At 37.4% G+C, this 71,531-nt stretch overlaps 2 protein-coding genes and 2 pseudogenes across 2 annotated transcripts; 3 read left to right on the top strand and 1 right to left on the bottom strand.

The window, feature by feature from the left end:
* Positions 1–13,595: 13,595 nt before the first annotated feature.
* LOC149042958 (uncharacterized) lies at positions 13,596–15,698 on the top strand. The gene is made up of 2 exons (XM_089213223.1): positions 13,596–13,950; positions 14,524–15,698. The coding sequence occupies exons 1-2, from the start codon at positions 13,600–13,602 to the stop codon at positions 15,343–15,345; spliced, it is 1,173 nt and encodes a 390-aa protein (XP_089069349.1). The 5' UTR covers positions 13,596–13,599; the 3' UTR covers positions 15,346–15,698.
* Positions 15,699–34,141: 18,443 nt separating this feature from the next.
* LOC149042957 (uncharacterized) lies at positions 34,142–36,420 on the top strand. The gene is made up of 2 exons (XM_089213222.1): positions 34,142–34,495; positions 35,040–36,420. The coding sequence occupies exons 1-2, from the start codon at positions 34,145–34,147 to the stop codon at positions 35,862–35,864; spliced, it is 1,176 nt and encodes a 391-aa protein (XP_089069348.1). The 5' UTR covers positions 34,142–34,144; the 3' UTR covers positions 35,865–36,420.
* A 4,666-nt stretch (positions 36,421–41,086) lies between these two features.
* On the bottom strand, positions 41,087–42,029 carry LOC149042956 (uncharacterized; annotated as a pseudogene).
* A 4,571-nt stretch (positions 42,030–46,600) lies between these two features.
* Positions 46,601–50,047, top strand: LOC149042955 (uncharacterized; annotated as a pseudogene).
* Positions 50,048–71,531: the final 21,484 nt, after the last annotated feature.

Genomic DNA, 71,531 nt, shown 5'->3' with positions numbered 1-71,531 from the left:
ATATTTACCAGAGCCTATAGCAACGACAACGCCAGTGTTCCTGTAGATTCTCTCCGCCATGAATTTGCTCACACGCCTCTTGCGGGTGAATGCTTTAGACACTTTTTTTTACACGCGATGATGCTTTTTCTTCATGGCGTGGATGACAACATTTATCCTACAGCACAATTCGCAAGTTAACAACATACCGTGTCTAACAAATGTAATTCAGGATTGAGGGGTGTAACGATTTCACTAGCATGTGTCCCCCTCCACCCACTACCCCCTCCCACATACACACACAGGTAGAGAGCTAGAAATCTACTATCTAGGGAAAAGCTTGAGTGAAGAAAGTGTTAGGTGAGTAATGCATTAGCATCACTAGGGAAGAGATGTTTCATTACGAGCCTGCAACTAAAAAAAACCAACAACAACCAAACGTAATTTGCGCGATAAAGAACAATCAGCTCTGCTCGGAAATGACAGGGTTGTAACCTGGGATTTTTAGCTGTATTTCTATGAACTGAACCCTCAAAGGGCCTGCCTAAAAAGGTGGGTGTCCTGTGGTATGTTATAATGCCAGATAAGACTCACGCATCGATCAATCCTTTAAAAATCTCTATTCATTACCTTTGCTTTATAAAGCGTAGTAAGTTGAAACCGATGTTTTGGGCACACGGTCATCCTTCCAACATCTACCTGGTCAATTGCTCTTCCGGAACGATTCAGGATCAGTTCCCATTCAAGGACACACGTGAACTCATTGCCTATGCATTAGCACGCAGTTTAATTAGTGTAGATCTTCCAAGCAAATCCCATAACACAAACTAATTCGGCAGATTTTGAGACAATATAAGGACTTCTTAACGTTGCGAAGCAGAGAGTCCATATACGGGAAACATTCTCTACGTATACCATGGTGTCATTATCAAGTCGTAATACCGTCTCAAAATCACATGTAGTTTCTTTTTATCGTGATTCATCTATTTTTGTAGAAAAAAACGTTTAATCGATTAGTCGAGATTCAGAATACAACGATATATCTGAGATAGGTTTTAAACTGGGTATAAGATTCCTAAAATTATACCGCCTCTATTTACATACTAAAATAACTAATTATAAGTATAGGAAATCGTATGAACGCGAGTGCATTTCGTGATTTATGGGCACGAGTGATGTTTTGAAAGTTCTCAAAATTGCACGAGCCGTAGGCGAGTGCAATTTGAGAACTTTCAAAACATCACGAGTGACCATAAATCACGAAATGCACGAGCAGGTTCATACGATTTTTTATTTATTAAATTCTCGACAAAATTACTCCAACATTTTATCGAGTTGTTCGTGCTCGTATTCTTCCATTTTTGGGTTTACTTTTCGTCGAGTCGCCCATGTTTGCCAGACATTTAACCAGGTCTGTGTAGCTTTCAACGTGTTTTTGTTTTTCGCATTTTCTTTAAGTTGCTCAACGATGTTTTGGTTTGACAAAGCAAACCGGCTGTCAGCCATTTTTGTTTATAATTTGGTGTTCAAATTTGGCGCTTCCCCGGTGTTTCCATGGCAACTTCTCCGTATTGCACTCTATAACCTCTATTGCACTCTATAACCTATTTATGCATTCATCATTGACCAATCAGAAACGCGATATTTTGTTGAGTATATAATAAGTAATTAAAAAATGTATCCGAATAATTTTTGTTACCAAGAAAGTTATCCGTGAAACAAGACATTTTCTCGCTCAAAATGTCAATTTCATCGAAAAGCTTCGATGCAGTATGTTTGCAAAGATTTTTCAAGTTCACTTATCTTAGACGAAACTGGCAAATATAGGAAACCGGTAGAGTTTCACGCTCGAATTGTGATTGCGTGATAAGCGTCTGCACAGGTAAAGCTGAATGTAAACAAACAGAGCGAGCAGACGAAAAACAGCCTTCAACTTCAAGTTATTCTTATCGTTGTTTTTGGTTATAGAGATTGCTGCAATAAAATAACTGCGCTCTTACCTTTCAAAGTTAGAATTTGTGCGCGTGTATGATCCCTAACAGATATTTTGAATCACCTGTACGTTTGGTATGACCAGGTCTTCCTCTTGTCCCGGACGCACTTGACCCCTTGTACTTTTGCTTCAACCATTCAGTCATATCATTCTCGCAGAATAATAAAGGAACCATTCCTGTTTCGTGCGGAGCCCATGCGGTGGCACCGCACTGATCACTTACCCCTACAAAGGAACAAAGTGCCATCGTGAAATTACCCTTGAATTTCTTACACCTGATAAAACATACCCGCGAAACGGAAGAAGAACGTGACCTCGGTCCAGTCCCACTCTCTCCTATGTCCAAAATGGCGGGCCAGTTGATTTTGCATCATCTCAATGCCCTGGCCTCGTTTGGTTATTGTATTTAGCAACACAAGTTTTTTGTTTCACTATCCAGCTCTCCTAACTGTGCGTTCCTTCTTGACGGATGGTTTCATTTACTCCGCTCTAGAGGACTCTGAAATAACGGGTCACATCGACACTGCTATAAACTGAAGCTCGCATATCTCTACGTATATATCTATGTATGCATGGTCATGCTCCTTTACTGGTGGGTATTTACAGGAAATGTTCAGGCAATTAACAGACTTAGATTATATGCTAACGAATGCTTTCGTTAAGCTAACTTTATCTTGTAATCATAATAAAAATCAGGCCTGACAAAATATAGAGACTTTCCATACTTGGAGCAACGGAGAAGAATTATGACTTAAAACTGAATATTAATCAATGAAAAATTCAAGCATCGTTTAGAAAGGTCGTTATATCGAGGTAAGGCCTTCATCATTTGTGGTATTTAATGGGTACTAGGTTTTCAAAGTACAAATTAACACTTGTTTTGCTAAATCAGGGTATTTTTTGTGCTAATCAAAGGCCTTTAAGAGCAATTGTAAGGTAAGAATCAGAGTATTTCTAAACAATTAAACTGATTTGGCTTTAACAATTCATTTTCACTGACCAAATACAGAATCAGGGCTTCATGTCAACAATTTGGTTTATTTATGGCATGAATTATGCTCAAAGTTCCATTTTGCATGACCTTATAGAGGCATGGAGTGTTTGTGACAAAAATTCAACAAACCGTGATAAGCCAAATTTTTCTCAAGTGATTTTGATAATTGGGTCAATAAAGTAAATAATGGTATAGGTACGGATGTTATGCAAGAAGGCAGGTAGATACACTGATTTTTTGAAAAATGGCAATTTTGGGTTGTAATTTTGACATTAATTTTGGCCAAACTCTAGCCCCAGGCTCCTCTCTGTCCAATTCCTTGAGGGCAAAGTTACATGCATGAAATGAAAGCTCTATTATAGTAATGTTCATAGTCAAATTCATTTGGCAGCACAATTTACCAGTTGGGTTTTATGGCACTTTCAAAATGACCCCTGAAAGGATGGATTTTTTGTGCTCAAAGAGCAAAAAATGAGACCCCCCCTGAAACTCTAAAACTTAAAGTCAGAGAAGGAAGCCATATTGGCTTTTGAAATATCTCATGGCAACCAACTTCTGTGCCAAGTTTCAGCCAAATCGGTTGACCACAAGTTTTGGCCCCTGGAACACTTTCTCAGACAATGACACTTAAATGACTACAGAAAAATAGTAAAACAACTTAACATCAACAACGATGTCTGGAGAAACAGTAAAATTGCTTCGGGTGATATTTTATTTCAGTGTTATTACTATTATTTCCAGTTTTGATCACTAGTAGACTACTCAATGGTGAATGCTGACCTTAATCTCTCCTTCTCTAGTTGACGCTTTTAAACTGTGAATGGATGGCATGCGGTTTTGATTAATTCGTATCATCCGGCTCCTGTTCAAAATATACACAATGTGAAGGAGTATCAATGATAACAAGTGTCCAATATTATCATCTATGTTCCTTATTTGCACATCTTTCTATAGAAGGGTTAGAGTCTGAGAAAGATTTTGTGATATTTTTCCATTTTTTCATTTCAGGTTTTTCCAAGCAGCAGTTGACTGATACAGCAATCATGTAAGTGTATTCACCTCGGGTTAACTCGAAATGGCACCTTAATGACTTCAACAGCCTTCCCTTTATGGTTCAACTCTGATTCATGGCCAAGAAATAATTGTGTAGATAATTATGACAATTACAGATAATTAGGGAACTATGCACCTTATTTTGCGACCATTCGTTTGTTACATGTGATGTGTAAGTATGACTGCTTGTATATATAATCATATTTCCCTCAGTCCAAATAAAGCAACTGAGAGCTCAATAATGCCAATCAAGATATGAAGCCATTAGCGATGAGATTTAGAGAAGAAAAGAAATTGCCATGATCAGGTGAGGAGCTACACTGTGCCAAAGTTGTAGTAAACTTAAATTTTTTAATCTATTTTATTCAATTTACTAGGCAGACAAATTTCCTGAAGGGATCTACTCCTTCAAAAGTGAAATTCCTATCATGAAAACCAAAGAAAACAGTCTAAAGTAAATTCCTTGTAAGGCAATTGTCCTGTAAATTAAAAAGTTTTGGAACATTACACATCATTATGATAAAGTTCGGATATAACGCCTGCTGAAATTGGTTAAAAGAGCGTGCTCTAGGAGAGTATAGAGCATGGAGCTGAGCTGAAGCTGTCACGCCATCTGCCAAATTGTACTATGTCCGACCTTTCCGGGACTTCTCTCTAGCTTTTTTTCGATAATTGAAAGTGAAATTTCGGAACAAGCGAGACGGCAAGTAGCAACGGAGGAACCAGACCGAGGTTTGTAAACATGCCAGGCGCCATGATTTACTTTACTGAAACGTGAGCAGAGTCGAAAATCCTCAAAGAGAAAACAAAATGGACAGACCGAGTTCGAAAGGGTTTCACGCTCAGTTAGATTGCAAGCTTATGTGTGGTAACAAAGATCAAACACAGCTCACACTCGTATAGTATATAAAGTTTTGTCTTCAAAAACAAAACAGGAAAAAAATATGACCAAACTGGCCTAATTGTTAAAATTCATACGACTCATGACGATGTCAGAGCGACTGCGATCATCATGGCGATCTCCGGTCATCGCAATGAAGCAAACCTCAGAAACTACATCGGTCGCCCTTCGAGTGAAAAAATAAGAGCTTGCTCTGATATCTTTTCTGATGCGTCGAGTGGAGGGCCACATCAGTCATTGTAGCCTAGTTTTACGGTGTTGTCATCACGAGCGATGTTCATGTTCCGGTGAATTCGGCTATCGTTCATTCCTAAAACTTTTGCCTTATACACTTTGTTTTCTACTTGTCATGTGAAAAAACTTGCTTGTTTTTATGAGCCACAATTCGGCAGAAGTTCACTGAACATTTCACTTTCAGATTCTGTAGAAGAGACTAAAAATCTTCAGGCAAAAGTGTTAAACTCGACCTGCCGAGCTATTTAAGTTTGTGAACTTTGATGGTTTGACATTTTTGACAGCTTTAGTCTTGTACAGCCAATCAGATTATTTGAACCATTCTAACAGGGATTCTGATTGGCTTATTGCTGCGTGCTTTATGAGAGTATAGAGCATGCTGACGACACTGATGTCCGCTTTGGAAATAAAGTTTGTTTTTAAAATTGAAATTAATGCTTGGGCAACTTAACCGATTCTTTCATTATAAAACAAACAGTGAAGCCTTGACTGTGCACATACTGTTCTGTTGTAAAGCACTAAGGAAGCAGCTAGAGCACTTAAGAAGTGAGGAGAAACACTTCTTTCGTGCTCTAGCCGCTTCCTGCGTGCTTCATAACAGAACAGAGCACAGTCCAGGCTTCTCTATTTGTTAAATAGTCACCGCCATAGAAGAGCTCTTATGTTTGACAGTCGAACTTGACGGGGGGTCTTACTGCTTTGAAAAACATCGCGATTCTTATTTAAAACATTCTATAAAGCTGCACTTATGAACATAAATAATTCATTTTAGTTCTTCAAGTTTTTACTGATTGCAGTAAATAAATTTGTCGGTAAAAGTAATAGAGATAATGTCCACCACTATTCACCTCAACTTCAGTGAATAATTACTAACTGACTCTACAGACAGAACTTATGTGTTTGTCCAGTCTACGAATAGAAAATCAGATCAAAGTTTGTTATCCGACTGGTTTGTACTTTATTCCTATTCTTAAAGCTGGAAAAGAAACCAGCCATACGGTTGTGAAATTTATAGATGTGGCGAAACTTGAGATATTTTCATTCATCGATGGAAAGAAAGCTTACTTTAAGAGCTTTCATTAATATTTTATATCCTATGATCCTATGGTAAATAATAAAATACGACCCTCTTTAAATATTAAAGTGTGAATAATACAGTCCAATTCGTCCTTAGAGTTGAATTTGTAGAGTACAGAGACTCATAAGTGCATCGCTGAAGGAGGATCTTTTAACAATTGATGGTGGGTGGAGTTTCCCTTTTTTCGGTTTTGTAACACAAAACGTTTTGAGTTCTCTCATATTTTCAAAACGCTTTTGAAACTTTAACATTTCAAGAAACACTCCTCAACGATGGGCGATTTGATACATGAAGTTTTTGATCAAGTTCTGTGTGGTTGCCATTCGCCTGTCAGTATTTGATAAAGTTCATCGCAGCGGCTGTTTCACCGAGATTTGATATACTTCGACATTTAGCTTTGCATTCAACTAAAAGCAACCGAAATCAGCAATTACTGGTTCGTGTATTTTTTTTTTGCCAATATATCTCCCTCCATTGCAACCTGAGCAATGAAGAGAAATCAGCTTAGCATACCCAGTGTGGCTTTATCTTTACTGAGGCAGTCTTCATGCCACCATAACTTAAAAACTCTATGATATGTCACAATAACCCTTCGGTGTTTTGTTACTTTTATTCAATTTACTTCGCATACGAAATATATGTCAATTGCGCGTTCAAATGTTTGATAAATATTTAAAAGTGACCTACACTCTCAAAAACTTTCTAACTTGAAAACCTGGCCACTATCGGATGTAGTAAAATCCCTGACCTTTTCTTACAAACGCATTTACGTCGTCGCTCCTCTTTACAAATAGATAAACACGAACTTCTCAAGTTTCTCCACTTATGAGCATAAATGTTTAATTTTCTCAGACCAGACAGTAAAGTTGATTTGGTTACTATTAACTTCCTCTGAAGAAACAACGTTCCATTTGATTTCAAGAAAGAGTCTTTTTACGTGTTTTTAATATTAACGGATGCTGAGGATAAATATGTAAATTTTTAATTTCGAGGCATGTGCTTCCCATACATGTTTCAAAAACTGAAATGAAAACTGAACTTATGAATGAAAACTTATGAAGTTCGGACGATGTTCTAGGTTTTCGCAAATTCACGAAATTTCCATTTATCCGTAAAAATTTAAAAATTGAGAGGAAAAGTTTTGATAAATACCAAGAGAACAGCATGGGATAGAGAAGGAGGCACCTTGTCCAGAAGGTGAGAAATGCCAAATTCACTTACAATGCAATGAATAGAACAGTCTCTCGGACGGAGGTATAATTCCCAAGACAAATCGATTAAAAATTATTTATTGAATTATACCTCAGAAGGCAAAAAGTAGACGCTAAAAACCAGAGAAAAAGAATGAGGCCGTCCAACAGCAAAATTTGAACTATTATTAGCAAGCATTTCTTCGAAAAGGCTTTTAGCCTTGTTTGTCCTCGGTGAGTCTCTTAAAAACTCATGTTCACCTGTATGTCTTTAGGCAATTGGTGCATGAATCTTGTTATTTGAAAATTTATCTCAATGTCTTTTAAGTTACGAGGCGCAGTTTGTTTTGATTTCTGCGGTAACACAGCAGCTGGCATTTCAATAATATAGGCACAACAGAACAGTTTAGTCTGGACCAAAGTTTATTAATAACACATTCAGTTATTCGAATAGTATCCCATTCTAGACTTTTAATTTCCAGCGCGTTTATGTACGTAGCTCTTCTTCGTTACTTGTAAAAAAAAGAATACGCATTTCTTTTTTCCGAATTAGGCTCAAAATATATTTTTTTTCGAAAAACGGAGCTGAAATCGACCAATTCAAAATTTAGTTCAAAAATTACAATTTTCGAAACACTTAACATCAATAGTCACCGAAACAAAGGACTGCTAATGTTCCCCAATGGAACACGAATAGAGCTCATAATATTTTGAAAAACGTTGCGATTCTCTTTTAAAACATCCTATAAGGCTGTAATTACGAACGTAAGTTATTCATCTTAGTTTTTCTCACACCGGTAAATAGGGCTTTTCGTCACGTTGATTGGTTAGCTAGGAAGTGATTAGCGAGTAACACTCAGCTCCACTCAGCCGAAGAGACAAATCTCACGTCGAGAATTTAATTTCAGACTCCTCTTCAGTTTATTGACTGAACTAAATAACTTTTTTTTTTTTTTTTCTGTTAGGCATATACTAAAATACTTGTTTACCCGGAGCGAGTGTCGGTGAAAATGATAGAGATAATCTCCATCGATATCCACCTCTACTTTGGTAAATAATTATTAACTGCATGCCCCTACAGAGAGAATTTTCCAGTGAATACAAATGGTTATTTGTGGGTTTTTGAGTCTACGGATATTATAAGAGTTTGTTAGATTTGTTTGATCTGTAGCCGACTGGTGTGTACTTGATAATTTTTCTTAAAACTAAAAAAGAAACCCGCCATAAGTTTGAGCCATTAGCAGGTGTGACAAAACTTGAGATATTTTCATTCGCTGATGGAAAGCAAGCTTACTTTAATACCTTCATCAATGTTTCAAATATTGTGGTAAACAATAAATTGCGATCCGCTTTAAATATCAATGTGGCAAAAATACATTGCAAATAATTCTTAGAGAATATTCTGTCGAGGATAGATACTCATCAAGTGCATCGTTGAAAAAGGATCGTTTAACAATTAATGGTAGGTAGAGTTTCTCTTTTTGCGGTTTTGTAAATCTAAACCTTCTGACATCTCTCTTTAATTTCAAACGCTTTCTTTTAATAAACAGTCACACACGAAAGTCTTGAAAGTTTTACGTTTCAAGAGACACTCCTTAAACTTAGGCGATTTTATTTAATACATGAACGTCAGACAGAAACATCTATCATGAAATACTTTTTGATAAAGTTCATCGCAGCGGTTGTTTCACTGAGATTTGATATACTTCGACCTTAGCTTTGCGTTCAACTAATTGTAACCGACATACTTTTAATCGGCAATTACTGCAGTAGAGGAATTGAAACTGGTTCGTTTATTTTTCATATCACTTCCATTTGCCAATCTTAAAATGAAGTCAAGACTGAATTGTCTAACATATTTTCGGATTACGGCAAATTGGAAAATTGGTGATGCTGTTCAGCGAGACGAATACACTCCTTTCTGTCTTCTAAAACGTTTACTGACTCAGAAGAAGGTCTCAACATGGTAGTGGCTCTTGCGGCTAACGGTTAAAATTTTGGCAGTTTTGCTACTTTTCTTTCTCTTTTTGCAGTTTTGTAAATCTAAACCTTCTGACATCTCTCTTTAATTTCAAACGCTTTCTTTTAATTAACAGCCACACACGAAAGTCTTGAAAGTTTTACGTTTCAAGAAACACTCCTTAAACTTAGGCGATTTTATTTAATACATGAACGTCAGACACTTTCCATGGCAATTCCCTACTTAATTAAAAATAAATTATCAAAGTGCCTATTACGCGAATTTTGCTTCGCAGAAACATTTAGCTTATCATATGTACAAACCAATTCCGTGAAAAGAAAAATGTCAAAAAAACTTAACACTAGGTTTTTTCGGGCCTTAAAGTGCTCTTACTTTGTCTCCAAAGTGATCCATGGACTGGTAACGAATTATTGAGTGATGAAGTAGAAAACTGTGAAAATTACAAATCTCTCACTTCTCTTGTAACGGTCAGCGCTGAAATACTCTTAAAATAATGCCGATAGCGATGTATACCTACCTTCAGCAAGCTCTAACGAGAGTTTTGATACATCGTACTCAAGTGGTAAAGAAGAAATGGAAGTTAGTTGCGAGTTTTATCATTGTTTATTTTCAAAACGCTTTTTTTTTTTTTTGTAAAGGACACACACGAAACTTTTGAAAGTTTTACGTTTCAAGAAACACTCCTCTAACTTGGGCGATTTCACACATGAACGTCAGTTTTTGATAAAGTTCATTGCAGCGGCTGTTTCACTAAGATTTGATGAGCTTTGGCCCCGAAAAAAAATCGCAGCATGAATCTTAAAGAGGCGCTATATTTCTGTCACCAGTGTAGAGTACAATACGTTCTGTCCCGCCAGCAGGTCTCAAGCGCGCGAACAAAGGCTGTTCGTTCAACCCCAGGTAACCAAACAACATATTCGTATATCTTCAATTGGTCTCTGTGCCGGACTAATTAGACAGGGAGAATTCCAGCAGATGGATTCGCGAGGTCTCAAAATATAATCTTGTTGTTGATGCGGTAAATCAAATCGCTCTCGACCGTATACTTTAGGCGGGAAATGCCTCCAGTCGAAATATCATGGGAAATTGCAAAGATTCTTGTCTGTCAAGAATAGCCGAGCTTGACAACGACATTCGGGAACTAGTAAAGGGTATAAGTTAACGATGGATGCCTCAAATTTCAGTCAAAAGAAAGAGTCGAGACAAAGAGCGGTCTCCTGATATAAATTAATGTGAATTCAATTTTTCGTGCCCTCTTGGGTAGTGTATACCTGAGGGTTACTTTTAATCTCTCCTATACACTCTCGGGTAATGTATACCTGAGGGTTATTTTTATTCTCTTCTATGATCTCTTGGGTAGTGTTTACCTAAGGGTTACTTTTAATCTCTTCCATACTCTCTTGGGTAGTGTATACCTGAGGGTTGTTTTTAATTTGTTCTATACCCTCTTGGGTAGTGTATACCTAAGGGTTATTTTTAATCTGTTCTATACCCTCTTGGGTAGTGTATACCTAAGGGTTATATTTAATCTGTTCTATACCTCTTGGGTAGTGTATACCTGAGGGTTATTTTTAATCTGTTCTATACCTCTTGGGTAGTGCATACCTGAGGGTTGTTTTTAATCTGTTCTATACCCTACTGGGTAGTGTATACCTGAGGGCTATTTTCAATCTCTTCCATACTCTCTTGGGTAATGTATACCTGAGGGCTATTTTCAATCTCTTCCATACTCTCTTGGGTAGTGTATACCTGAGGGCTATTTTCAATCTCTTCCATACTCTCTTGGGTAGTGTATACCTGAGGGCTATTTTCAATCTCTTCCATACTCTCTTGGGTAGTGTATACCTAAGGGCTATTTTTAATATGTTCTATACCTCTTGGGTAGTGTATACCTGAGGGTTGTTTTTAATTTGTTCTATACCCTCTTGGGTAGTGTATACCTGAGGGTTGTTTTTAATCTGTTCTATACCCTCTTGGGTAGTGTATACCTAATGGTTATTTTTAATCTGTTCTATACCCTCTTGGGTAGTGTATACCTAAGGGTTATATTTAATCTGTTCTATACTTCTTGGGTAGTGTAGACCTGAGGGTTGTTTTTAATCTGTTCTATACCCTCTTGGGTAGTGAACCTGAGGGTTATTTTTAATCTCCTGCATACCCTCCTAGGTAGTGTATACCTGAGGGTTGTTTTTAATCTGTTCTATACCCTCTTAGGTAGTGTATACCCGAGGGTTTATTTTTAATCTCTTCTATACCCTTTTGGGTAGTGTAAACCTGAGGGTTACTTTAAATCTGTTCTATACCCTCTTGAGTAGTGTATACCTGAGGGTTATTTTTAATCTCCTGCATACCCTCTTAGGTAGTGTATACCCGAGAGTTATTTTAATCTCTTCTATACCCTCTTAGGTGGTGTATACCTGAGGGTTATTTTTAGTCTTTTCTATACCCTCCGGGGTAGTATATACCTGAGGGTTATTTTCAATCTCTCTTATACCTTCCTGGGTAGTGTATACCTGAGGGTTACTTTTAATCTCTCCTATACCCTCTTGGCTAGTATATACCTGACGGTTATTTTTAATCTCTTCTATACCCTCTGGATAGTGTATACCTGAGGGTTATTTTTAATCTCTTCTATACCCTCTTGGGTCTTTACCCTCCTTACACGACAGACGCGTAAGACGATATTCATACGTGTGAATTTGTTCACAATCACCTAAAATGCGATAACGGTGTTTCAGACCAGCTTCTCCCCTGTTATAGTCGATTTTGGCAATAGGGATGTCTTCGGTAAAGCTAAAACATGCCGTTCCAAAACCTTCGTACAAAAAGGGTCATTAAAAGAATAGTTGCATTGCGTCGAAGGTTGTAGACTGAACGGGGAGACCATCAATGGAAAGCGATGTGTATTCTCTGGATTATCTGATCAACACAGTTTCTGGACTTTAAAAGTTCAAAACCATGACCTGTGTAAAGAAGGGTTTGTCGGAGTTAGCCTTAGATTGGCCCAGGTCTTCGATCATGGAGGTGATTTTTAAGTTTCTTCTTTTTTACGTGTTTTAAAGTGTTCCTGTTATATGTTTCTTTCTAACATTTGGCCAGGACTATTTGTGGACCTTGTGTTAACGATTTACTGTTGTCTTCTTTAAGACATTTATTGTCTCTACAGAGAAAATAAACTTAGAGTACCGCCCCTTAGGTTTTTTCGAATTAGACCCGTTAAGTTTGTATGAGGCATTTCTCTGGACTCTTGTTTCTGGAAAGTGAGCGAACAAAGTAGAGTTGTATCTTGAAAATGATTAGAAATGTAATCATCGGAAGTTGCGTTTTTTTCCATTTCATTGGAGGGGAGCTTCATTAACTTTTTTATAGCGATTATCGGATGTCCTGGAATGTTCATCGAACACCTCATGCCACCAAGAGGCGTCAAACTTTGGCTTGACTTACTTATGCAAATTAGCTGGCTGCACATTCAATGTGCAGCCAGCTAATTTGCATAAAATTTTTTTCCGACGCAAAGCTCGTCATGCGGGCGGATTTAACTTTGTATTCAAGTGACTGTAGCAGACATACTTTTAATCAGCAATTACTGGTTCGTGTATTTATTTATATCAGTTCCATTTGCTAATATATCTCCTTCCATTACAACTTAGACAATGAAGAGAAATCAGCTTAGCATTTGAACTGACAATCAATTCTCTATAAACTGTGTTCAGCTTAGGCTAAACTGCAGGGAACGTTTACGGCTCCTTTTGTAGAGCATTCCTAACACAAATCGTCGAGGAGCAATTTCGTTTAGGCTTGAATGTTTGCCTAGTCTTCTTTTCATAATTCCGCAAATAGGTGATTCTGTAGTGAAGATCGACTTCACAGCGAGACGAATACACTCTTTTCAGTCTTTCGGAACGTTTACTGACTCAGAAGAAGGTCTCAATATGGTAATGGTTCTTACGGCTAGCGACTAAAATTTTGGCAATTTTACTGCTAACGATTATTTTCTTTCCGTTGCAATTAAGATAAATGTTACGCTTCATGCTTTAAGTAAAACAATTTCGTAGTTAATTTTAAAAAATGCATCAATGTAGGCCGCTTTTAAGCAAGAGGCCCAAATATCTATGTATTTCGTCCCAGATTACCCCATGCTTGTCAGATGAAATAATCATGCATCTTTTTTTCTTCACATTAATAGTGCTATTGTTATGGGCATCGTGCAATATCTCCAAGTCGTGCTGTTTGTATTCAATTTGACCCTCTCCACTGAGGCACAGAAAAAAGTAACATGTCAAAACTTCAAGTTTGCTATCGATGACGATGTCATCCATAACCAAATTCTTGAGGGTCACTTGTTTGAAAGATTGACAGTCCCAAACGCCATCCAGTGTCACTTGAAGTGCAAAGATGACTGCCTTTGTGTATCCATGAATTATTTCCCTCTATCCAAAGAAAACAATTGTGAGCTCAACGAAGCTAACAAGGACATGGAGCCAGCGGCGATGAAATGGAGGCAAGGGGGAAATTATTATGATTTGGTTAGAAGCTACACGGTGAAGGTGAGATAAGATTATTTATCTAATGTTTTACTCATTTATTTATGAACTTTCGTAAACAAAGTAAATATCCCAAGATATTCAAGTTCGTAAATAAAATAAATATTTCCACATGATCAAGTTTTGCGATACTCCTTAAAGAAAAGGTCTGTTGTATGTCAGTCTTGGGTAAAGACAATTTTCTGCATATCGTTTTGTCTGCGATATGATTGGTCTAGACAAAACCAAAACAAACTGATTTGGCTAAGAGAGGATTGGGTTCATTGTCTTTCTCGCAAACTTTTTTCTTAACGGCCGTGTTGTAATGCGAAGGGAACGGCAGAACAGAAGTGACAACAAATTGCATAAAGACACCATTGAATTAACCATTGCTGTATTACTGCATTTCAAATCTAATTTTGATGGACATTTCATCTCCATTCTGGCACCCCGTTGTAGGCACAGGTACTTTGCTCGCACTGTTTGTTATCGATTCGATCCGTTTCCGGTGAGAGTTGTTGATGGTTGCTACAACGCACATGCCAACCCAATTCGATGAGCATGGTGAGCTAAAACATCCTTTAAATGTCGCTGTAGGGTGGAGACAAATATACACCAGAGAAGCATCATTGCAACAACAGATGCTGCCGCACCAATCCTTGTCTCAATGGAGGGGTATGTCAGGAGATTTGTGACACTCACAGCACCAGGTTTAACTGTACCTGTCCTAACACCTACTCTGGTCAGCGGTGTGAGAAGATGAAACACCTGAGAAACTGCAAAGACATAGCTAAGAACGGTGCCTCGACATCAGGAAAATACGACATCTCAAATTCAGACAATGAACGGTTTTCTGTTTACTGTGACTTGCAGTCTGAACCTGGCTTTGTATGGACGTTAATACAATCGTTTTCCTTTTCCAAGAGAAATACCTTCAATTATGCAGGGTTTGGCAAAAACCTTGAGATTAATACTGAAGAGGGGGAAGTTAATTGGAACGAGTTCCGACTATCCTTATCACAGATGCAGTATCTTGCTAATCACTCCACACATCTGAGAGCAACTTGTAACTTTTCTACGGATGGTCTGCAGTATACGGACTACGCACGCGCTAAGCTGGCAGGTCATGACATTTTTGGTACCTGGGACACCTGCAAGATGTACGAATATGTCAATATCCGAGGAATCAATTGTTCTAATTGCACCGCCCTCACAAAACAAGAGGAAAATGTGTCCTGGCACATAAGGAGTTACAATAGCATAGAAGAGGAATGTAAATTTGATGGAAAACTAGGTGCAGTCTTCCGTGAAAAAAATTTCGGAAAATTTGAAAAAAAAACGTTAAATCCTGACCACCGCTGCTCGTTTTCTCCTGCTTCTACAACGCAGCATTGGTTTGGAGCTAAATGTGACGAGTAACTTTTTACGAATTTTTTCGAAGAGGAAAGACAACCAACTGAAAGTAGGAAAATATCGGAGCAAGGCTAAGAACTACAAAAGACATCAAGTGCCTCAAAGTTTGGTCCAATTAGGAGTTGAACTTGAACTAAACGTTTAATATTTCAGATAGTTACACTGACCCTTTATCATAGAGGAATGCAGACATGCAAAAGAATGACGTCATAAGCAAGCTTAGACCTTAGATACACAGCGTCCATATTTCAATAATTGAAGGAACTAGGCGGTCTCTGAGCAAACACTCTTTACCTGCGCTTTCATCTTTTCATGTAATGTTCAATAGATAATACACTTACATCTTAATTAAAAGTGAAAAGTCGATAAAATTGGCCTTTTTTTAATATTCGTCTTTGAAAACACATTCAGAGCTCACCATTAGTTGATTTATGGAAATTATTTTCAAGCAAGTGACTAATCGTAAGTTGAAATGCTTGTGTTTAGATTCGGAGATGTTTAAATACCTCCGTTCGCTATTAATTTAATAATGACATGTGTTCGAAGGGCGACATTTTCTTGACTCGGTCAATCAACCGTTTTCTCTTAACTTTTACTTTACTTTTCTCTTCTTTGAAAATTAGCTTCGGCTTTGTTAGTTTGATCATTTGTAAAACCAAGCTTTAAGTTTAGGTTTCTTGATTTCGCTTTAAAAAATCCGTACAGTGAGGAGAAATGGTATTTACTTAGTGGCAGTGAGAGGTTAATAATTTCTCCTAGGTGATAAATATGTACAGCTTTGCTTGATTTTAATTTTAGGGACTCGATGCATAACTGTGAGAAGCCCTCAACAGCCTCTCTTTGATAATGACTAAGGTACTTAAGTGCTTCGTTAGGATCACTGCTTACTTTATAACATTGCACGTTTGTTCTTAAAACAATTTTTGAAATGTTCAAAATGTAGGAGATGAAGTAGGTATAGTAGTTGGAGCAGGTGTTTGTCAAGAAAAGCACCAGTGAAGTGTAAAGGTCATTCAGGATTTTTGTACATAATGTGAGACATCTTATTTTCCCCTCAAAAATGGTATTCGAATTGCGCGGCCAAAGTACCATTTGACAAAAAAAACCGCTGACGTCACTTTGGTAACATAAAACCGAATTCAGTCGAATTCGGCAACGAGGGCGATATTGTGTTGCTGGTGCCCCGGCTCAGACCAGTAAAACTGTCAGAATCGATCGTTCCGGCACCGGGCATAGAATGTTTCAGTTCCCGAAGGTTGTGAGAGGAAAATAGGTGAAATTTGTCTGCAGACAAAGACACGATCTTAACGATCCAACTTGGCCGTAAACGTCGCTTTGTTGGGCAAATTTTGAAGAATTATGCTTTGAGCAAAACTTGTCCATATTAAACAGCATGATGGAGGCCCAAGGGATGAAGATGAAGCGCTTTTTAAGAAACGACATTGTGCCAACCAGGGACCCTAGTTTTGTGCGTGGTGTAAATTAAATTTGAGTGTTTCTGTACCGTTTCCTTAAACTGTTTTCCTATTCTTTCTCTTTGCATACTAATACTGCTTAAAAAAGTCATTCCAAACATTCAGCTCCTTTAATATACAAATAACCTAAAAGAAACCCAGTTGAAATATCATCAAAGGTGGCGGATACAAAAGTAAGGAGGTTGCGTGACGTAATTCCCAATTGGACTGTTTCTCAGTTTTTGAACCTTTGCATTTGTGGACTCCTTTATAGAGAGTTCAGCCAAAAATAAAGAGCTGGAGCCGGATCGACCATCATTCATAATTCGTGTTCAACTGCCTCTTTTAACTGTGGCAGAGTCAATTCCTCTATGGAAACGAAGAAAATATTTCAATAGCGAGAGAATGAGTTTTGTCACCTAGCTGTAAGTATCTAGTGAAAGACAATTCAAAGATTAAATCACTATTCTAAAGGCTATTGGCGATCTCCTTTGTCTCTCGCTGGTCTCTACCGCTTCTTGTTGTGAAACTACTTGTTTTTTTTGTGATCACTATTCTAAAGATAATTAAAAGACACATTGCGACGTATATCCTCCCACGAATTTAAAAAAAGAAAAAAAGGCTATTAAGACACTTCTGAGGAGTACTAAACGAAAATCAAAGTGCTCTATAAGCAAACTCGTGAATTGACACATGATTTCTTGGATTATGTTTAATGTTATCTGGTTTAGGGAATTTTGTGGTTGATTGTCGTATCTAGAGTACAAGCAGCAGTTCAGCGTTCGCTAATGTAGCAAAGAAACAAAGTAATTGAAATTGAAATGATCATGCTATTACATTTGACAAGGGTGGATGATGTCATGTGTTTTAAACGTATATCATTTGTGTTTCTGGTTCAAAAGAAAAGGTTGGAAGTAAATGTGGGTGAAAAGTGAAATTTACTGTCTATCATTGTAAAAATTAGAAAATCAAGACAATGCTGTCTTAATGAAAACATTAACGATTCCCTCTTTATCAAATGAGACAAACGGGAACGAGTCAAGACTGCCACCGTCATTTTGGATCTCCGCCTGGGTAGATTTTAGTCACGTGCTAGGCAACGTATAATCAAGAACAAGATAGAATTTTATTTCAGGCCTATTTATCAATTTTGTGGTGTATAACTTTTGCATTTTGGTACGTAATACGTATTTTGAATCTTCAAATTGTCTTGAACCTTAAAAGAAGATTGTTCGTTAAAAATTCACTGAAAATCAGGCGTTATTTGATTTTCGTGTTTACTTGTAATTTCGTCAGTCGCCGGCATCTTTTGTTGCTTCACACAGGAAAAACACACGATACGAAATGTAATGATCGATTTTGTCCTCAATCTCACGCCATAACAGAAAAAGCTTTTGAACATCTGTAAACTCCGTGCGCTTCGCAGTAAGTGATATTTTCAATGAATCTTCGGATTGTTTTCAAATTCAAGGATTGTGAATTACGATTTTATGAAAAACGAAGGTCGTTCTGTTATGTCAATGTGAATCCTTGCATACCTGCCAGTCGCTGGCGCCGCTTGTTGAAACTAAAACGAAAAAAAACACTCTTTTAAGATTATCATTGGCTTCTTTTTCACCCCACCACTATTCTTAGCAACAAAGGTCGCCATTTCGTTTGTTTATTGCTCGCCAAAAACTATCAAATGCACTCAAAAGCCTAAAATCGAAAACAAGTTTACAGGAATCGACCAATCGAGCCAGCGAATGTTATTCCCCACATCGTATCTATAACTCGCTCTTGCGCATGCACGCAATTCACGAGTTAAAAAGGAATGTAGACAAACACAAGAGCTACGTCGTAGGCAACCTTAAATACCCAGCATCCATATTTTAATATTTGAAATTTGCGTTTTTAGGCGGTCTCTCTGCAAACACTTTTTACTTTGACTATTCATGTGATGTTCCATAGAAAACACTATTACATTTTAAAGTCAAAAGCTCGATAAAATCGTCTTCTTTCACATTCGTCGTTGAAAAGTTGATTACTTCCAATCTTTGAAATTTTTTGTTCAATGAGAAAAAATCTAAGTGTGATGAAATAAAAACTTCGTATCATGGAAAGTGCGATGCATCAAAAATCTTATTCGTTCGTTGCGCTCACTCGTTCATTTTTCGTGGTGTATCGCAACCCGTGAATAAAAATCGTTCTTACGCACTTTTCATGGAATAATATCTATGTATTCGAGAAAATCCCCCGTTTTCAAAGCTTACTTACACGACGACTTCTTATTTCAAGGAATGCTTTTCCAATTAATTTCTATCGCATCCGTATAAAAAAAATACAGGTATATGCGTGTTCTGAAAAACAAAAGGGAAATTCAAAACTACGAGAAATTGCGAGTAATCGCCTCTTTCTGCTACACACGGGTTCTTTGGTGTAACACGCGTGTGTTTCCCATAAGTTACGAGCACTTAACGCACGTAGGAATGCTGCAATCAAGGTATAAGCAGTGCAAGGCAAAATGGTTATTGTCAACCTGGAGTGATTATGCGCGATATTTTGCCCATGACTCTTTGCCATTTCGACCACTTTTCAAATCAAGTTGACAATCACTGATTAAACACCTCTGATTTCAAAAGAAACAACCCGTACTTCTGAGCAAGACATTTGCAAATATGATACAAGGTTTTTAAGGCCTTTAATGCTCAGCAAAGTACATTTCCCAAATGAATGGGGCATACCATAAAAATCTTTGCTTATAGAAACATATAGATTATTTCCAATGGTCAAAATATTATTCAAAGTGGAAGAAGTCCATTCACTGATATGTTCTACTTGATGACAAATAATAGCAGTAAGTGATATTGCTACACATTGCTTACCAGCATTTTCACCAAAGAGTGCTTCATTTCCTCAACTGTAGTCTCAGACACTATTATCATCGGGTCAATGATATCAAATATCGTAGGGCCAGGATTTTCCTCCACATCATTTGCTTGTCTTATAAGCAATGGAATACAAACATTGTAGCACATCATTTGTGTAAACCAAAACATCACTTGATTCAACATTTTGTATGGTATAACAACTTGTTTCAGTGTCAGCAAATAAAACACATTAAAATAAAACGTCATTAGCATTATATTCCAAAACCGATCCTTAAAACGCGATGAGACATCCTTTATTTTCACGAAATTGTCATGAGATCTGATCCTTGGACGGAATTGTTCAATGGAGATCCCCATATTTACTTGTGTTCTTGAGCGAGCAACAACAACAACAATCCAACTAACTAGAAACTCAGTTTATTAACATAAATAACACTCTTGACAGTTCAAGGCAAACAATAGTTTCTTTCAGTTTGTGACACTTTGAGACACTCGTGAGACACGTTGCTACACTCTGAGACTCTTTGAAGTGCAACCAGCACAAATATATTCAAGCCGACAAATGTTGGCTTGCGAGAGTACAGTGACTCCTTTCAATCCGACACAACCCGCACCGAAGGTCCAAGCCGATAAATGTTGGCTTGTGAAAGCGTAAAAGCTCCTGTGCAGCCTGCACTGAGCACAAGCCGCGTTTCAGCGTGTTGGCTTGCGTGAAAAAATCTTATGTTATAAACACCTGAAAAAATAACGAAACAAACGCCTCAGATTATAAAAGAAAGAACACAAACCAGGTACACAAACGTAATCACCATTCGTGAGAGCTTAACCGTGAAGCTCTCACAACAAAATTGAAAAGTTAAAGCACGCAAAGAATCCGTAAAAATAGAAAATGACTTATCCTCACCTTGCAAACAAAAATCCCCATGAAATTCCGTATAAGTTCGCCAAAACTCAACAACTGAGAACAGAAATGGCCGCTGTGCAATCCACTGTGAAAAAACAACTATAAATTTCGCGGGCCTTGACAAAGTGTGAGAAATCCCACACAAAAACTGTGGTGTTGCGTCGGTGGGAGAGTATTGCAAATTGCTCGGACGAAGGGCTAGCGCTCGAAACGTCAGCCTTTTCACTCGTTACGGTGGCAAATTTACGTTTTCAACTCAGTTATTAACACTAAATTACGTTGATTGTTTTTAGCTTGCATTGCTTAGGTAGGAGATTAGCCCGAGTTTCCTGTACCAAAAATGCAAAGCTAATGCAATCCTGGCTCCCTTTTGAAAAGAAGAACAAAACTGCGTTGTAGTGGTAGTTAAATAATAATTCATGGCTTGTATGCATAAGCTATCATACGAATATGTTAAAATACGCCTTACGAACCTTTATATAAACTTATATTTGTAACACATGCAATTAATATAACATGGTTCTAAATTAAATTAAAAAGCCTAAAAAATTGAAATATGTTATCCTCGGGAGTTAGAACAACCAAGGGTAAAGACCAACTGGGGTCTTAGTTGCTATGCAACTAAGTTGCATAGCTTAAGACGAAGACTGAATTGCATGGTTGCATTAAGTTTGTTTGTATAGGACTTGATAGCTATAGAAAGGGGCAGCATAACATTTCATTTAATCGCCTGAATGTTGTTTCGTCAACTTACATACTCTCAGATGTCAGTTTGATTATTGTATTGAGAGCGAAAGAGACATTCGCAGTTACATGACTCGAAAACCGATCTCTTCTCCAGCCTTTTATTGGAGAAACAACCATTGTTTTATTGGAGAAACAACCATTGAAACAACCATTGTTTTCGCCACAATTTTTCAACTTTTATAATTATCAATTAGAAGGTCCCCTTAAAGCTAAAACATGATGACATAACCTCTATCGTGTTCTGTTTATGAAGCGCTTTAAGCCCCCGCACGGGTACAAAATTGATCTAATTTCAATGATTTACGATTATTTCTGGCTTCTAAATCAAGTATACTTACTTTACAAGCCAGAGAGAAGATACGAAAACGAAAAATTTAAGCCTGTAACATTTGTGAAGGTTTTTCATTGCAAAATGAATTAACTACGCTAATTTCCGTGCAAAATTACGGTTTTTGACTTATAGTATCCGTGTTCATTTTGAATTTCTGACATTTATAAATTCTTTTCCATGAGGTTTATTCAAACGGGTGAGTACTGGTTATTATCTGCTTGGCAAAAAAAACCTCACGGATGATCATTTTAGGCCTGACTGTGTGTCTCCGTTTGGGGTGAATGACTATATTAAAAAAAGAAAAAAACTTGACATCCACAATAATGCCTGGAGAAAGAAAGTTCCTTCGGGTTGTATTCTATTTCAATGTTATTATAATTATTTCCAGTTTTTTCTAGTAGACTCTTCAATGGTGAAGTCTAACCCTAATCTCCGCTTTCTCTAGTTGACGCTTTTAAACTGTAAATGGATGGCATGCAGTTTTCGATAATACATATCATTCGGTTCCTGTTCTAAATAATGATAATCTTACATAATTTTAAGGAGTATCAATGATAAAAAGAGTCCCATGTTATCATTTATGTTCCTTATGTGCACATCCTTCTAGAAAAGGGTCAGAGTTTGAGAACGACTTTACATTGTCATATTTTACCATTTTTCATACAATTTTTTAAAATTTATGAGTGAGACTTTACACATCGTTGGGCGATTGAAACTTTGAATGAAATATCAGTGGCCAACTAGGTTGGCTAAAACAAATTGGACAAATACCAACAAAAAATTTTGTGCATACCGTTTTGTCTGCGATATGATTGGTCTAGACAAAACCAAAACAAACTGATTTTGCTGAGAGAGGATTGGGTTCATTCTCTTTCTCGCAAACTTTTTTCTTAAAGGCCATGTCGTTATACGAAGGGGAGGGCAGAACAGAAGTGACTACAAATTTCATAAAGACATCATTGACTTGCTGTATTACTGCATTTCAAATCTAATTTTGATGGACATTTCATCTCTATTCTGGCACCCCGCTATGTGTTGTAGGCACACGTACTTTGCTCGCACTGTTTGTTATCGATTCGATCCGTTCCCGGTGAGATTTGTGGGTGGCTGCTAAAACGCACATGCTAACCCAATTCGATGAGCACGGTGGGCTAAAAAATCCTTTGAATGTTGCTGTAGGCTGGAGAAAAATACACACCAGAGAAGCATCATTGCATCGACAGAAGCCGCACCAATCTTGGTCTCAGTGGAGGAGTATGTCGGGAGAGTTTCGACACCTTTAGCACCAGGTTTAACTGTACCTGTCCTTACACATTCTCTGGTCAGCGGTGCAAGAAGATGAAACATCCGGGAAACTGCAAAGACATAGCTAAGAACGTGCCTCGACATCAGGACATCTTTAATTCAAACAATGAACGGTTTTCTGTTTACTGCGACTTGCAGTCTGAACCTGGCTTTGTATGGACCGTTATACAATCGTTTTCCTTGGCTAAGAAAAATTATTTCAAGAATGCTGGGTTTGGCGGAAACTTTGAGATAGATATCGGATAAATTGGAACGAATTCCGACTATCGTTATCAAAAATGCAGTCTCTTTTTATTTATTCCACACATCTGAAAGCAACTTGTAACTTTTCTACGAATGGTCTGCAGTAAATGGACTACGCACGCGCTAAGCTGGCAGGTCATGATGTTTTTGGTACCTGGGTCACCTGTCAGATGCACGGATATGTTAATATCTGAGGAACCTATTGTTCAAATTGCACGGCCCTGGCAATAGGCTTGAGTCGATTGTGCTCGTAAAACTGGCATATTATGCTCCTAGCACTGCTCAAAATTTATGAAATTTATGCCCGAGTTATGCTCGTTTCTCTAAATTATGCTCCTGGCATCAGAATTATACTACTTGATTTTTAAGCAAAATAAAGGCAGAGCACCGGGGTAAACACAAATCAAACAACTGATTACTTATCTGGTGACTGAGCCCATTATTCTAATAAACCAATTATCAAACATTGTGTCGTTGCACGTTTCCCCTGCATTTGTTCCTCAGTATCGATAAACATGCTGCTCATCATTTTTCAATCAATGGAGCTTCTTAAGGCAAAGTAAGGATGCAGAGAAATACGCTTATCAGCGTTTATTGTACTGAAGCATAACACAAGCCCGAACATGACCTTCTGGAGCATGGTCTTGCGAATCGTTGAAAGAGGAGTTAATTAATGAGACATTGCCTTAAGAACTAAAAGTGTTCGACGAGGTGGACGCCATCTTTTATCTTGGATCTCAGTCAACTCGCTAGCGAGTCGTATGAGTAGGGCCTAGAACCAGGAAACGTTACAACGACCGCAGTGAATTCACCGTAGGCGCAATTCATTATTAGCAACAACATTCTAGAAACATAATTCAGTCAAGTGAAATATATTCAATACAAAAATTACGAAAATTGTTCACATCGTAGAAGTAAAAATGTAAATTATGCCGGCAGTGCTTTTCTTTGAAAAAAGTTAAAAATTATGCTCGTTTTGCCAAATTATGCTAAAAATTATGCTGGCACAATCGACTCAAGCCTATCTGGCAGGACAGGGAGAAGATGTGTCCTGGCACGTAAGGAGTTACGGTAGCATAAAGGCCGGATGTGATTTTGATGGAAGACCAAGCAGATTCGGTAAGGAAAACAATTTCGGAAAATTTGGCGACCACAATATAAATAAGGATCACCGCTGCTCGTTTTCTTCTGCTTCTAAAACGCAGCATTGGTTTGGAGCTAAATATGACGAGTAACTTCTGACGAATTCGTTTTCTTTCACAGAAAAGGAAACTCGGCTAACTAAAAACAAGAAAACATCGGAGCAAGACTAAGAACTAACATTGACATCATGTGCCTTCAAGTGTGCTCCACCTTAGGAGTTGAACTTGAACTAAACGTTTAATATTTCAGGTAGTTGCATTGACTCTTTATCACAGAGTAATGTAGACATGCACAAGAGCAACATCATAAGCAACCTTAAATGGACAGCGTCCATACTTTAATAGTTGAAGTAAGTACTGAAGTAGGTAGTCTGTCTACAAACACTTTTATCTGCACTTTCATCTTTTCATGTGATGTTCTGTAGATGGCACACTTACATCGTAAAAGTTATAGGTCGATTAAATTGGCCTTTCTTCATGTTCGTCGTTGAAAACGCATTTAGAGCTCACCGTTAGTATATTTATGCTAATTTTTTTCGAGCAAGCGACTAATTGTTAGTTGAAATGCTCGTGTTTAGACTGATAGATATTAAATTAATAGCGTACGCGGGGCATAGCGGTTTGTTGAGAGTTTTGAAATTTCTTTAATCTAATTATGACATGTTTTCTCGCCTTAGGGCGACATTTTCTTAACTTGGTGAGTGATAATTGGAAATTAGCTTCGGCTTCTTTAGTTTAATTGTAAGTAAAACCAAGCTTTAAGTTTAGGTTTATTGTTTTCGCCTTAAATAGTCCGTACAGTGAGGAGAAATCTCTCGAGAAATGGTATTTACTAAATGGCAAGGGGATGCAAAGAATCCCTCCTAAGTGATAAAAATGTACAGCTTCACTTGATTTTATTATTAGGGACTTGATACATAAAGTTGAGAAGCCCTCAGCAGCCTTTCCTTCACGAGGACTAAGGTACTTAAGTGCTTCGTCAGGATCACCGCTTACTTTATAACATTGCATTTGATCTTAAAACATTTCTGAAATGTCCAAAATATAAGAGATAAAGTAGGTATAGTAGTGCAGCAGGTGTTTGTGGAGAGGAGCACGAGTCTACAAAGCAATAGTTGTACATAATGTGAGACATCATCTTATTATATTATCATATTAGTTGTGAACAGTTGATGTTCATCATAACATTGCGAATTTGTGTTCGTCTTTTTCAAAGTCGTAGTCCAGACTTTTACTTTAAACTTGTGGATTTGCAGCGACATTACATTACACATTGTTGGACGCACTGCCGATACAGTTTCAAATACAAATCCAACTGACCATAAAGTGAACTTTTTTGCTAATTATAAAGTTCACCATTTGAAATTCACGTTTCCGAAGTTTGATTAAATTGAGTGATAAAATTAACGATTTTACAAGCTCTTAAAGTCATTCCATTTCCCCCTCAAAAATGGTATTCGAATTGCGCGGCCAAAATACCATTTGACAAAAAACCACTGACGTCACTTGGTAACAGAAGATCGAATTCAGTATGGAGAATATTATCAAAGAAAAGTATGGAGGCCCAAAGAATAAAGATGAAGTGCTTTTCTGGAAACGACGCTGTGCCAATCATGGACACTGTTGTGACGCCAGCTCCGGGAGAGTTCAGTGAGCGAAGAAAGAGACAAGTAAGATTCGAGTCAAGCAATTGATGGACCTGAATTAAAGTTACACGAATTCATTGTTTGTTTTTTTTCCTTGATTTCCTGTATGGGCCTTTTCTTTTTCTTTTTCTTTTTTTGTTTTTCTTTAATAAATGAATCCAGGGATATTACCCGTCAAACTCAGCCTCAAACCAGTGCTGCGCAGTAGAAGAATTTGATAACGTGCAGCTGAGTCGGATTCATATTGTTTTCTCTCTACTTTGGTTGTAATGAAAAACGCGGAGTCTGGAGTGCGGAGTGTAGAAAATGAAGAGTGTGGAAATGAGGATTGTGGAAAACGAGAAGTGTGAAGAATGGGGGTATGAAAAACGTGGAGTTTGAAAAATGAGGAAAGAAACCTTAGCATAAGAACAGAAAAGACTTAATTTCTGAGGTCTCATCAGAGCAATAGCTTTAACACTATCGTTTCATTCCAGTTATTTTGATTTATTAGCGTTTTGATGATAATTTGTATGATGAAATTGTGTTCGGTGTACAGTAATTAACAGAATGTGAAGTAAACATTTCGAAGGTAACGTACTATGCAGTTACAGGATCTTATCATATCACTCTCCGTGTTATGTAATTTCTACTGCCATTTTGTTGGTTATAATCATAGCCGCTGTAGCTTTTAAAACCTTTTTATTCCAGTTATAAGTATTTGTTCGTGTTTCGATGGTTAATAGATCTCAAGATAAATTGTGTATACTGTAACCAAATCCGAAAGAAAAGCTTTCAGACTTAATATGTCACCATATAGGGCACAATTCGTGGTTGAAGAATTTTCCGATTCAAAATCTCTTGCAGAGCAAACCAACCAGGGGACGTTTTTTAGTTCATGCTTAAAATCAACCTTGTTTTCAGTTAACTTCTTCATCATTTGCCCCTTTTAGGGTTCCGATTTTGCAGGGCCAGTGTTTGCCAGCGGCATCACACACAGTCTTCCAGAAAGGCTTAGAGTCTTTGGACTCGGCAAATCTTTCCTTCCAATAAAAAGCCTCTTCTTTATGCATTGGCTTTGTTACCTCGTTTCTTACATGTTTATACCTAGCCCAGGTGTGTGCCAGGTGTGAGAGGAACCATCACAGGCTCTCAGTAGTTTGTATCTGTTTTTGATAGCTTTATGTATTTCTGAATTTATCCAAGGCAAGGAGAACTTCTTAATTTTGACATCACGTGGAGAGACATAATCATCAAGGATATCCCTGTACATACTTTCCCACGCCCAGGTGAGTGTCATTAAACACAGAACAAACTCACCAGGAGACGTTTTTTAGTTCATGCTTAAAATCAACCTTGTTTTCAGTTAACTTCTTGTAACTGTACACTTTCTTCAAAATAGGTCGTTCGCTTTGTTTCTTTAACATAAAAACAGCAAAAACAAACTTGTAATCGGTAATATTATAACCAAGAACATCAGATGTAAAAACTTTAGGAAAATTATTGGTCAAATCAAATCAAGACGGGTACTTGAGGATTCAGCAATTCTCGTGGGGCGGGTTATTAAATTTCGGAAGTTGAAGGCCTGACAAATACGTTTTAGCTTAGAACTATTACAATTGGGAGAGAGCTGATCAGCGTTTAAGTCATCAGCTATCACAACATTTTTCTTTGTGAGCCACTTTTTTCCCATAACACTGCGAAATTTGTCAAAGAAATCAGAACGGTCAGGAGGTCTGTACACACAACCAACAGGCGGTCGCTGAGAGAACGCACATACTTCAATCCAGATAGCTTCAAGATTAGAACATCATACTTTATGAACCGCACACAATTTAAATCATCCTTAACATAAATAGCAATTCCTCCACTAGCTTTTCCATAGCGATCTCTTCGTAACAGTTGATATCCAGCAATATAAATCTCGGGTCAGTGGTGACCTAAGATATAGACTGCAGTGGGCTTAATTAAGTTCATCAACGATAAGTACTGTACATCCTTTAGGAGTCGAACCTTATTGAGAAATCACTCTTTGTTTAATAGAGCAGTTGAATTTGTAGGATTATAGTGTTTTTCTGTCGGTTAGATTATACCGTAACAATATAAAAAAAACCGCACTCCGCACCCTGCATAACCCCATACTCTCTGAAATTGTTTTGGTAGTTGACTTCACCTGGTCTTCCATCAAATTCACATCCTCTTATTCTGCTATTGTAACCCCGTCGTGCCAAGACTTATGGGGATCGCTGCATTGTCAAGCTGGTGCAGTTAAAGAAATTACTTCCTCAGGTGTTGACATATTCATTAATTCAGCTGACATTTACACCATTCGATATATAGCCGTTACAATGTCCACTCCATTTCATCGTTAGTTTGAGTCATAGCAAATTTGGTACCAAACCCTTTGCCCACAAAAATGTCCTTCTTGCCCAAGGAGATCGATTGTATCAATGCCGATACAAAGCCAGGTTCTGACTACAAGTCACAGTGAGCAGAAAACCGTTAATTGTTTGAATCGAACATGTCGTACTTTCCCGATGTCGAGGCACCGTTGTTAGCTATGTCTCTGCATTTTTCTCTCACACCGCTGACCAGAGTATGTGTTAGGACAGGTACAGTTAAACTTGGTGCTTTGAGTATCCCAAATCTCCCGACATACCCCTCCATTGAGACAAGGATTGGTGCGGCAGCACTTGTTGTTGCATCGATGCCTCTCAGAAATGTATTTGTCTCCACCCTACAGTAATATTAAAGTTTTATTAGCTTACTACGCTTTTTCATAAAAGGCTCATAAAATTGCGTGCGCCCAACGACAAATTGAGTTGAAGAAAGAGCGAGTAAATGAATGAAGTCTGAGATGTGACTTAAATAGTCAGCTCATGCTAGATATGTATATTCCGTTATTGGCTTTTGAACTGGCTACAAACAGCGTTTTAGTGTTATTTCCATTTCGTTCACCTAAAAACAATAGTTCATTTAAAGACGTGCTCTAATTACTTTATAAAATGCCAAATTGCGTGACTCAGGCTTAATTACAGGGCGGTGTTCACTGAAAAACGTGACGTAGCTTAAGACGTTTTAAGAGAAATTTTTCAAAAAACGTCTGACCGTTTTAATCCGAGCTAACAAAACATTTTTTTAATTACAATAATTATCATAAACAACAGATCTCGAACTCTCCTATTCATGTATTTATAATGAGAAAGCAATTATCAGCGCATAAAGTTTCGCTTTACTCAGGTAAGGAGTTTTCCAACAAGGTCACTGGTCTATAAAAGTCTTGTGACAATTTGGTGTCGTGACTGCATTGCAACAGCGTAATCATTCTATGGCTGACATTTCGCGAAAAGTTAGAGGATCTATGTCACAATTACTGTTACGTAAAAAAAGATATGAAAATATAAATTCATATTCCAAGTAGCATAGCCGCATACGAAATTCTCGCTTATCATTTCTCAATTCAAATTTTTCTTACCTCAGGCAGACTCGAGTTGGAGACTCGCGCTTTCTCACGGATGAAAGATAAGACAAAAGAGAGATTTATAGGCAAGCAGTGAATTGTCGAACAAGCTCGAAAAAACAATTTAAAAACAAAAAAACAACCAAAAAAACAAACCAAAAAAAACCTGATGTGTAAGCTTAAAAATAAACTTTGAAGGAGACTATAAACGCTCTGTTATTCAGAACCGATTTATTCTTACCCATACTCAAAACGAACACAAAAATCTTGCTGTTTGATCTCAGTGCTGCTTTACTTCTCTTAATTTTCATTTCAAAATCTTTAAGCCGTGGAAAGGCTAATAAAAAATTAATCACACCTTCTCCTTTAAAGACTCAGAAAAAAAAAGAAAATGAAAATTATTCGTGCCATTAAACAACCTAAAAGTGTACCCCTACATTTTCTGATCCAAATATCAGCCTATATTTGTTGTACAATGGGCACAAAAAGACACATAACCTTTCAAAACAGGCTCGTATTTACAGTTCACTCATATTTAAGCAAACTGTTTTTCCATATCCTGACTCAGCCATAAAAATTAATGAAATAAAATGTTTCGAATACAAAGTTCCTCTTCATTTTGAGAAAGATATTTGCCTTCAAAGTTACTGAAAGTCGATTAGTTTGAAAAGGTTTCGTAACAATTCTAAAACCTTATGACAAAGTATACATGTCTACTGAAAGAAACAACATCTGCGTTTAGCCACATTTTTATTCTTAACAACACTTTGAATAAACGGTCAGAATTATAAAGCCCCAGGAGGGAGCCGGAACTCTATTAAACTTGAAATTAAAACCAAGGGGAAGGTTAAAAAACTCGTGAACTCTGTCTTCTTAAATCAACCCGTAAAGAAAATAGGTTATGTTTTTCAGAAAGGCAAGATCTTCCCCCAGAGTTGTAGCCGTTATCGGAATAGAGGGGTATGAGATCGAGGTTCTTTCAGAGGTATAAATAGTTAGTCTTTAATAATTGACAAACCTTGATAAACACGCATAAGATAATCATAGAATTCATAGCAGTCTTTTGTTTCTTTAGGCCAAACGTTAGAAGAGTGATGCTTATAGGAGCGTAAAGATCGATATTACTTCTTAAAGTTAAGAGATTTAAATTCAAATTTTAAAGTCAAGAAATTTTATCTGTGAGCCCCTTTATCAGCGTTCAGCCAAAATTAAAAAGCAGGAGCCGGATCGACCATTACTGATAATTCATGTTAAATTTTCACCTGCTTTTTCAAGGCTATTTAACAGCAGCAAAATTAATTCCTTTGTGGAAACGTACGAAACAGTGATCTTTTTCATTCCTTTCAATAGTGAGACAACGAGTTTTGACACCCAGCTGTAAATATCTATTTTTCCGAATAAAGGAAAATTTAAAGATTAAAAGGGTGTTGGCGATCTCTTTTGTTCGTCTCTGATCTCTGACGCTTCCTCTTGTGAAATTACTTGTTTTGTTTGTGATCACTACCATTACGACGGTAAGAAAGAAGATGAAACTCTTTCCTTGTTTTTTAGCTATTAAGACACTTTTGTGGAGAGTTAAAAGAAAAGAAAAAAAAAGGCTATTCAACTGAATCGCACTCAATTCCTCTTTGGAAACGTACGAAAATATTGTGCAGAAATGTTTTCCTTTTCATTGTGGGAAAATAACTTTTGGCACCCAGCTGTAAGTATCTTTATTTTGGTGATGGCAACCTCCATTCTTTGTTTATGCTCTCTTCCGTTTCTAATCATGAAGTTTAATTGTATTCAGTGATAAAAAGGTGAAAGTCTTCACTGCGTATCGAGGAGCAAAGCCAAAATTGGAAAAGACAGAGGGGGCCGGAAAGAGGAGGTAAGTTGAGATAATTTATATTTGGACAGCCAGCTCAACAGGATAATCTAGATAAAAACGTTACCATAACTGTTTGCGTTTAAGCATCCAATGCCAGCCGAATGACCAGTTTATGTAAGAAAATTTTCACAGGACTTTAACAGCGGCGGAGTAGAAAGCTTTAGGTCACCAAACCAAATAGAAGTACACTCAAGGTATATTATAAAAGGGAGAAATCTAAAGATGAAAATAATATCACGGTTTATCTATTGAATTAGTAGAGTGATTTTACAGAAAATGCTAGGTGCAAGCATCATTTTCTTCCCCATAATTCTTCTCAAGGAAAACCGTGAGACGCCATGTAAAGTGTGGATAGGGATTTGAAGCTAAATTTACTCAAGTTACTCCCTAATCACGAAGTGCACTCTAACTCTTAGCTATAATTATTAAGAATTTTCCGTTGGCAGTTACCAGACTGAAGAAATCATATCAACAATAAATTGTTTTGGAAAGAGACAGTATCTAACCAATTCATGTTTACATCTAGGTTTAAGTGTGATTCATCCGACATCGTTCACGACATATGCCGGCTTGAAAACTTTCTTACATCAGATGACTTCCTATCTCAAAAATCGATATATTTTACGCAACTTTTCGCGACAAAATGGGTGGAAAACATTTGGTCAGAAAACTTTAGTATTTTTGTTGCATGTCATATATGTGAGAGTTTTCACGCACATCTGAAGCATCTGGTATTTTCGAAAAGGTTGTGTTTGTTTATCGCATGTTGTATGCATTATGGCGAAAGATCACAGTGCTCTAAACAGTAGTCCAGTATTGAATGTCTAATTCAATGTCATTGAGTTACTTTTGGTAAGTAGTTTTTATTAATGTTGTCAGCTGTCTTGGGACTCCAACTTTTGTTAATATTTTTTTGAAGACACATGTTTCCAAAATAGTGTAGTTGTTCTCCAATTCTCTTTTTTTTTTTTTGCGTCGCCACAAGCCAAAAAATGATATTTGGCTAGATCAGCGATCGAAAGTAGATAGCGATCGAAAGTGTGAATTTCACAGATTTTGTGCACAGCGACTGCAATAATGTAGCTCACGGGATTCCATCTTGCTACAAGTTACAAGATGTATTCAGTTAGTTCACAGACAAAATATGGAAACTTCACCTGAAATATTTTTCAAACCAGCGTGATCAGAGGAGATCCTCCTCTTCGACCTTAATTTGAATATCGACCTTAATTTGAGTATCAAAAGTTCGCCTATTTGTTCAAAAGAATTCTCAAAATGCAGGCGTAAATCGGGCTAAAAAGGCATGTCAGAGAATAGCTTATAGACCAATGATGTTACCGATTGCCTCAAACCCCCGGTTATATCTCTAATTTTCATCCACCAACATCTTAAAACAACGCAAATCCATGTGTTTAATTTTCTCAATTGCGCTCGTGTCAAAGATTATTTGCATAATTCTGAAAATTTACTAAGATCTCCTTTGGAATGTTCAAACTGCGTTTTTTTATATTTTACGCTAAGGATTTTAGGTTTTCATTACAACTGAATGGAGGTTAGATGCCGAGTTGTCCCAAAACGTTGCGTAAACGTGATCGATCGTGACGCTAGAGCGCTTGCGTGACTTACAAAGTTAATAAATGTGATTATAACGGGCCTTCTCGATAATCTTCGTTGAAACATCAGGTCATCAACTACACACAGTGTGAAGAAGATCAAAATTAAGGAATAAAATTTGGCACTCTGGTCAGACATTAAAATACGTTACTAACAGTGTTATTTACAAAACAACAGGCATGTACTTTGAAGGAATTCTTGCAGTTTCTCCCGAGATTTGTACACGGAACAGGATGAACTGGCCCTCCTTTCTGCAAATTTGTTTCCATCATAAATGATTAAACGCTGTTATAGAACACAGCGGTTTTGAGTGACAAACTCAACATTTCCCTGAGGCCATCAAAATCAACCTGATGTATTGCGTGACGTGTTATGCTAATTTTTCCCTTGTCAAATACCTGTCTCGTTGGTTATAAAAAGTGAGACCAAAACTAGTTAATGTGACGAGTTAGAATCGAAAGTTATTAAAATAAACTGAAGAATTTTACATTTGACAGATCTTTTTATCTTTTAAAATGTTTACTCGATTCATGGAAAGTAAAGATTGTGGTGGCTGCGGGTACTTCAACCATGATTTCTCTCTTGGAATGCCGGGACAGCGTGTCGATCGTGTCATTCGGATTACTACCAGCTATCTAGCGAAACCGTAGAGTAAAAGTTAATTTCGTCTCGTTCCGATCATTCTAGCCTCGAAATGGAAAAATAAGCTAAGGTTAAACTGCAGGGAACGTTTACGGCTCCTTTTGGGTAGTATTCCTTGCAGAAACCATCGAGGAGCAATTTCGTTTGGGCTTGAATGTTTGCCTAGTCTTCTTTTCGAAATTCCGCAAATAGGTGATTCTGTAGTGAAGATCGACTTCACAGCGAGACGAATACACTCTTTTCTGTCTTCCAAAACGTTTACTGAATCAGAAGAAGGTCTAAATATGGTAATGGCTCTTACGGCTAACGACCAAAATTTGGCAATTTTTTTGCTAACGATTATTTTCTTTCCGTTGCAATTAAAAAAAATATATTATGGTTAACGCTTTAAGGGAAAAATTTCATAGTTAATCAGAAAAATGCATCCATGCATTTTCCACAAATGAGCAAATGTTTGATATCATGAAGTTTTATCAATGGAAGTCGCTTTTAAGCAAGAGACCGAAATATCTATTCATTTCGTTCCAGATTACCCCATGCTTGTCAAAGGTAATAATCATGTATCTTCTTTTTTCTTCATATTAATAGTGCCATTGCTATGGAAATCGTGCAATACCTCCAAGTCATGCTGTTTGTATTCAATTTGACACTCTCCTCTGTGGCAAAGAAAGCGGTAAATTGTCAAAACTTCAAGTTTGCTATCGATGAAGATGTCGTCCATAATCACATTCTTAAGGGTCACGTGTTTCAAAGATTAACAGTGCCCAATGCCATCCAGTGTCACTTGAAGTGCAAAGATGACTGCCTGTGTGTATCTATGAACTATTTCCCTTGCTGCAAAGAAAATAACTGCGAACTTAACGTTGCTAATAAAGATATGGAGCCAGCGGCGATGAAATGGATGCAGGGAGGAAATTATTACGATTTGGTGAGGAGCTACACGGTGAAGGTGAGATACACTGTTCATTTAATTCCTTATTCATTTATTTATCAACTTTCGTAAATAAAATAAATATTCCCACATGATCAAGTTTTCTGGTACTCCTTAAAAAAGAGGTGTGTTATATGCCAGTCCGGGCTAAAGACAATTTTGTGCACACTGTTTTGTCTGCGATATGATTGGTCTAGACAAAACAAAAACAAACTGATTTGGCTGAGAGAAGATTGGGTCCATTCTCTCTCTCGCAAACTTTTTCCTTAACAGCCATGTTGTAATGCGAAGGGAACGGCAGAACAGAAGCGACTACAAATTTCTTAAAGACATCACTGACTTAACCATTGCTGTATTACTGCATTTCAGATCTAATTTTTAGGGACATTTCATCTCCATTCTGGCACCCCGCTATGTGTTGCACGCATATGTACTTTGCTCGCACTGTTTGTTATCAATTCGATCCGATTCCGGTGAGATTTGTCGATGGTTGCTTAAAAGTACCTGCCAACCCAATTCGATGAGCATAATGAGCTAAAAAATTATTTTAATCTTGCTGTAGGGTGGAGACAGATACGCACCAGAGAAGCATCATTGCATCAACAAATGCTGCCGCACCAATCCTTGTCTCAATGGAGGGGTATGTCAGGAGATTTGTGACACTCACAGCACCAGGTTTAACTGTACCTGTCCTAACACATACTCTGGTCAGCGGTGTGAGAAGAAGATGAAACATCCGAGAAGCTGCAAAGACATAGCTAAGAACGGTGTCTCGACATCAGGAAAATACGACATCTCAAATTCAGACAATGAACGGTTTTCTGTTTACTGTGACTTGCAGTCTGAACCTGGCTTTGTATGGACGTTAATACAATCGTTTTCCTTTTCCAAGAGAAATATCTTCAATTATGCAGAGTTTGGCAAAAACCTTGAGATTGATATTGAAGAGGGGGAAGTAAATTGGAACGAGTTCCGACTATCCTTATCACAGATGCAGTCTCTTGCTAATCACTCCACGCATCTGAGAGCAACTTGTAACTTTTCTACGGATGGTCTGCAGTATACGGACTACGCACGCGCTAAGCTGGCAGGTCATGACATTTTTGGTACCTGGGACACCTGCCAGATGTACGAATATGTCAATATCCGAGGAATCTATTGTTCTAATTGCACCGCCCTGACAAGACAGAAGGAAGATGTGTCCTGGCACATAGGGAGTTACAATAGCATAGGAGAGGGATGTGAATTTGATGGAAAACCAGGTGGAGTCCCCCGTGAAAAAAATTTCGGAAAATTTGAACAAAAACTCTTGAATCCGGATCACCGCTGCTCGTTTTCTCCTGCTTCTACAACGCAGCATTGGTTTGGAGCTAAATATGACGTGTAACTTTTTGCGAATTTATTTCCTTTCACGGAAGAGGAAAGACAGCCAACTGAAAGTAGGAAAATATCGGAGCAAGGCTAAGAACTACACAAGACATCAAGTGCCTCAAAGTTTGGTCCAATTAGGAGTTGAAATTGAACTAAACGTTTAATATTTCAGATAGTTACACTGACCCTTTATCATAGAGGAATGCAGACATGCACAAGAGTGACGTCATAAGCAAGCTTAGACCTTAGATACACAGCGTCCATATTTCAATAATTGAAGGAATTAGGCGGTCTCTGAACAAACACTCTTCATCTGCACTTTCATCTTTTCATGTAATGTTCAATAGATAATACACTTACATCTTAAAAGTGAAAGGTCGATAAAATTGGCCTTTTTTTTATATTCGTCTTTGAAAACACATTCAGAGCTCACCATTAGTAGATTTATGCTAATTATTTTCAAGCAAGTGAGTAATCGTAAGTTGAAATGCTTGTGTTTAGATTCAGAGATGTTTAAATACCTCCGTACGCTATTAATTTAATAATGACATGTTTTCTCGTCGTAGGGCGACATTTTCTTGACTCGGTCAATCAACCGTTTTCTCTTAACTTTTACTTTACTTTTCTTTTTTTTGAAAATTAGCTTCGGCTTCGTTAGTTTAATCATTCGTAAAACCAAGCTTTAAGTTTAGGTTTCTTGATTTCGCTTTAAAAATCCGTACAGTGAGGAGAAATGGTATTTACTTAGTGGCAGTGATATTAGTAATTTCTCCTTGGTGATAAAAATGTACAGCTTTGCTTGATTTTAATATTAGGGACTCGATACATAACTGTGAGAAGCCCTCAACAGCCTCTCTTTGACAAGGACTAAGGTACTTAAGTGCTTCGTTAGGATCACTGCTTACTTAATAACATTGCACGTTTGTTCTTAAAACAATTTTTGAAATGTTCAAAATGTAGGAGATGAAGTAAGTATAGTAGTTGGAGCAGGTGTTTGTCAAGAGAAGCACCAGGTATTGTTGTATATAATGTGAGACATCATCTTATTATATTATCATATTAGTTGTGAACGATTGTTGCTCATCGTAATGTTACGAACTTGTGTTCGTCTTTTTCAAAGTTGCATTCCAAACTTTTACTTTAAGCTTGTGGATTTACAGCGACATTACACTGTTGGACGCGCTGTCAATACATTATTAAATACAAATCCAAGTGACCATGAAGGTATATTGTAGTTATAAAGTTTATTATTTGAAATCTACGTTTCCGAAGTTTGAAACGTTCAATGATAAAATTGACAATTTTGAAAGCTTTTAAAGTTATGCCATTTTCCCCTCAAAAATAGTATTCGAATTGCGTAGCCAAAGTACCATTTGACCAAAAACCACTGACGTCACTTTGGTGACATTAAATCGAATTCAGTATGGCGAATAGTATGAAAGATACGCGACAACGAGGGCGATATTGTGTCTCTGGTGCCCCGGCTCTGACCAGCAAAACTGTCAGAATAGATCGTTCCTGCACCGGGCATAGAATGTTTCAGTTCCCGAACGATCCCGACTGTGAGAGGAAAATGGGTGAAATTTTTCCGCAGACAAAGACACGATCTTAGCGATCCAACTTGGCCGTAAACGTCGCTTTGTTGGGCAAATTTTGAAGAATTATGCTATACGCGAAACTTGTCCATATTAAACAGCATGATGGAGGCTCAAGGGATGAAGATGAAGCGCTTTTTGAGAAACGACACTGTGCCAACCAGGGACATTAGTTTTGTGGGTGGTGTAAACTAAATTTTAGTGTTTCTGCACCGTATCCTTAAATTGCTTTCTATTTTTCTCTTTGCATACTAATACTTTTTTTAAAAAGTCATTGTAAACAGTCAGCTCCTTTAATGTACGAATAACTTAAAAGAAACCCAATTGAAATATCATCAAAGGCGGCAGATACAAAAGTAAGGAGGGTTGAGTGAGGTAATTTCCAATTGGACTGTTTCTCAGTTTTTGAACCTTTGCTTTTGTGGATCCCTTTACAAAGAGCTCCGCCAAAAATATAGAGCTGGAGCCGGATCGACCATCATTCATAATTCATGTTAATTTTTTAACTACATCTTTTAACTGTGGCAAAGTCAATTCCTCTATGGAAACGAAGGAAACTGTGGTTTATTTCATTCCTTTCAATAGGGAGACAAGGAGTTTTGACACCCAGCTGTAAGTATCTATTTTTCTGAATGAAAGACAGTTGAAAGATTAAAAGGTATTGGCGATCTCCTTTGTCTGTCGCTGGTGTCTACCGCTACTTGTTGTGAAATTACTCGATTTGTTTGTGATCACTCTTCCAAAGATAATTAAAAGACACATTGCGACGTATATCCTCCCACGAATGTAAAAAAAAAAAAAGAAAGAAAAAAGAAAAAAGAAAAAAGAAAAAAAAAGGTGAAACTCCTTTTTTTGGCTATTAAGACACTTCTGCGAAGGACTAAAAGAAAAAAAGGGCTATTCAACTGAATCACACTCAACTCCTCCTTGGAAACGTATGAAAATACGGTGGTCAATTTTTTACTCTTCTAATTGTGGAGACAACAAGTTTTGACACCCAGCTGTAAGTATTGATTTTTCTTGATGAAAAACAAATCATGGCGAGCTCTTTTCATTGTTTCTGGTCTCTTCCAGTTTAATTGCTTTTAGTGATATTGAAGAGCAAGGAAAAAATTGGAAATGTCAGAGGAGGCATCGTTCGTACGCGCTTTCCAAGGAATCATCTCTATGTATCTGAAATAGTTCTCGTTTTCAAAGCTTAATTCAACGTGCTAGTAATCATTGGAACGAAACCTTTTAACTTAGACTCGCATTTCATTTTTGCATTTTAGCGGTGACAATGTAGTAATGACCATGAATTTCTATAGTAATTGTAGTCTTGAAAGCAACTGAGACCTTAGTCGTTTGTATTGCTTGGATCAAATCAACTCTGGGACATGTGTTCTCTGGTAGAGCACTTTTAATGAAGACTTTCGTTGATATGTATTGACTGAAGTTGGTGCAAGTTAAGATTGACGGTCATTGATATTTAACGCCATTTTTTCCGTTATGTAGTTGGAAAGACAAAACAATGTGGATCTTGTCACATATCCTTTTACGACATTGCTCACTGATCGCCCTCCTGGGATTTCTTCAAGTGTAATTTGTTCCTGTTTTGTGCGTTGGTAAAAACACCCCGTGATAGAAGAAGGTGTTGTATGACATACACTCTCGGGAAATAGACAAGAGGAGAGATTCAAACTGCCGTCTTAGTTAAACCAATGTCGAAATTCTGCACAAACCCTAATAAAATCTTTTGTAATTTTGTAAATTCTATGAGTGACATCTACAGTCATACACCAGTTTGCTGTTAATGTAACCAAAAGACTAATTAACTCGGGGGTGAACATGCAAAATCATAATCCTATTCTGACTCGTATTGTTCCCTATTGAACAAGAGCTGCCAGATTTCGGTCCAAAAACATGGTAACTCCATATTCTGAATGGCTACACTGTACATGAATAAAGGGGGTAAGTTTCTGAGGAAACTGAGGTGCTGCAGAGTTAACAATTGAGTTGAAAACGTAAATTAGCCACCATAAAGGGTAAAAAAGCTGACGTTTCGAGCATTAGCTCTTCGTCAGAGCGATTGGAGGAATTGTGGGTTGTGTGTGGGTTTATATGCAAGTGAAGCTACGCCATTGGTGGGAATATCGTCACCATATTCCCACCAATGAACAGCTCAGTAGTTAACACTAAATTACATTGTACATGTGTGGGTGGCCGATTAAAATGCCCAGAATTATTTGGTATCCAGTTCAAACGCACGCAACATTGACATGTTACGCATTAATAATGGTGAAATAGTAGATGAAAGTCTCTGAATTGGCTGAAACCTTAATAAATGTAGGGCCCGACAGGTTGACGTGAGCCCATCCGCAAATAGCGACTTTAGGGACGACGACGGATGTTTACGACGGCGAGCGGAAGTTTAAAATATTTGCCTGCGCATTTCCGGTAGCCGGCGCGCGAAGTTTCCCGCCGTAACTGTGTTGTCTGCGACGTCAAAACGAAGTGTTTTTCTTTTGTCTAAAACGTAAGTAACTTATCGTATATTTTCAATATATGATGAACTGTCAACATTTTTCCAAATTTGTGACATATGTAAATGGTTCTAGAACTCATTTTAAGGCGAAAACTGACCGAAGTTTCTTTCTCCCTCTAAACAGCTTTAAAAGTTCGTGACTCAAATAGGCCTAAATGGAGACGAGTTTAAATAAGACAGTTCAACAAGTTGTTTTCAGTTCATATTGTTAATGAATATCAATGCTAAACCAGGAATTTAATCTAGATAATTTACCCGAGTTTGTTTAAGGAAAAAATCGCTGAAGCTGGATATTATTGTGGTTTTTCAGATCAAACATGGAGTGGACCAAGGGACATGGCAACTGCTTGTGTCAAGAAATTTTAGTACCTGAACCCTTTAAGTGCAAAAAAGGAAGCATTTCTAAAGGTAAAATCAGGGAAAAAATTGCAAACAATCTGAACGGCCTCAAGCTTTCCCGATTCTAAGTCAGTAAGCGTGCTGTTAGAGAAAGATACATACTGCTGAGGGAAAATTTAAAAAAAAGATGAAAGACGAAGTGAAGGCAAGTGTGAATGTCATTTGAGTGAGTTGGAAAAGGCTCTGGAATAAATAGTCGCAGCTGCAGCTGAAGACACCGTAGAAAACGATAATAAGACAACTGAAAACGAAAAAGCAGCGGAAATGAGAAACAGAGGCTATAGAAAACCTGAGAAGAACTCAGAAAAGGCAGCGGAATGAAGAGGAGGAGGAAGTGAAACCGAAGCAAAAAAAGTTGTAGAAGTGGAGGTGACACAATTGCATATTTGCGTGAAAAAAATGATCGCGTTCAGAAGTGGAAAGAAGGAGAATTGCAGCTGCAAAAGCAACGAGTTGAAGTTGAGGGTAAACAGGAAGATCAACCAAGAAAACATCATCAGGATATGCTAAAGGTATAAGTGGAACAAACTAAGCAGCAACTTGAGCAGATGCAAAGTTTTCAGCAGATGTTTACCTCAGAAAAACAAGATTAACTCGGCTTAAATTTGCATAAAGATATTCATAATATCTTTGATTTTGATGTGAATGCTTGTTTCAGCATTTAAATCATTTATCAGGCAAGTTTATATTTGACGTTGTTGTTTGTTTTTATACCTAAAATCTTACATTGTATAACAAACTTTTAGACTCTTTGTTGTATAACTCTATTTTTGGTGCTATTCTGGCACCTCTGTAAGGGACCTGAAGGTGGACACGTAGGAGATAGGCGGGGTCACTCTTGTTGTAGAGAAGCCATGCCGCCCCAGATCGTGAGGAACCCTCTTAAAGAGGAAAAAAATGAGTGTTTTAGTTAGCTGAGGTTGGGGTGTACAGTTTAAAATCTCAACCTCAAGAAAAAAAAAAAAAAGGAAGAGCAACGAATCAGATTAAATCAATTACATACTGGGCTGTACATGTTGGTTATCATACCATTAGATAAGACAACAGAGTGGCACTTGAGACTATGCACTCGTTATGTCTATTATAAACGACCCCCTGATTTTCATCGGGTCGACAAATGGGCTTTATTGTTCCGTCTATAAAACCAAAGCAATTGAGTAATGCACTTCCTTTAAATTTATCGCACGGGCATAGTTTTCAAGAAGTGGAGGGTTCAGCAGTGTATTGTTCCACTGAGTCATTCTGTGATTGTGCTCTTGATAGAATGTATCAATCACGAGGTTGGAAATCATACTCAGCTCCGGAACCGGCCGACCAAATCGTGGAATTAAATCGCTGTATCTGCATGGGTAAGCAAATCGTCTCAATCTTATACAAAGCGCTTCTACCCCATCACGAATGGTTCCTTGGTGACAATTGAAAGACTGAGGGAGCTGCAAGGCCTCTAAAAGGAGGGGAAGCTCATTCCTATGAAATCGAAACTCAGCCAAACACTCGCTGTCGTCCATCTCATTTAAGTCGAATGCTCCATAACAATCGTAAGGGAAATCTGGGTTTTTTTCGAGATGTTTTCATCGTAAAGAAGAAGAAATTCGTCCTTGGAAATATCATCGTCATCAGTACTTTCGAGGAGAAGTTTAAGTATATCTCTAAAGGATGCCATATTTTCACTTATAAACCAAAAGCCTGTTATGGAACAGACTGCGTCTTCCAAGAGTGTTCTTAATGTTATTTTTCGCGCCTTACGACGGCGACCTCTCCCCATTCCCCCCAGTTCACGACCTCGCCGTTGCCGTCGTCGGATCTTATGGTCCCTTATAAAAAAAAAGCACGAAGGCGACGAAAACGAGGACGAAGTGCAACATAAGATCTAGTGAGCAAAACAATAGCGAAACACGTGCGTTTTAAAACTTTGCACATTTCCGTCCCATACAGAACAAAAGGGACCTTAAGCAGTCAGGACGGCAACACCGAGGAAGACTTCGATTAAAAAATGAATTTCTGCCGTTAATTATAATTTCAAAAATGGCTGCATGAGTTTACCGCCTCATACGGCACCGCACCTCAACTTCAGCATAACAAAAACGGTTAACGCATCGAGCTATTGGTGAGAAACTTAGAGGAAAATAAATAAGGTTTTCTTCAGGAACGTTTTACCACATGTCGCCGTGGTGACATCTTAAACTCCCGAATAGCCTTTCGCCATGCAGTCGCATAATTCTGCCACATTTTCCAAGAACATTACTTCTAATGTTGGACTTGAGTAAACAAAATATAAATAATGAAAGAAGTCGCTTTTTCGATGAATTGTAAGACTCGAATAAATACAGGAATCGATTTTACTGTAGAATCTTTTTTGTGGTGGTCCTACCGGTCAAACGACGAAATACGTATTGACTCATTGAGTCTGATGGGGTCGGACGAGAAAAAATATAATTTGAATGAAAACGAACTCGATATCGAAGAAAGATTGCTTTGGTTATGGATACTCTGCGAAGAATAAATTTGTAACGGAGAAAAACGATCACGATTATCACACAGTTTAGCTTTTTTCATTAAGCATGCAATCCAGCTGTGTGATGGTTTGACGGCAGTTTTAGTTTCAGTTATGTCTTTTTGAACTCACGCCACTACTGCTGTCTTAGTTATTGTTGTCTGTATCAATTAGTGTTCTTGCAGTACTTTTAAGCTCAGGAGGTCACTGGTAGTTTGAATTGTTTCTACAATTTAATGTTGGACAGTTCTCATTTCTACTTATTTAGGAAACGGTGGATGGCAACAAACAACCTTTGTTCCACGGACATTGTTTTTATGGCTTGCTGTGGTGGTCCTCGTGTGTGGTTAATTACTTCAGAAAACAAACATTGTTAATATGAGCCGAAAGAAAGCTAATGTTGAGAGGGACACTGTGTTGACTTTTCCAGAAAAGTTGGGGTCTTTTGACATAAAAAAGTTAAAAGATCCCGACATTTAATCAAAGTGCTCTGTGAGCAAACTCGTGAATTGACACATGATTTTTTAGATTATGTTTAATGTTATCTGGTTTAGGGAATTTTGTGGTTGATTGTCATATCTAGAGTACGAGCAGTAGTTCAGTGTTCGCTAATGTAGCAAAGAAACAAAGTAACGTTGGGATAAGAAGGCATTACCATTGAAATGATCATGCTATTACATTTGACAAGGTGGATGATGTCATGTGTTTTAAACGTCTATCATTTTTGTTTCTGGTTTAAGAGAAAAGGTTGGAAGTAAATGTGGGTGAAAAGTGAGATTTACTGTCTTTCGTTGTAAATATTAGAAAATCAAGGCAATTCTGTCTTAATGAAAACATTAACGATTCCCTCTTTATCAAAAGAGACAAACGGGAACGAGTTTTGAGTGATATAACTAAGCTAAGCCTGCCACCGTCATTTTGGATCTCCGCCTGGGTAGATTTAAGTCACGTGCTAGGCAACGTATAATCAATAACAAGATAGAATTTCATTTCAGGCCTATTTACCAATTTTGTGGTGTGTAACTTTCGCATTTTAGTACGTTGTATGAATGTTGAATCTTCAAATTGTCTTGAAACTTAAAAGAAAATTGTTCTTTTAAAATTCACTGAAAATCGGTAGCTAAAACTGTTTGTTTAGGTGTTATTTGATTTTCGTGTTAACTTGTTATTTCGTCAGTCGCCGGCATCTTTTGTTGCTTCACACAGGAAAAACACACGCGACGAAACGTAATGATCAATTTTGTCCTCAATCTCACGCTATAACAGAAAAAGCTTTTGAACATCTGTAAACTCCGAGCACTTCGCAGTAAGTGATATTTTCAATGAATTTTCGGATTGTTTTCAAGTTCAAGGATTGTAAATTACAATTTTATGAAAAATGAAGGTTGTTCTGTTATTTCAGTGTAAATCCTTGCATGCCTGCCAGTCGCTGGCGCCGCTTGTTGAAACTAAAACGTAAAAAAAAAAAACTCTTTAAAGATTATAATTGGCTTCTTTTTCACCCCACCACTATTCTTAGCAACAAAGGTCGCCATTTCGTCTTTTTATTGCTCGCCAAAAACTATCAAATGCTCTCAAAAGCCTAAAATCTAAAAAAAGTTTACAGGAATCGACCAATCGAGCGAATGCCATTCCCCACATCGTACCTATAACTCGCTCTTGCGCATGCGCGCAATTCACGAGTTAAAAAGGGTAATCAGATTTTGATCACCGCTGTAAATGTGACGGATTTCAGTTATTTGATGCAAATTTTTAGTTGTGAAGCACTCTGTGTCAACAGTATTGCAATTTATTGTTTTTTTAGAGGGCACGGTAACGAATCCTGCAATCTGATTGGTTCTTTACCCGGTCAGTATTTTCCTATCTCTGCCCACGGGCCACGGTAACGCTTTCGTGAGTCGCCGTGTACATCTCAACTTTCGTTGCCATTTTTCATAAATATACCTCGTTTTGCCCGCTGGGCAGTATTTTTAAGCAAACACATCGGTCACTACCTCAAGCCGACTTATGAATCCTCTCTTTCTCTCTCTCAAATCAATTTAGTTGACAAAAAAATATTGGTTTCAGAATGAATTTGTATAGGCAATGGTGTCATTACGTCGGTTGACAAGCGGCCTAAAAACCGTCTGCAATTGATTTTAATCATTCACAAAAAGTACTTAGAAAGTTAAAACGTGAGGTATTTGGTTACAGGTAAACTGAACAATGGAACTTTCATTCATTTAATGTCTGAATTTTCTCAAACAATTTGTTCGTAGTAAAAGAGCGAGCGAAGTTTTAATTTCAGTTCGACAATAAATATACGCTCTTGGTGAGTCTTTCAAAGTCCGTTCAATTTGGACATTTGGACCATAAATTGCAAAACAGAAACTGAAGGAATTTATTGAGAAAAGGCCGCATTAAATCCCCTTGTGTCTCGTTGGAGTGTGCCGTTCGAATTCAGTTTTTGTGGAGGAAAGACCAGATTTACACACGCCGTTGCAGCAAACAAACGAGCAAACTCTCACAACTTCAAAATAAAAAAAATTTGAATTTACTCACAATTACTTTCCTCGCCGTTTACTTAATGAACAGAGGTAAATCTTCGTACATGAATGAATCGTCGATGAGAGTGAAAAATACTTTCCGTTATATCATTGATTGTTTTTGAAGAAAACATTGTCGTGACAGTCCTTGCCAAACTAGTCCGTTGTTTTTCAAATCTTCTTGCGCTTTTTTTTTCTTACGCGCTCTCTAATTGACAGGTGTCAGATTGTGGCAGATACTTGTAAAAATAATGTTTCAAAGTTTGTTTGGAAGCCTTTTAAATCATCTTTATCGTTACGGAAATGAAAATGTTTCGCTGAGGCATCTCTCTTTAATTTGCATCACCGCTATTTTAACTACCATTTACTCACTCAAAAATTGTTCAGTTTATGGAAGATCTTGCCGTATTTACTGCCCTAAATCATTCGGGTTCTTTTGGAAAGAATTTCGTCAAGTTTAAAAAAACAATAAATATGTTATTTACCGGCTAAGGGTCGGTCCGTATGGTGAAAAACTGTGACCTCGGTCTTGAAATGCTGCCCTCGGCCTACGGCCTCGGGCAGTATTTTCAAGACCTCGGTCACAGTTTTTCACCATACGGACCCCCCAGCCGGCAAATAACATATATATCTTATCCATTGTTTATTTCGGGTGTCTTCTAGGTAACGTCGTAAACAGAGCCAATGATCTTAATTGATTCATTATCGTGTTTTTCTATCGATATTACCGGACATACATATAGTTTCAACAACAGAGCCAATGATCTTAATTGATTCATTATTGTGTTTTTCTATTATTTTTCAAGTATAAAGGTGCATCGATATTACCGGACATACATAAAGTTTCAACAACATCTGTTCGCCCGCAAACCTTTCTCGAAGGATTTTACTGAAGCCATAAAACGAATCGAAATTTTGAGGTAAGTGAAGAGAGATGGTACTCAGTTAAAACCAAAAGTTTGTTACTGAACTACTGAAGGGAGACAACATGTAATTTGTTTCTACTCCGTTGATCGAATAAAACTAAACTGATGCGGCATGACCTATTCGATAAGTTTAAAGTTACTTTTTTCCACTATCGACACAGCAAAATATATCTAGTGCGCCAGGCACACTGTAGCTCAGATTCTCCTTTCAACCTCGGCTAATTTTCAATATAAGTTATTTAATCTGTCACCGAGATATTCGATCCTGGAGAAAGATGGCCCCATTCTCAATAAGCATTACGTAATCACGTTCGCGTCAAAAGAAGAGACAACTTTTAAGGCGCTTGTTAAGATCTTGATCGTAACCTGAGGTCGAGTCGCGTTTACACCATAGTACGATCACGTACCTACTCACGATTTTTTGCCTTTTTTTCTTAGTAGACTCCGCCTGCTACTAACTAAATTTTAAATGCCTCGGTATAATTATGGAATGAAGATATCCATCTCATTTGTACGTTTAGTAGGTCCACCATGAGTGTTCTTCGCCATCTACATGCGATGTTGCTGGTATCTCAGCTCACTCACACCAAAGGGGCGCAGCCAACAATAAATTGTCAAAACTTCAAGTTTGTTATCGATGAGGATGTCGTCTATAATCACATTCTTGAGGGTCACGTATTTCAAAGATTGACAGTCCACAGCGCCACTCAGTGTCACATGAAGTGCAAAGATGACTGCCTGTGTGTATCCATGAATTATTTCCCTCTGTCCAAAGAAAATAACTGTGAGCTCAACAACGCTAACAAAGACATGGAGCCAGCGGCGATGAAATGGAGTCAAGGAGGAAATTATTATGATTTAGTGAGAAGCTACACGGTGAAGGTGAGAGATAGAATCGTTAGTTGTTGATAGAATTGCCTTTTTTATTATTTTTTTTACTTACATATTTATCACAACATAGCGCACGTGCAAGGCCTACCTATATCTTAAGGAAGCTACTGTGATAAGAATCCATGTTATATACCTAGACTTTTCCTCAACAAAACGAGACTGTGATAGGTTTATTCTTGGTCACGTGCCCCTGATCAAATTCAAATGTATTCCGACCGGGATACAATTGCGCAGTTGTTGCCCACGCGCCGAATACAACAGCATGTTTTTGCCATATGATTGTTTAAGGGAAAGTCTAAATATATAACAAAGTACTTAATGTATATTTAGTGCACGTCCGTGCATCCATAACATGAAGTGTGCAATTTCACTTCGGCTAAAAGTCCCGTCTTGTTTAGCCGCGAGAATTCAATACTATCACTGAAGATTGTTTTTCCGTTTTATTCCAACTGAGATAGACCTTTGTATCTCAAAATGAAAACAAAAAATGCTGAATAAAACTCGTTTCGAGAAACACAATGAGCGTGTAGCTCTTCGAGCGACGTAATTGGTTTCGGAGTTGACAACACTTTATTCACAAACGCGATGAGAATTATGGCTGAAAACAGAACTAAGTCTTCTGACTTCAACTGAGGCTTTGCCACGCCGAGAACTCTTCATTAGAGCGGAACATATTATTTTAAAGCGTTGATATGTACCAAAGTTTTGTTCAATCGAAGATTTTGTTCTCGAAATCGAACGATTTTCAGAATTTGTGGTTCAAAGCTAAGCAATTTTCGGGTAGTAAGTTCAAGTAAACAGCAGCATTTCAAGCAGCGTAAATCAATCACAGGTGTCTCGTAAATGCGAGAAATTTATAGGCTATTGCTTCGTTTTTTGAACGGTTGATACCAGTTTTAAGTGTTGATATATACTAAAATTATTGTTCATTAGCAGATTTTTATTTTAAAACCGTATAATTTCTGAATTCTCAAAATCTCCAACACAAACATACGCAATTTTCTGGCCTTGAATTCTAGTAAACAACGATTCAAGCATGTTGAATCTACTACACGCCCTCGTGCATGCAAGAAATTCGTTCGTTTTTGCTTTGGAGCAGAAAATTTACAATTCTTTGAATAAAGATTTGGTCTCGAAATATTTCTTGGTCGTTTTTACCCTGTCATTTATTCATAGTTTTCGGGTAGAACGCGATTACCTGGTAAATCGGAAAAAGTAGTAATAAACCCTTTTTTTTTCGAGCACAACTTGTGTCTGCATGCTATGTTATAATGAAATTTGTTCACGCTTTAGCTGTGCGTGTATCGAGTTTTTGATGCACTTGGGAAGTGTGAAGAGCACTCAGGCAACTCTTACGCTTCTCTCGTGCTCTTAAAACTTAGTTCCCGCGTGCATCCCTAACTTGATATACGCACGATAAGACTAATTCTTTTTTGTACGTCCCTCAAACCCCCCCCCCCCCCTAAATTTATTTCTTAACACCTGCATCGCCGGACTTTACTTTAATCAAGGAATAGTTTAAGGAAAAAAGGTTCATTTTCAATTAGGGTGGAGGAAGCTACATTCCAGGGATACATCGCTGCGTTAATAGATGCTGCAGCCAGAATCCCCGCCTCAACGGGGGAGTATGTCAGGAGATTTGTGACAATCACAGCCCCAGGTTTAATTGCACCTGTTCTTACAAATACACTGGTAAGCGTTGTGGTCAGACTACACATCCAAGAAACTGCAAAGACATCGCTAACAACGGAGCCTCACAATCAGGAAAATACGATATTTTTGATTCAGCCGATAAACCGTTCTCTGTTTACTGTGACTTGCACTCAGAATCAGGCTTTGTATGGGCACTCATACAGTCGTTCTCCATTGCCAATAAGGCCACATACAAGGATAAGGGGTTTGGCACGGATTTCCCTGTGAATGACAATAACAATGAACCGGACTGGAACTCTTACCGCCTTTCCTTATCACATATGCAGTCTCGCTCAAATCACTCCACATATCTGAGAGTAACATGCAACTTACCTGCAGATGGCCTGCAGTATACGGACTACGCACGCGCAGTTCTGGCAGGTCATGACATATTCGGTGACTGGGGTGGAGATTGCAAACTGTTTGAGTACATTAACATCCGTGGAATTAACTGTTCTGATTGCACCGCCTACACAAGAATGGATCTTAATGGTGCTTGGTTCGTGAACAGTTTCAAAAGCAAGGAAAACGAATGCGATTTTGATGGGTCACTAGGAGCAATTGACAACGAAAATAATTTTGGACAGTATCGTTCCGGAGCGATAAATACAAATCACCGCTGTTCCTCTTCGGATCCTTCTACAACGCAATACTGGTTTGGAGTTTAACATGAATAGGTTATTCTAAGTTCCAATAATCTACTAAAACTAGAATGAGTTGTGAGTATTAGACAAGATTTTTGTTTTTCTTTAAGGGTTCTGTCTTTTATTGGTTGTGGTTGCTTTTTGTTTTATTTTGTTTTGTTTTGTTTTTTTCAACATATGCCTTTAATTTCTCGGAATTTTTTTTTTTGAAATCGAATAAATTGCTTTTGAACCTCGTTACAGCCGCTTCCCATAAGATGTTTGGTAGTATGACGTTGATAGAACGATTTTTCAATGAGTGTTGTCAAACCGAAACAATAAAGATAGCCAGTCAAAACAAAATACGATATCACAAGAACCATTAAGAATTCAAAGACTAACAAGCAAACCGTTGTAATCTGTGATTGTTTTAGCTATGCATTGCTTAGGTAGGAGATAAGCCCGAGTTTTCTATACCAAAAATGCAAAGCTAATGCAATCCTGGTTCCCTTTTGAAAACAGGAAGAAAATTGCGCTGTAGTAGTAGTTAAGTAATGATTCATGGCTTGTATGCGTCAGCTATCATATGAATATGTTCAAATACGCCTTACGAACTTTTATATAAACTTATATCGGTAACATACACATGCAACTGATATAACATGATCCTAAATTAAATAAAAAAGCATAAAAAAATTGAAATATATTATCTTCAGGTGTTAGAACAATCAAGGGTAAACACCAACTGTTGCATAGCTTAAGACGAAGACTAAATTGTATAGTTGCACTAAGTTTACTTGAATAGGACTTCACGGACGATCATCTTAACGCCTAGCTGCCTGTCTTCGTTTGAGGTGAATGACTACTATGTTCCTTAGGTGCACATATTTCTAGAAAAAGGTTAGAGTTTGAGAACAACTTTGATATTTTACAATTTTTTCATGCAATTTTTTAAATTTACGAGCGAAACTTTACACATCGTTGAGCGATTGAAACTGTGAATGAAATATCAGTGGCAAACTGCGTTGATTAAAACAAGTTGGTCAAAAAACAACTGGTTCAATTATTCGTTCTCGCTTGAAAATATCGATAAGTTGAGTGAGTAACGTAAGTAAAACTTTCTATCACTTATCAATTACAACGTGGCGCTGATTAAGAAAAATTTTCACATGCAGGCTTACGTTCTGGGCGTTGGCTCATCTCAGGTTTTTCCAAGCAGCAGTTAACTGAAGCAACAATCATATCAGTTTAGAACTAAATAATTGATTTGTCTACTTCCTTCTTTTTTGTTCGTCTTGGTCGTTCATGTTTTCAAATTTTCCCAAAGATCTGCTTTAGCGTTCCTGTCGCTATCATTTTTTGTCCATTTACCTGATGTAAACAAAATATACAATGCACGCATTCAAAACTGAATTATACCCCAGAAATCAGAAAGTAGCCGCTAAATACAAGAGAACAAGAATGAGGCCGTCCAACAACAAAATTGGAAAAAAATTATTCGCAAGCATCTCCTCGAAAAGGTTTTAGCTCTGTCTGTCCTCGGTGAGTTACGATTATTTCTGGCTTCTAAATCAAGCATATTTACGTCACAAGTTAGAAAGAAGCAACGAAAACGAAAAATTTAACCGCGTAACATTTGTGAACATTGAAGATTTTCAATGCAAAATGATTCCATTACATTAACTTTCACAAAAAATTAAAGTGTTTGATTGATAATATCCGTGTTTTTGTTGAATTTCTGCCACATATAGATTCTTTTTCATGACGTTTTTTCAAATGGGCAAGTATTAGTTATTATCTGTTGGCAAAAACAACTTCACGGACGATCATTTTAAGACCTGGCTGTGTGTCTTCGTTTGTGTTAAATGACTACAGAAAAATAGTAAAACAACTTAACATCAACAACGATGTCTGGAGAAACAGTAAAATTGCTTCGGGTGATATTTTATTTCAGTGTTATTACTATTATTTCCAGTTTTGATCACTAGTAGACTACTCAATGGTGAATGCCGACCTTAATCTCTCCTTCTCTAGTTGACGCTTTTAAACTGTGAATGGATGGCATGCGGTTTTGATTAATTCGTATCATCCGGCTCCTGTTCAAAATATACACAATGTGAAGGAGTATCAATGATAACAAGTGTCCAATATTATCATCTATGTTCCTTATTTGCACATCTTTCTAGAGAAGGGTTAGAGTCTGAGAAAGATTTTGTGATATTTTTCCATTTTTTCATTTCAGGTTTTTCCAAGCAGCAGTTGACTGATACAGCAATCATGTAAGTGTATTCACTTCGGGTTAACTCGAACTGGCACCTTAATGACTTCAACAGCCTTCCCTTTATGGTTCAACTCTGATTCATGGCCAAGAAATAATTGTGTAGATAATTATGACAATTACAGATAATTAGGGAACTATGCGCCTTATTTTGCTACAATTCGTTTGTTACATGTGATGTGCATGAATGACTGCTTGTATATATAATCATATTTCCCTCAGTCCAAATAAAGCAACTGAGAGCTCAATAATGCCAATCAAGATATGAAGCCATTAGCGATGAGATTTAGAGAAGAAAAGAAATTGCCATGATCAGGTGAGGAGCTACACTGTGCCAAAGTTGTAGTAAACTTAAATTTTTTAATCTATTTTATTCAATTTACTAGGCAGACAAATTTCCTGAGGGGATCTACTCCTTCAAAAGTGAAATTCCTATCATGAAAACCAAATAAAACAGTCTAAAGTAATCTTGAGAATTTTGTCCTGTAAATTAAAAAGTTTTGGAAAATAACACATTATTATGATAAAGTTCGGATATAACGCCTGCTGAAATTGGTTAAAAGAGCGTGCTCTAGGAGAGTATAGAGCATGGAGCTGAGCTGAAGCTGTCACGCCATCTGCCAAATTGTACTATGTCCGACCTTTCCGGGACTTCTCTTTAGCTTTTTTTCGATAATTGAAAGTGAAATTTCGGAACAAGCGAGACGGCAAGTAGCAACGGAGGAACCAGACCGAGGTTTGTAAACATGCCAGGCGCCATGATTTACTTTACTGAAACGTGAGCAGAGTCGAAAATCCTCAAAGAGAAAACAAAATGGACAGACCGAGTTCGAAAGGGTTTCACGCTCAGTTAGATTGCAAGCTTATGTGTGGTAACAAAAATCAAACACAGCTCACACTCGTATAGTATATAAAGTTTTGTCTTCAAAAACAAAACAGAACAAAACAGGAATGGTGAAAAATATGACCAAACTGGCCTAATTGTTAAAATTCATACGACTCATGACGATGTCAGAGCGACTGCGATCATCATGGCGATCTCCGGTCATCGCAATGAAGCAAACCTCAGAAACTACATCGGCCGCCCTTCGAGTGAAAAAATAAGAGCTTGCTCTGATATCTTTTCTGATGCGTCGAGTGGAGGGCCACATCAGTCATCGCAGCCTAGTTTTACGGTGTTGTCATCACGAGCGATGTTCATGTTCCGGTGAATTCGGCTATCGTTCATTCCTAAAACTTTTGCCTTATACACTTTGTTTACAACTTGCTTGTTTTTATGAGCCACAATTCGGCAGAAGTTGACTGAACATTTCACTTTCAGATTCTGTAGAAGAGACTAAAAATCTTCAGGCAAAAGTGTTAAACTCGACCTGCCGAGCTATTTAAGTTTGTGAACTTTGATGGTTTGACATTTTTGACAGCTTTAGTCTTGTACAGCCAATCAGATTATTTGAACCATTCTAACAGGGATTCTGATTGGCTTATTGCTGCGTGCTTTATGAGAGTATAGAGCATGCTGACGACACTAATGTCCGCTTTGGAAATAAAGTTTGTTTTAAAAATTGAAATTAATGCTTGGGGAACTTAACCGATTCTTTCATTATAAAACAAACAGTGAAGCCTTGACTGTGCACATACTGTTCTGTTGTAAAGCACTAAGGAAGCAGCTAGAGCACTTAAGAAGTGAGGAGAAACACTTCTTTCGTGCTCTAGCCGCTTCCTGCGTGCTTCATAACAGAACAGAGCACAGTCCAGGCTTCTCTATTTGTTAAATAGTCACCGCCATAGAAGGGCTCTTATGTTTGACAGTCGAACTTCACGGGGGGTCTTACTACTTTGAAAAACATCGCGATTCTTATTTAAAACATTCTATAAAGCTGCACTTATGAACATAAATAATTCATTTTAGTTCTTCAAGTTTTTACTGATTGCAGTAAATAAATTTGTCGGTAAAAGTAATAGAGATAATGTCCACCACTATTCACCTCAACTTCAGTGAATAATTACTAACTGACTCTACAGACAGAACTTATGTGTTTTTCCAGTCTACGAATAGAAAATCAGATCAAAGTTTGTTATCCGACTGGTTTGTACTCTATTCCTATTCTTAAAGCTGGAAAAGAAACCAGCCATACGGTTGTGAAATTTATAGATGTGGCGAAACTTGAGATATTTTCATTCATCGATGGAAAGAAAGCTTACTTTAAGAGCTTTCATTAATATTTTATATCCTATGATCCTATGGTAAATAATAAAATACGACCCTCTTTAAATATTAAAGTGTGAATAATACAGTCCAATTCGTCCTTAGAGTTGAATTTGTAGAGTACAGAGACTCATAAGTGCATCGCTGAAGGAGGATCTTTTAACAATTGATGGTGGGTAGAGTTTCCCTTTTTTCGGTTTTGTAACACAAAACGTTTTGAGTTCTCTCATATTTTGAAAACGCTTTTGAAACCTTAACATTTCAAGAAACACTCCTCAACGATGGGCGATTTGATACATGAAGTTTTTGATCAAGTTCTGTGTGGTTGCCATTCGCCTGTCAGTATTTGATAAAGTTCATCGCAGTGGCCGTTTCACTGAGATTTGATATACTTCGACATTTAGCTTTGCATTCAACTAAAAGCAACCGAAATCAGCAATTACTGGTTCGTGTATTTTTTATATCAGTTCTATTTGCCAATATATCTCCCTCCATTGCAACCTGAGCAATGAAGAGAAATCAGCTTAGCATACCAGTGTGGCTTTATCTTTACTGAGGCAGTCTACATGCCACCATAACTTAAAAACTCTATGATATGTCACAATAACCCTTCGGTGTTTTGTTACTTTTATTCAATTTACTTCGCATACGAAATATATGTCAATTGCGCGTTCAAATGTTTGATAAATATTTAAAAGTGACCTACTCTCTCAAAAACTTTCTAACTTGAAAACCTGGCCACTATCGGATGTAGTGAAATCCCTGACCTTTTCTTACAAACGCATTTACGTCGTCGCTCCTTTTTACAAATAGAAAAACAGGAACTTCTCAAGTTTCTCCACTTATGAGCATAAATGTTTAATTTTCTCAGACCAGACAGTAAAGTTGATTTGGTTACTATTAACTTCCTCTGAAGAAACAACGTTCCAGTTGATTTCAAGAAATAGTCTTCTTGCGTGTTTTTAATATTAACGGATGCTGAGGATAAATATGTAAATTTTTAATTTCGAGGCATGTGCTTCCCATACATGTTTCAAAAACTGAAATGAAAACTGAACTTATGAATGAAAACTTATGAAGTTCGGACGATGTTCTAGGTTTTCGCAAATTCACGAAATTTCCATTTATCCGTAAAAATTTAAAAATTGAGAGGAAAAGTTTTGATAAATAACAAGAGAGCATTATGGGATGGAGAAGGAGGCACATTGTCCAGAAGGTGAGAAATGCCAAATTCACTTACAATACAATGAATAGAACAGTCTCTCAGACGGAGGTATAATTCCCAAGACAAATCGATTAAAAATTATTTATTGAATTATACCTCAGAAGGCAAAAAGTAGACGCTAAAAACCAGAGAAAACGAATGAGGCCGTCCAACAGCAAAATTTGAACTATTATTAGCAAGCATTTCTTCGAAAAGGCTTTTAGCCTTGTTTGTCCTCGGTGAGTCTCTTAAAAACTCATGTTCACATGTATGTCTTTAGGCAATTGGTGCATGAATCTTGTTATTTGAAAATTTATCTCAATGTCTTTTAAGTTACGAGGCGCAGTTTGTTTTGATTTCTGCGGTAACACGGCAGCTGGCATTTCAATAATATAGGCACAACAGGACAGTTTAGTCTGGACCAAAGTTTATTAATAACACATTCAGTTATTCGAATAGTATCCTGAAGTGACCTACTCTATAAAAAGCAGTATCTATTTTATCATTAAAACCAAATAAAACAGGCTATAGTAAAATCTAGACTTTTAATTTCCAGCACGTTTATGTACGTAGCTCTTCTTCGTTACTTGTAAAAAAAAGAATACGCTCTTCATTTTTCCGAATTAGGCTCAAAATATATTTTTTTTCGAAAAACGGAGCTGAAATCGACCAATTCAAAATTTAGTTCAAAAATTACAATTTTCGAAACATTTAACATCAATAGTCACCGAAACAAAGGACTGCTAATGTTCCCCAATGGAACACGAATAGAGCTCATAATATTTTGAAAAACGTTGCGATTCTCTTTTAAAACATCCTATAAGGCTGTAATTACGAACGTAAGTTATTCATCTTAGTTTTTTCTACACCGGTAAATAGGGCTTTTCGTCACGTTGATTGGTTAGCTAGGAAGTGATTAGCGAGTAACACTCAGCTCCACTCAGCCGTAGAGACAAATCTCACGTCGAGAATTTAATTTCAGACTCCTCTTCAGTTTATTGACTGAAATAAATAACTTTTGTTTTTTCTGTCAGGCATATACTAAAATATTTGTTTACCCGAAGCGAGTGTCGGTGAAAATGATAGAGATAATCTCCATCGATATCCACCTCTACTTTGGTAAATAATTATTAACTTCCCCTACAGATAGAACGTTCCAGTGAATACAAATGTTTATTTGTGTTTTTTAGTCTACGGATATTATAAGAGTTTGTTAGATTTGTTTGATCTGTAGCCGACTGGTGTGTACTTGATAATTTTTCTTAAAACTAGAAAAGAAACCCGCCATAAGTTTGAGCCATTAGCAGGTGTGGCAAAACTTGAGATATTTTCATTCGCTGATGGAAAGCAAGCTTACTTTAATACCTTCATCAATGTTTCAAATATTGTGGTAAACAATAAATTGCGATCCGCTTTAAATATCAATGTGGCAAAAATACATTGCAAATAATTCTTAGAGAATATTCTGTCGAGGATAGATACTCATCAAGTGCATCGTTGAAAAAGGATCGTTTAACAATTGATGGTAGGTAGAGTTTCTCTTTTTGCGGTTTTGTAAATCTAAACCTTCTAACATCTCTCTTTAATTTCAAACGCTTTCTTTTAATAAACAGTCACACACGAAAGTCTTGAAAGTTTTACGTTTCAAGAGACACTCCTTAAACTTAGGCGATTTTATTTAATACATGAACGTCAGACAGAAACATCTATCATGAAACACTTTTTGATAACGTTCATCGCAGCGGTTGTTTCACTGAGATTTGATATACTTCGACCTTAGCTTTGCGTTCAACTAATTGTAACCGACATACTTTTAATCGGCAATTACTGCAGTAGAGGAATTGAAACTGGTTCGTTTATTTTTCATATCACTTCCATTTGCCAATCTTAAAATGAAGTCAAGACTGAATTGTCTAACATATTTTCGGATTACGGCAAATTGGAAAATTGGTGATGCTGTTCAGCGAGACGAATACACTCCTTTCTGTCTTCTAAAACGTTTACTGACTCAGAAGAAGGTCTCAACATGGTAGTGGCTCTTGCGGCTAACGGTTAAAATTTTGGCAGTTTTGCTACTTGTCTTTCTCTTTTTGCAGTTTTGTAAATCTAAACCTTCTGACATCTCTCTTTAATTTCAAACGCTTTCTTTTAATTAACAGCCACACACGAAAGTCTTGAAAGTTTTACGTTTCAAGAAACACTCCTTAAACTTAGGCGATTTTATTTAATACATGAACGTCAGACACTTTCCATGGCAATTCCCTACTTAATTAAAAATAAATTATCAAAGTGCCTATTACGCGAATTTTGCTTCGCAGAAACATTTAGCTTATCATATGTACAAACCAATTCCGTGAAAAGAAAAATGTCAAAAAAACTTAACACTAGGTTTTTTCGGGCCTTAAAGTGCTCTTACTTTGTTTCCAAAGTGATCCATGGACTGGTAACGAATTATTGAGTGATGAAGTAGAAAACTGTGAAAATTACAAATCTCTCACTTCTCTTGTAACGGTCAGCGCTGAAATACTCTTGAAATAATGTCCGATAGCGATGTATACCTACCTTCAGCAAGCTCTAACGAGAGTTTTGATACATCGTACTCAAGTGGTAAAGAAGAAATAGAAGTTAGTTGTGAGTTTTATCATTGTTTATTTTCAAAACGCTTTTTTTTTTTTGTAAAGGACACACAAGAAACTTTTTAAAGTTTTACGTTTCAAGAAACACTCCTCTAACTTGGGCGATTTCACACATGAACGTCAGTTTTTGATAAAGTTCATTGCAGCGGCTGTTTCACTGAGATTTGATGAGCTTTGGCCCCGAAAAAAAATCGCAGCATGAATCTTAAAGAGGCGCTATATTTCTGTCACCAGTGTAGAGTACAATACGTTCTGTCCCGCCAGCAGGTCTCAAGCGCGCGAACAAAGGCTGTTCGTTCAACCCCAGGTAACCAAACAGCATATTCGTATATCTTCAATTGGTCTCTGTGCCGGACTAATTAGACAGGGAGAATTCCAGCAGATGGATTCGCGAGGTCTCAAAATATAATCCTGTTGTTGACGCGGTAAATCAAATCGCTCTCGACCGTATACTTTAGGCGGGAAATGCCTTCAGTCGAAAAATCATGGGAAATTGCAAAGATTCTTGTCTGTCAAGAATAGCCGAGCTTGACAACGACATTCGGGAACTAGTAAAGGATAATAATTGTATAAGTTAACAATGGATACCTCAAATTTCAGTCAAAAGAAAGAGTCCAGACAAAGAGCGGTCTCCTGATATAAATTAATGTGAATTCAATTTTTCGTGCCCTCTTGGGTAGTGTATACCTGAGGGTTACTTTTAATCTCTCCCATACACTCTTGGATAATGTATACCTGAGGGTTATTTTTAGTCTTTTCTATACCCTCCGGGGTAGTGTATACCCGAGGGTTATTTTCAATCTCTCTTATACCTTCCTGGGTAGTGTATACCTGAGGGTTACTTTTAATCTCTCCTATACCCTCTGGATATTGTATACCTGAGGGTAATTTTTAATCTCTTCTATACCCTCTTGGGTCTTTACCCTCCTTCCACGACAGACACGTAAGACGATATTCATACGAGTGAATTTGTTCACAATGACCTAAAATGCGATAACGGTGTTTCAGACCAGCTTCTCCCCTGTTATAGTCGATTTTGGCAATAGTGATGTCTTCGGTAAAGCTAAAAATGCCGTTCCAAAACCTTCGTACAAAAAAGGTCATTATAAGAATAGTTGCATTGCGTCGAAGCTTGTAGACTGAACGGGGAGACCATCAATGGAAAGCGATGTGTATTCTCTGGATTATCTAATCAACACAGTTTCTGGACTTTAAAAGTTCAAAACCATGACCTGTGTAAAGAGGGGTTTGTCGGAGTTAGCCTTAGATTGGCCCAGGTCTTCGATCATGGAGGTGAAATCAGCTTTACCGATGCCGCTTTTTTAGGCTATTTTTAAGTTTCTTCTTTTTTACGTGTTTTAAAGTGTTCCTGTTATATGTTTATTTCTAACATTTGATCAGGGCTATTTGTGGACCTTGTGTTAACGATTTACTGTTGTCTTCTTTAAGGCATTTATTGTCTCTTCAGAGAAAATAAACTTAGCGTACCGCCCCTTAGGTTTATTCGAATTGGACCTGTTAAGTTTGTATGAGGCATTTCTCTGGACTCTTATTTCTGGAAGGTGAGCTAACAAAGTAGAGTTGTATCTTGATCAAAGTGCTCTGTGAGTAACCTCGTGAATTGACACATGATTTTTTAGATTATGTTTAATGTTATCTGGTTTTTCAGGGAATTTTGTGGTTGATTGTCATATCTAGAGTACGAGCAGTAGTTCAGTGTTCGCTAATGTAGCAAAGAAACAAAGTAACTTTGGGATAAGAAGGCATTAAAATTGAAATGATCATGCTATTACATTTGACAAGGTGGATGATGTCATGTGTTTTAAACGTCTATCATTTTTGTATCTGGTTCAAAAGAAAAGGTTGGAAGTAAATGTGTGTGAAAAGTGAGATTTACTGTCTTTCGTTGTAAATATTAGAAAATCAAGGCAATACTGTCTTTATGAAAACATTAACGATTCCCTCTTTATCAAATGAGACAAACGGGAACGAGTTTTGAGTGATATAACTAAGCCAAGCCTGCCACTGTCATTTTGGATCTCCGCCTGGGTAGATTTAAGTCACGTGCTAGGCAACGTATAATCAATAACAAGATAGAATTTCATTTCAGGCCTATTTACCAATTTTGTGGTGTGTAACTTTCGCATTTTAGTACGTTGTATGTATGTTGAATCTTCAAATTGTCTTGAAACTTAAAAGAAAATTGTTCTTTAAAAATTCACTGAAAATCGGTAGCTAAAATTGTTTGTTTAGGTGTTATTTGATTTTCGTGTTAACTTGTTATTTCGTCAGTCGCCGGCATCTTTTGTTGCTTCACACAGGAAAAACACACGCGACGAAACGTAATGATCAATTTTGTCCTCAATCTCACGCTATAACAGAAAAAGCTTTTGAACATCTGTAAACTCCGAGCGCTTCGCAGTTAGTGATATTTTCAATGAATCTTCGGATTGTTTTCAAGTTCAAGGATTGTAAATTACAATTTTATGAAAAGCGAAGGTTGTTCTGTTATTTCAGTGTGAATCCTTGCATGCCTGCCAATCGCTGGCGCCGCTTGTTGAAACTAAAACCAAAAAAAAAAAACTCTTTTAAGATTATCGCCATTTCGTCTGTTTATTGCTCGCCAAAAATTATCAAATGCACTCAAAAGCCTAAAATCTAAAAAAAGTTTACAGGAATCGACCAATCGAGCGAGCGAGCGAATGCCATTCCCCACATCGTATCTATAACTCGCTCTTGCGCATGTGCGCAATTCACGAGTTAAAAATGATTAGAAATGTAATCATCGGAAGTTGCGGTTTTTTCCATTTCATTGGAGGGGAGCTTTATTAACTTTTTTATAGCGATTATCGGATGTCCTGGAATGTTCATCGAACACCTCATGCCACCAAGAGGCGTTAAACTTTGGCTTGATTTACTTATGCAAATTAGCTGGCTGCACATTCAATGTGCAGCCAGCTAATTTGCATAAAAAATTTTTCCGACGCAAAGCTCGTCATGCGGGCGGATTTAACTTTGTATTCAAGTGACTGTAGGAGACATACTTTTAATCAGCAATTACTGGTTCGTGTATTTATTTATATCAGTTCCATTTGCCAATATATCTCCCTCCATTGCAACTTAGACAATGAAGAGAAATCAGCTTAGCATTTGAGCTGACAATCAATTCTCTATAAACTGTGTTCAGCTTAGGCTAAACTGCAGGGAACGTTTACGGCTCCTTTTGTAGAGCATTCCTAACACAAATCGTCGAGGAGCAATTTCGTTTAGGCTTGAATGTTTGCCTAGTCTTCTTTTCATAATTCCGCAAATAGGTGATTCTGTAGTGAAGATCGACTTCACAGTGAGACGAATACACTCTTTTCAGTCTTTCCAAACGTTTATTGAATCAGAAGAAGGTCTCAATATGGTAATGGCTCTTACGGCTAGCGACTAAAATTTTGGAAATTTTACTGCTAACGATTATTTTCTTTCCGTTGCAGTTAAGATAAATGTTATGCTTCATGCTTTAAGAAAAACAATTTCGTAGTTAATTTTTAAAAATGCATCAATGTAGGTCGCTTTTAAGCAAGAGGCCCAAATATCTATGTATTTCGTTCCAGATTACCCCTGATTAAATAATCATGCATCTTTTTTTCTTCACATTAGTAGTGCTATCGCTATGGGCATCGTACAATATCTCCAAGTCGTGCTGTTTGTATTCAATTTGACCCTCTCCACTGAGGCACAGAAAAAAGTAACATGTCAAAACTTCAAGTTTGCTATCGATGACGATGTCATCCATGACCAAATTCTTGAGGGTCACGTGTTTGAAAGATTGACAGTCCCAAACGCCATCCAGTGTCACTTGAAGTGCAAAGATGACTGCCTTTGTGTATCCATGAATTATTTCCCTCTGTCCAAAGAAAACAATTGTGAGCTCAACGAAGCTAACAAGGACATGGAGCCAGCGGCGATGAAATGGAGGCAAGGGGGAAATTATTATGATTTGGTGAGAAGCTACACGGTGAAGGTGAGATAAGAGTATTTATCTAATGTTTTACTCATTTATTTATGAACTTTCGTAAACAAAGTAAATATGCCAAGATGTTCAAGTTCGTAAATAAAATAAATATTTCCACATGATCAAGTTTTGCGATACTCCTTAAAAAAAAGGTCTGTTATATGTCAGTCTTGGCTAAAGACAATTTTCTGCATATCGTTTTGTCTGCGATATGATTGGTCTAGACAAAACCAAAACAAACTGATTTGGCTAAGAGAGGATTGGGTTCATTGTCTTTCTCGCAAACTTTTTTCTTAACGGCCGTGTTGTAATGCGAAGGGAACGGCAGAACAGAAGTGACAACAAATTGCATAAAGACACCATTGAATTAACCATTGCTGTATTACTGCATTTCAAATCTAATTTTGATGGACATTTCATCTCCATTCTGGCACCCCGCTATGTGTTGTAGGCACACGTACTTTGCTCGCACTGTTTGTTATCGATTCGATCCGTTTCCGGTGAGAGTTGTTGATGGTTGCTACAACGCACATGCCAACCCAATTCGATGAGCATGGTGAGCTAAAACATCCTTTAAATGTCACTGTAGGGTGGAGACAAATATGCACCAGAGAAGCATCATTGCAACAACAGATGCTGCCGCACCAATCCTTGTCTCAATGGAGGGGTATGTCAGGAGATTTGTGACACTCACAGCACCAGGTTTAACTGTACCTGTCCTAACACCTACTCTGGTCAGCGGTGTGAGAAGATGAAATACCTGAGAAGCTGCAAAGACATAGCTAAGAACGGTGCCTCGGCATCAGGAAAATACGACATCTCAAATTCAGTTAATGAACGGTTTTCTGTTTACTGTGACTTGCAGTCTGAACCTGGCTTTGTATGGACGTTAATACAATCGTTTTCCTTTTCCAAGAGAAATACCTTCAATTATGCAGGGTTTGGCAAAAACCTTGAGATTGATATTGAAGAGGGGGAAGTTAATTGGAACGAGTTCCGACTATCCTTATCACAGATGCAGTATCTTGCTAATCACTCCACACATCTGAGAGCAACTTGTAACTTTTCTACGGATGGCCTGCAGTATACGGACTACGCACGCGCTAAGCTAGCAGGTCATGACATTTTTGGTACCTTGGACACTTGCAAGATGTACGAATATGTCAATATCCGAGGAATCAATTGTTCTAATTGCACCGCCCTCACAAAACAAGAGGAAAATGTGTCCTGGCACATAAGGAGTTACGCTAGCATAAAGATGAAATGTGAATTTGATGGAAAACCAGGTGGAGTCTCCGGTGAAAAAAATTTCGGAAGATTTGAAAAAAAAATTCTTTAATCCGGATCACCGCTGCTCGTTTTCTCCTGCTTCTACAACGCAGCATTGGTTTGGAGCTAAATGTGACGAGTAACTTTTTACGAATTTATTTCCTTTCACAAAAGAGGAAAACTTGAACTAAACGTTTAATATTTCAGATGGTTACACTGACCCTTTATCATAGAGGAATGCAGACATGCACAAGAGTGACGTCATAAGCAAGCTTAGACCTCAGATACACAGCGTCCATATTTCAATAATTGAAGGAATTAGGCGGTCTCTGAGCAAACACTCTTTACCTGCACTTTCATCTTTTCATTTAATGTTCAATAGATAATACACTTACATCTTAATTAAAAGTGAAAGGTCGATAAAATTGGCCTTTTTTTAACATTCGTCTTTGAAAACACATTCAGAGCTCACCATTAGTTGATTTATGGAAATTATTTTCAAGCAAGTGACTAATCGTAAGTTCAAATGCTTGTGTTTAGATTCGGAAATGTTTAAATACCTCCGTTCGTTATTAATTTAATAATGACATGTGTTCTCGTCGTAGGGCGACATTTTCTTGACTCGGTCAATCAACCGTTTTCTCTTAACTTTTACTTTTCTTTTCTCTTCTTTGAAAATTAGCTTCGGCTTCGTTAGTTTGATCATTTGTAAAACCAAGCTTTAAGTTTAGGTTTCTTGATTTCGCTTTAAAAAATCCGTAGAGTGAGGAGAAATGGTATTTACTTAGTGACAGTGAGAGGTTAATAATTTCTCCTAGGTGATAAATATGTACAGCTTTGCTTGATTTTAATGTTAGGGACTCGATGCATAACTGTGAGAAGCCCTCAACAGCCTCTCTTTGACAATGACTAAGGTACTTAAGTGCTTCGTTAGGATCACTGCTTACTTAATAACATTACACATTTGTTCTTAAAACAATTTTTGAAATGTTCAAAATGTAGGAGATGAAGTAGGTATAGTAGTTGGATCAGATGTTTGTCAAGAGAAGCACCAGTGAAGTGTAAAGGTCATTCAGGATTGTTGTACATAATGTGAGACATCATCTTATTTTCCCCTCAAAAATGGTATTCGAATTGCGCGGCCAAAGTACCATTTGACAAAAAAAAACCGCTGACGTCACTTTGGTAACATAAAATTGAATTCAGTCAAATTCGGCAACGAGGGCGATATTGTGTTGCTGGTGCCCCGGCTCAGACCAGCAAAACTGTCAGAATCGATCGTTCCGGCACCGGGCATAGAATGTTTCAGTTCCCGAAGGTTGTGAGAGGAAAATAGGTGAAATTTGTCTGCAGACAAAGACACGATCTTAACGATCCAACTTGGCCGTAAACGTCGCTTTGTTGGGCAAATTTTGAAGAATTATGCTATGAGCAAAACTTGTCCATATTAAACAGCATGATGGAGACCCAAGGGATGAAGATGAAGCGCTTTTTGAGAAACGACACTGTGCCAACCAGGGACACTAGTTTTGTGCGTGGTGTAAATTAAATTTGAGTGTTTCTGTACCGTTTCCTTAAATTGTTTTCCTATTTTTTTCTTTGCATACTAATAGTGCTTAAAAAAGTCATTCCAAACATTCAGCTCCTTTAATATACAAATAACCTGAAAGAAACCCAGTTGAAATATCATCAAAGGTGGCGGATACAAAAGTAAGGAGGTTGCGTGACGTAATTTCCAATTGGACTGTTTCTCAGTTTTTGAACCTTTGCATTTGTGGACTCCTATATAGAGAGTTCAGTCAAAAATAAAAAGAGCTGGAGCCGGATCGACCGTCATTCATAATTCGTGTTCAACTGCCTCTTTTAACTGTGGCAAAGTCAATTCCTCTATGGAAACGAAGAAAATATTTCAATAGCGAGAGAATGAGTTTTGTCACCTGGCTGTGAGTATCTAGTGAAAGACAATTTAAAGATTAAATCACTATTCTAAAGGCTATTGGCGATCTCCTTTGTCTGTCTCTGGTCTCTACCGCTTCTTGTTATGAAATTACTTGTTTTTTTTTTGTGATCACTATTCTAAAGATAATTAAAAGACACATTGCGACGTATATCCTCCCACGAATTTAAAAAAAGAAAAAAAGGCTATTAAGACACTTCTGAGGAGTACTATACGAAAATCAAAGTGCTCTATGAGCAAACTCGTGAATTGACACATGATTTCTTGGATTATGTTTAATGTTATCTGGTTTAGGGAATTTTGTGGTTGAATGTCGTATCTAGAGTACAAGCAGTAGTTCAGCGTTCGCTAATGTAGCAAAGAAACAAAGTAATTGAAATTGAAATGATCATGCTATTACATTTGACAAGGGTGGATGATGTCATATGTTTTAAACGTCTATCATTTTTGTTTCTGGTTCAAAAGAAAAGGTTGGAAGTAAATGTGGGTGAAAAGTGAAATTTACTGTCTATCATTGTAAAAATTAGAAAATCAGGGCAATACTGTCTTAATGAAAACATTAACGATTCGCTCTTTATCAAATGAGACAAACGGGAACGAGTTTTGAGTGATATAACTAAGCCAAGACTGCCACCGTCATTTTGGATCTCCGCCTGGGTAGATTTTAGTCACGTGCTAGGCAACGTATAATCAATAACAAGATAGAATTTCATTTCAGGCCTATTTATCAATTTTGTGGTGTATAACTTTCGCACTTTAGTACGTAATACGCATTTTGAATCTTCAAATTGTCTTGAACCTTAAAAGAAAATTGTTCGTTAAAAATTCACCGAAAATCGGTAGCTAAAACTGTTTGATTAGGCGTTATATGATTTTCGTGTTTACTTGTAATTTCGTCAGTCGCCGGCATCTTTTGTTGCTTCACACAGGAAAAACACACGATACGAAACGTAATGATCGATTTTGTCCTCAATCTCACGCCATAACAGAAAAAGCTTTTGAACATCTGTAAACTCCGTGCGCTTCGCAGTAAGTGATATTTTCAATGAATCTTCGGATTGTTTTCAAATTCAAGGATTGTGAATTACAATTTTATGAAAAACGAAGGTTGTTCTGTTATTTCAGTGTGAATCCTAGCATACCTGCCAGTCGCTGGCGCCGCTTGTTGAAACTAAAACGAAAAAAAAAACACTCTTTTAAGATTATCATTGGCTTCTTTTTCACCCCACCACTATTCTTAGCAACAAAGGTCGCCATTTCGTTTGTTTATTGCTCGCCAAAAACTATCAAATGCACTCAAAAGCCTAAAATCGAAAAAAAGTTTACAGGAATCAACCAATCGAGCGAGCGAATGTTATTCCCCACCTCGTATCTATAACTCGCTCTTGCGCATGCGCGCTATTCACGAGTTAAAAGGAATGTAGACAAACACAAGAGCTACGTCGTAGGCAACCTTAAATACCCAGCATCCATATTTTAATATTTGAATTTTACGTTTTTAGGCGGTCTCTCTGCAAACACTTTTTACCTTGACTATTCATGTGATGTTCCATAGCAAACACTATTGCATTTTAAAGTCAAAAGCTCGATAAAGTCGTCTTCTTTCACATTCGTCGTTGTAAAGTTGATTACTTCCAATCTTTGAAATTTTTGTTCAATGAGAAAAAATCTAAGTGTGAATGAAATGAAAACTTCGTATCATGGAAAGTGCGATGCATCAAAAATCTTATTCGTTCGTTGCGCTCATTCGTTCATTTTTCGTGGTGTATCGCAACCCGTCAATAAAAATCGTTCATACGCACTTTCCATGGAATAATATCTATGTATTCGAGAAAATCCCCCGTTTTCAAAGCTTACTTACACGACGACTTCTTATTTCAAGGAATGCTTTTCCAATTAATTTCTATCGCATCCGTATAAAAAAAATACAGGTATATGCGTGTTCTGAAAAACAAAAGGGAAATTCAAAACTACGAGAAATTGCGAGTAATCGCCTCTTTCTGCTACACACGGGTTTTTTGGTGTAACACGCGTGTGTTTCCCATAAGTTACGAGCACTTAACGCACGTAGGAATGCTGCAATTACGGTCTAAGCAGTGCAAGGCAAAATGGTTATTGTCAACCTGGAGTGATTATGCGCGATATTTTGCCCGATGACTCTTTGCCATTTCGACCACTTTTCAAATCAAGTTGACAATCACTGATTAAACACCTCTGATTTCAAAAGAAACAACCCGTACTTCTGAGCAAGACATTTGCAAATATGATACAAGGTTTTTAAGGCCTTTAATGCTCAGCAAAGTACATTTCCCAAATGAATGGGGCATGCCATAAAAATCTTTGCTTATAGAAACATATAGATTATTTCCAATGGTCAAAATATCATTCAAAGTGGAAGAAGTCCATTCACTGATATATTCTACTTGATGACAAATAATAGCAGTAAGTGATATTGCTACACATTGCTTACCAGCATTTTCACCAAAGAGTGCTTCATTTCCTTAACTGTAGTCTCAGACACTATTATCATTGGATCAATGATATCAAATATCGTAGGGCCAGATTTTCCTCCACATCATTTGCTTGTCTTATAAGCAATGGAATACAAACATTGTAGCACATCATTTGTGTAAACCAATACATCACATGATTCAACATTTTGTATGGTATAACAACTTGTTTCAGTGTCAGCAAATAAAACACATTAAAATAAAACGTCATTAGCATTATATTCCAAAACCGATCCTTAAAACGCGATGAGACATCCTTTATTTTCACGAAATTGTCATGAGATCTGATCCTTGAACGGAATTGTTCAATGGAGATCCCCATATTTACTTGTGTTCTTGAGCGAGCAACAACAACAACAATCCAACTAACTAGAAACTCAGTTTATTAAAATAAATAACACTCTGGACAGTTCAAGGCAAACAATAGTTTCTTTCAGTTTGTGACACTTTGAGACACTCGTGAGACACGTTGCTACACTCTGAGACTCTTTGAAGTGCAACCCGCACAAATATATTCAAGCCGACAAATGTTGGCTTGCGAGAGTACAGTGACTCCTTTCAATCCGACACAACCCGCACCGAAAGTCCAAGCCGATAAATGTTGGCTTGTGAAAGCGTAAAAGCTCCTGTGCAGCCTGCACTGAGCACAAGCCGCGTTTCAGCGTGTTGGCTTGCGTGAAAAAATCTTATGTTATAAACACCTGAAAAAATAACGAAACAAACGCCTCAGATTATAAAAGAAAGAACACAAACCAGGTACACAAACGTAATCGCCTTTCGTGAGAGCTTAACCGTGAAGCTCTCACAACAAAATTGAAAAGTTAAAGCACGCAAAGAACCCGTAAAAATAGAAAATGACTTATCCTCACCTTGAAAACAAAAATCCCCAGGAAACAAAAATGAAATTCCGTATAAGTTCGCCAAAACTCAACAACTGAGAACAGAAATGGCCGCTGTGCAATCCACTGTGAAAAAACAACTATAAATTTCGCGGGCCTTGACAAAGTGTGGGAAATCCCACACAAAAACTGTGGTGTTGCGTCGGTGGGAGAGTATTGCAAATTGCTCTGACAAAGGGCTAGCGCTCGAAACGTCAGTCTTTTCACTCGTTACGATGGCAAATTTACGTTTTCAACTCCGTTATTAACACTAAATTACGTTAGAATCTGTGATTGTTTTTAGCTTTGCATTGCTTAGGTAGGAGATTAGCTCGAGTTTCCTGTACCAAAAATGCAAAGCTAATGCAATCCTGGCTCCCTTTTGAAAAGAAGAACAAAACTGCGTTGTAGTGGTAGTTAAATAATAATTCATGGCTTGTATGCATAAGCTATCATACAAATATGTTAAAATACGCCTTACGAACCTTTATATAAACTTATATTTGTAACACATGCAATCAATATAATTAATATAACATGGTTCTAAATTAAATTAAAAAGCCTAAAAAATTGGAATATGTTATCCTTAGGAGTTAGAACAACCAAGGGTAAAGACCAACTGGGGTCTTAGTTGCTATGCAACTAAGTTGCATAGCTTAAGTTGAGCTTAAGTTTGTTTGTATAGGACTTGATAGCTATAGAAAGGGGTAGCATAACATTTCATTTAATCGCCTGAATGCTGTTTCGTCAACTTACATACGTACTCTCAGATGTCAATTTGATTATTGTATTGAGAGCGAAAGAGACATTCGCAGTTACATGACTCGAAAACCGATCTCTTCTCCAGCCTTTAAATACATTTCAGGAGTCAGAAGGATCACAGAAGTCTACTTTCAACTTTTTACACTAAAGAAACTTTACATCTTTGGAGTCGAAGACGACTCACTTTCTATCTATTGTCAAGAAAATGAGTCCACTATGTATCTGGTCGAATGATTTAAAAAAAAGTGAGTTAATAACAAAAATGCCTTCGCTTTCTCGCCAACTAGCTTCAGTCAAAATGTTCATTTAGGAAAGTCCCTTTCGAGACAGATCTTACAACAAAAACTTTGAATTTCTCCTTCTTCTTTGCTAATTACTATCAAGCCTAGCTTGAAATTCCAGTTTTGTGTAACATTAGTGTACAGGTTTGCTTGTGAATATTATGAAAGTAAAGGAATAATTACAATTTTCATTGGAGAAACAACCATTGTTTTCGCCACAATTTTTCAACTTTTCTAATTACCAATTAGAAGGTCCCCTTAAAGCTAAAACATGATGACATAACCTCTATCGTGTTCTGTTTATGAAGTGCTTTACAACCCGCACAGGTACAAAATTGATCTAATTTCAATGATTTACGATTATTTCTGGCTTCTAAATCAAGTATACTTACTTTACAAGCTAGAGAGAAGATACGAAAGCGAAAAATTTAACCCTGTAACATTTGTGAAGGTTTTTCATTGCAAAATGATTTAATTACGCTAATTTCCATGCAAAATTACGGTTTTTGACTTATAGTATCCGTGTTCATTTTGAATTTCTGACATTTATAAATTCTTTTCCATGAGGTTTATTCAAACGGGTGAGTACTGGTTATTATCTGCTTGGCAAAAAAAACCTCACGGATGATCATTTTAGGCCTGACTGTGTGTCTCCGTTTGGGGTGAATGACTATATTAACAAAAGCAACGACTTGACATCAACAATAATGCCTGGAGAAAGAAAGTTCCTTCGGGTTGTATTCTATTTCAATGTTATTATAATTATTTCCAGTTTTTTCTAGTAGACTTTTCAATGATGAAGTCTAACCCTAATCTCCGCTTTCTCTAGTTGACGCTTTTAAACTGTAAATGGATGTCATGCAGTTTTCGATAATACATATCATTCGGTTCCTGTTCTAAATAATGATAATCTTACATAATTTTAAGGAGTATCAATGATAAAAAGAGTCCCATGTTATCATTTATGTTATCATGTTATCCTTCTAGAAAAGGGTCAGAGTTTGAGAACGACTTTACATTGTCATATTTTACCATTTTTCATACAATTTTTTAAAATTGAGTGAGACTTTATACAACGTTGGGCGATTGAAACTTTGAATGAAATATCAGTGGCCAACTAGGTTGGCTAAAACAAATTGGACAAATAACAACCGGGCCTATTGTTCGTTTTTTCTTGAAAATCTTCAAAATATCGATAAGTTGAGCGTGCAACGAACGTAAAACTTTCCATCACTTATCAATTTCAACGTGGCGCCGATGAAAGAAAAATGGTCTTCGGGGCCCATTTCCACCTGCAAGCTTAGCACGTACTGGGCGTTGGCTCATCTTAGGATTTTCCAAGCAGCAGTCGACTGATGCAACAATCATGTAAGTGTACAAGAATGAGGCCGTCCAATGTTAAAATTTGACAAAATTATTCGCAAGCGTTCCTTCGAAAAGGTTTCAGCTCTGTTTGTCCTCGGTGAGTTTTAAAAAAACCAATGTTCATCTCTGTGTCTTTAACACGGCAGCTGGTAATTTAGTGATGTAAACACCAACAGTCCAGTTGGAATTTGAAGAACTGCGCGTGATGATATGAATATCTAGCTTTGCATTCATGTTTTAAAATTTTTCCTCGGTCTTTATAAAGGCGGTTTGTATGGCGATATGGCCTCGAAGAACGCCATTTTTTGTTACAGAAAACTTAAGTTGTTTAGTCTATATTATTTAATTTACTAGACAGACGAATATCTTGAAGTGATCTACTCTGTTAAAAGTGAAATTCCTATCATGAGAACCAAATGAAACAGGCTATAGTAAATGCCTACCCCTTGCTTTAAGGCTTCTCTTTGTACGCAGCTTTTTTTCGTAACTTGTCAAAATACTGATTTTTTTTTCAGCAAAATGAGGCCGAAATCGACCCCCTTTAATGATTTATTTTAAAAATCAAAAAGCTTCGGAACATTGAGCATTAATAGTCACCGCGACAGAAGGGCTGCTATGTTCGACAGTCAAACTTGACGAGGAGTCTTAATAGTTTGAAAAACATC

This window comes from Pocillopora damicornis, chromosome 7 (assembly GCF_964200805.1).
Source record: "Pocillopora damicornis chromosome 7, jaPocDami1.2, whole genome shotgun sequence".
Classification (NCBI taxonomy): domain Eukaryota; kingdom Metazoa; phylum Cnidaria; class Anthozoa; order Scleractinia; family Pocilloporidae; genus Pocillopora; species Pocillopora damicornis.
Note: the sequence above shows the minus strand (reverse complement) of the source record. Positions and strands in the feature narration are given on the sequence as shown.

Bases quoted from the DNA above. Each gene is read 5' to 3' on its own strand.
- LOC149042958 (XM_089213223.1), top strand. From the start codon at position 13,600: ATGGGCATCGTGCAATATCTCCAAGTCGTGCTGTTTGTATTCAATTTG. The intron at 13,951-14,523 runs GTGAGATAAGAT...ATGTCGCTGTAG, and splicing joins TTAGAAGCTACACGGTGAAG to GGTGGAGACAAATATACACC.
- LOC149042957 (XM_089213222.1), top strand. From the start codon at position 34,145: ATGGAAATCGTGCAATACCTCCAAGTCATGCTGTTTGTATTCAATTTG. The intron at 34,496-35,039 runs GTGAGATACACT...ATCTTGCTGTAG, and splicing joins TGAGGAGCTACACGGTGAAG to GGTGGAGACAGATACGCACC.